General features: G+C 43.8%; 2 protein-coding genes across 3 annotated transcripts; one reads left to right on the top strand and one right to left on the bottom strand.

Moving 5' to 3' along the window:
- The first annotated feature begins 13,903 nt into the window (after positions 1-13,903).
- LOC129498463 (uncharacterized) lies at positions 13,904-46,988 on the top strand. The gene is made up of 18 exons (XM_055307769.1): positions 13,904-13,960; positions 14,466-14,872; positions 24,979-25,013; positions 25,115-25,219; positions 27,616-27,672; positions 27,994-28,023; positions 31,226-31,270; positions 31,638-31,685; positions 31,853-31,899; positions 32,001-32,050; positions 32,324-32,541; positions 32,661-32,911; positions 34,726-34,860; positions 37,500-37,638; positions 40,269-40,322; positions 40,586-40,666; positions 43,471-43,740; positions 45,492-46,988. The coding sequence occupies exons 1-18, from the start codon at positions 13,904-13,906 to the stop codon at positions 45,509-45,511; spliced, it is 2,049 nt and encodes a 682-aa protein (XP_055163744.1). The 3' UTR covers positions 45,512-46,988.
- Positions 46,989-53,366: 6,378 nt separating this feature from the next.
- Positions 53,367-61,662, bottom strand: IL12A (interleukin 12A). Of its 2 annotated transcripts, XM_055308245.1 has the most exons (7): positions 61,312-61,662; positions 60,023-60,177; positions 56,418-56,531; positions 55,839-55,880; positions 55,722-55,763; positions 55,482-55,625; positions 53,367-53,985 (listed from the first exon to the last, which is right to left on the bottom strand). In XM_055308245.1, exons 1-7 carry the CDS (start codon positions 61,325-61,327, stop codon positions 53,830-53,832), a joined length of 669 nt encoding a protein of 222 aa, XP_055164220.1. In that variant the 5' UTR covers positions 61,328-61,662; the 3' UTR covers positions 53,367-53,829. The 2 variants fall into 2 exon arrangements, with proteins under 2 accessions (XP_055164220.1, XP_055164219.1); XM_055308244.1 differs by lacking the exon at positions 61,312-61,662 and having other exon boundaries at positions 60,023-60,385.
- Positions 61,663-71,043: the final 9,381 nt, after the last annotated feature.

Genomic DNA, 71,043 nt, shown 5'->3' with positions numbered 1-71,043 from the left:
GTAAACTGAAGGAAGCCAGACACAAAGGACTACATAATGTATGATTCTATTTATGTAAAATGTCCAGGAAAGGCAAACCTGTAAAGATAGAAAGTAGATTAGTGGCTGCCTAGAGTTGGAGGAGGGAGTGGGTATTAACTGTGATTGGGCAAGAGGGATCTTTTTGGGGTGGTGGAAATGACAAGGTGATGGTTGCAGAACCTGGCAAGCTTACTACAAATCATGAAATTGTACACTTAAAATTATGTTACAGTATGTAAATTATACCACCATAAACTTATATATATATATGTAATATCTAATTTAACTCTTACAATCAGAATGCATGTTCAATTTTGTAATCTGTAGCATAGCACACTCGTGGCAGAGCCTCATTTTCTCTGAAAGGGCTGGGTACCATGCACCTGCCTAATCCTGTGAGGTCAAGACGGCAACACCTGTCACTAGGTCTTCGGGTTAGTCCAGGACCTTTCTCCTGCCAGACAGTTTAGAAAAGTGACACTGGTTTTCTCTCTTTTCAGTACCATACCAGGATATGTACAACAGTTTTATTATTACTTTCCACAATAAGATCATTAAAACCATACTACTACTGTAGACTCTAACTAGGGTCTTGGTTTTACTTTCTGTACCAGTTAGGATGGACTGGCTTATGCTACAATAACAAAAGTCATCCAAATTGCAGTGGCTTAAGAGAACACTAGCTGATTACACACACCACATGACTTTGAGGGCTGGTGGGAGGCTTTGCTCCATGTCATCTTTACTCAGGGACTCAGGCTGACAAAGTCTCCACCATCTAAGACATTGCCAGTGTCATAGCACGAGGAAAATATATGGAGAAATACGCATACTGGTTCTTTTTTTTTTTTTTAAATTTTTTTAAATTTATTTATTTATGATAGTCACAGAGAGAGAGAGACAGAGGCAGAGACATAGGCAGAGGGATAAGCAGGCTCCATGCACCGGGAGCCCGATATGGGATTCGATCCCGGGTTTCCAGGATCGCGCCCTGAGCCAAAGGCAGGCGCCAAACCGCTGCGCCACCCAGGGATCCCCGCATACTGGTTCTTAAATGCTTCTACCCTGAAGTCACAAGCATTTTTTTCCACTCATGTTTTATAGGACAGAGTTAAGTCATATGACATCACCTAACTTCAAAAGAGCAGAGAGGTATAAACCTCCTTCTGGTTGGGAAATAGGAACAGAAAGTGAGTGAGCAATAATAATGCTTGTCACACCCACTTTCACCAGAAGAGGCATCCCAGTGGTAAGGATTCACAAGCTGACCTTTGTTGGGTGAGGGTGACTGTTCCCTTTTGCCTGAGGGGTTTCCTCAGGCTGAGGCACTTTTAGTGCTAAAACTGGGAGAGTTTCAGGCCAGTCAGGATGGTTGGTCACCCTACTTGGGTTTTGCCTTGAGATGCACATCATGGACACAAAGGATGGAGGGATCTCTCCTGCCCATGAATACTGCTTTTGAAAAATCTGAAAGTTATAGTCCAGGCCCTAGAGTAACCTAGCAAACCCTTTTGAGCCTTTTAATTAAAAATTGAGGTTACTAGAGAGACTGCTCTAAAAGTTCTCACTGGTCCCTAGCTCTAAGAGGGAATCTGAGTACTTGTCTCCCTCAGGATGGTCTGGAAACTTCCCTTCCTTGCTCATTCAAAAATCACCACCAAGTTAGTCTATCTTATCCTGAAAGGGCTACCTATAATTGATGAAGCTTGAGCCTCAGAGCTGCTCACTTACATGGGGCCCTCAGTATGTTTGCATGGCCAGTGTGTTTTTGTAAAATTCCCAAAGTAAGATATGTTTGTATTCTTTTTCTGAAAGAGGGATTCCCAAATTTTATACTCTAGACCTCACAAAATCTGGATTGATTCCAGATTGCGTCAGAACATGTTCCCTATGTTCCTCATGCCTCAAATGGCAAAAGGGCATGACTTTCCTCAGGAAAACCTTCCCCATCTTCCTTTGTAGCCTTTCCCCCTATTGTATATTTTCAGAGCACCATGTGCCTCCTATTCGTAATACCAGAGTTGCAATTTTAGCATTAACTTGTGCGATTATGTGATTAAAGTCTATCTCCCCTTAGAGATTGTCCACTCCAGGAAGGCAAGGCCCATGTCTACCTTCACTTGTCACTGTATCTCCAGTACCTACCGAGGTGCTGAGTCAGAGCTCAATAAATGTTGTATAAAATATCAGAACACAGTGTATACTGCATGCATAAACATTTATTTTAGCTAAGTTCATTTTGAAGAATTCATTACAAATAACTGGAGATAATCTAGAGTTTTGTAAAACTGAGGCTGAGAGTCATTGCTCTAGGCTACTATCTAGATATTGTATCCAGATAATGCAGGATAACACACATACAACTCTAGTGTGGTCACCATTTCTACCTGGGAAATTATTATTATTATTTTTTAAAGGTTTATTTATTTATTCATGAGAGAGAGAGAGAGAAAGAGAGGCAGAGACATAGGCAGAGGGAGAAGCAGGCTCCTTGCAGGAGCCCAATGCGGCACTCGATCCTGGATCCCGGGATCATGACCTGAGCCAATGGCAGCCGCCCAACCACTGAGCCACTCAGGCATCCCTAGGGGAAATTAAACCTCAATTGTCTGAGTATCTGAAACTATCTAATTTTAATATTCCATTTAGTTCCCAGAATCACCTGAAACATAGATAGGAGAAAACTCAGCAATGATACAAAACCCAGCAAAATAATCCTTGTCATGTGCTGACACTCTAATTCAAGTTTTTTAGTCATCATATGGTTCTCTCCATTATAGCTCCAATCTAGGGCTTCAATTATACAATCCTTTTCAGTATTAGCAGTAGTTAAGATTTATCGAGTGCTCACTTTTTGCCAGGCACTGAACTAGTTAGTTTATACGTACCAGCTAAACCCTAACACTATGCTCATGATTCTATTTATCCTCATTTTGCAATGAACAAAACTGAGGCTCAGAGAAGACAAGTAACTTGTCTAACGTTGCAGAATGGTGAATTTCAAGGAGAAGACTCCCCATTGTCCTAGCATTCATTCTTCCTTCCTTCCTTTCTTTCTTAGTAAAAATCCCCTATAGCTGAGCACACGGCTGCCAAGTGTAAAGTCTGCATTCCCCTGTCTCCCTTGGATCTAGCTATAAGGCGAAGTTCTGACCAATGGCATGGAGCAGAAGTCATTCATGAAAGGAAGGGGCCTATGCTTTTGTTCTTTCTTCCCTTCCCACTGGCTGGAAAGTAGACTTGGGAGAAGTCGGAGACATCACCTTGATGGTTATTGCCAATCTAATTCACTGGGATCGGAAGCCAAGTCTGTCTGATGCTGTGGCCTGTGCTAAGCTAGGCTTTCCAATGTCTTTTTTTTTTTTTTTTTTAAATTTATTGATTTATTTATGATAGTCACAGAGAGAGAGAGAGAGAGAGGCAGAGACACAGGCAGAGGGAGAAGCAGGCTCCATGCACCGAGAGCCCGATATGGGATTCGATCCTGGGTCTCCAGGATCGCCCCTGGGCCAAAGGCAGGCGCCAAACCGCTGCGCCACCCAGGGATCCCTCCAATGTCTTTCAAAGGCAACTGTGTTTATGGGAATTTAGCAGAACTCAGAGGTAACCTGCTCTTGGGAAGCAAAAAGGCTTTGGTAATAAACCTACCTGGGGGATGGATGTTGATTCTAATACTTACTTATCTGTAAAATGGGAACGATGATAGCAGCTACTTGATAGGGTGGTTGCAAGGACTAAGCAAGATAATACATGTGAAAGAGCTTGACTCAAACACAATTGCCTCTAAAAAGGCAATAAAAATTTGTGATTATTATTATTCAACCATATAATCAACTGTATAATGTTGACAACATTGTTAATAGTACCAAAGGGGATTTGAGATAATGCATTTAAAATTTAGCATAGTCTTGGGACACCTGGCTGGCTCAGTGGATAGACCCTAGGACTCTTGATCTCAGGGTTGTGAATTTGAGCCCCATATTAGAGGTAGATATTACTTAACAAATAAAAGTTATAAAGAAATTATTAAAAAATATTTAGCATAATCTTTTGCATTTAGTAGGCACATCACAAATGGCCATTATTATCCATCCAGACATATCCAAAATAGTAAAGAACCCCACTCTCCCCAAAAAAGGCAAAAAAATGAATGTGAATAAAATTATTTCAGTTTAGATGGGACAGTGATATCATTTATTATCACATATTTGCACAGCAGGGACTTCATAATAGTAAAAAAAAATAAATGTAATAATCTCTCCTCTACTACTTCATCTGAAAACTTATTTCCTTGGGCCAGCTTTGCCAAAGACATTTGACCTTGACCTCACCCAGTTAAAAACCCTGTTGAAAAGTCTTTGACTTGATGTAACATCAATGACAAAGAAATAACTGGAGTTAGTAGAATTCATAACAGATGATGAAGGAACCATAGGGTGTGACCTACTGTCAAAAAAGAGAGAAAAGGAAATTGTTGTGTCTTTTTAGAGAAGAAAATAGAAAAGACTCATTATTTAGAAACTCAAAATAAACATTGATTTTGAGAACAGAAGACCTGAGTTCTGGTCTGAATTGGACATGGGATCTTATAGAAGAACTTATAAAGTATGAAGACAAAGAACAAATAATTGAATTGGTAGGCATTTTAGTTCATAAAAAATAGTTCAAACGAAGCATTTAACATTTTCTCAGTCCCTTTCTGTAGATGACTCTAAACAATGAAACAATTTTAGTTTAGACTGTTCTCCCATCTGAGTTCCTGTGGTATTTTGTATTGCTCATTAATATCCACACCACCACTGATATTAATTAGTAACTTTTCTTGGCAATAGTTCTTGGACTAACAGAATCATGGTGTTTAGCCCGTTCACCAGGAAGTGTATTTGTGGAACAATGCCGAAGTGATAAGGAACACTTTTTACTGGATTAACACATTGCACTTTCAATTTCCTTTCACATGCATTAACTCATTTGACTGTGGTTACACATTACAGTTCTTGATGTTTGAAGATTCGTCGTCTCAGCACTTGCAGGCAGGTCGGTTTGTGCCTCTCTTTTTCAACCGGAGATAACACTACCTTCCTTATCTATTACACAGAGATGTTCTGTGGCTCAAATGAAAACATGTGTAGGAATGCTTTGCACACTGTAAAGCACTGTGTGACTAAAAACCATCATACTAAAATAATATGAAAGATGAGGGAACAGAGGCTGTGAGATGTTCCTGCACTTGCTAAAGGTGACTGGGCAGGTAATGGCAGAGCTGGGCTCTACCCTTTCTCCAAAAGTAAATACACAGGGAGTAGAGATCTGTGGTTCTTTTTGGCCACCCAACAGCTGAACCTCTCATTTATGTTTTGAAGACTCTCTCCCCTTTGGAGGTACACCCCTCCTACCATTACTAAAACTGAAAATGCCACTCCCTTTCTGGGCCTCCCCTAAGCTGGGGGAAAGTTGCTGGGCCCTAGAAACTTTCTTTCTGCCTCTGCCTTATGTCTTGGCTTGGAAGCTAAAGAGATGAAGAAGGTGCTGGACCCACATGGGTTCCAATGGTGAATGGAATCTGCTGCCCAGTGGTGGCTGTCCAGGCTCCTGTTCTTGCTGAGCCGCTCTGTGCGATGATTTGGGTGTTGTTCCAGATAGCAATAGCCCAAATCTGGCTCTCCGGCCCTCCTGGAGAGTCTTTGAACTACCCAGTATCTTTATTTTTATGTATTTATTTTTTATTGAAGTTTGATTTGCCAACATATAATATTAACACCCAGTACTCATCCCATCAAGTGCCCCCCTCAGTGCCCGTCACCCAGTCACCCCAAACACCCGCCCACCTCCCCTTCCACTACCCCTTGTTCGTTTCTCAGAGTTGGGAGTCTCTCTTGTTTTGTCACCCTCACTATTTTTTCCCACTCATTTTCCCTCCTTTCCCCTATCATCCCTTTCACTATTTCTTATATTCCCTGTATGAGTGAAACCATATGATGATTGTCCTTCTCTGACTGACTTACTTCACTCAGCATAATACCCTCCAGTTCCATCCACGTTGAAGCAAATGGTGGGTATTCGTCCTTTCTGATGGCTGAGGAATATTCCATTGTATACATAGACCTTCTTCTTCTTCTTCTTCTTCTTCTTCTTCTTCTTCTTCTTCTTCTTCTTCTTCTTTCTTCTTCTCCTCCTTCTCCTTTTTTTTTAAGATTTTATTTATTTATTCATGAGACACACACACACACACACACACACACACACACAGAGGCAGAGTACAGACAGAGGGAGAAGCAGGCTCCATGCAAGAAGCCCGATGTGGGACTCGATCCTGGGTCTCCAGGATCACGCCCTGGGCTGAAGGCAGTGCTAAACCGCTGAGCCACCCAGGCTGCCTACATACCACATCTTCTTTATCCATTCATCTATCAAAGGACACTGAGGCTCCTTCCACAGTTTGGCTATTGTGGACATTGTTGCTATAAACATTGAGGTACAGGTGTCCTGGCATTTTACTGAATCTGTATCTTTGGGGTAAATCCCCAGCAGTGCAATTGCTGGGTCGTAGGGCAGGTCTATTTTTAACTCTTTGAGGAGCCTCCACACTGTTTTCCAGAGTGGCTGCACCGTTCACATTCCCACCAACAGTGCAAGAGGGTTCCCCTTTCTCCGCATCCTCTCCAACATTTGTGGTTTCCTGTCTTGTTAATTTTCGTCATTTTCACTGGTGTGAGGTGGTATCTCGTTGTGGTTCTGATTTGTATTTCCCTGATGGCAAATGATGCGGAACATTTTCTCATGTGCTTGTTGCTCATGTGTATGTCTTCCTCTGTGAAATTTCTGTTCGTATCTTTTGCCCATTTCTTGATCGGGTTGTTTGTTTCTTGGGTGTTGAGTTTAATAAGTTCTTTATAGATCTTGGCTACTAGGCCTTTATCTGATATGTCATTTGCAAATATCTTCTTCTCCCATTCTGTAGGTTGTTTTTTAGTTTTGTTGACTGTTTCTTTTGCTGTGCAGAAGATTTTTATTCTGATTAAGTTCCAATAGTTCATTTTTGCTTTTGTTTCCCTTGCCTTCATGGATGTATCTTGCAAGAAGCTGCTGTGGCCAAGTTCAAAAAGGATGTTGCCTGTGTTCTCCTCAAGGATTTTGATGGAATCTGGTCTCACATTTAGATCTTTCATCCATTTCGAGTTTATCTTTGTGTACGGTGTAAGAGAAGGGTCCAGTTTCATTCTTTTCATCTGGCTGTCCAATTTTCCCAGCACCTTTATTTATTTATTTATTTTTCCCAGCACCTTTATTGAAGAGACTTTTTTTTTTTCCAGTGGATAGTCTTTCCTGCTTTATCGAATATTAGTTGACAATAGAGTTGAGGGTCCACTTCTGGATTCTCTATTCTGTTCCATTGACCTATGTGTCTGTTTTTGTGCCAGTACCACACTGTCTTGATGACCACAGCTTTGTAGTACAACCTGAAATCTGGCATTGTGATGCCCCCAGCTCTGGTTTTCTTTTTTAATATTCCCCTGGCTATTCAGAGTTTTTTCTGATTCCACACAAATCTTAAGATTATATGTGTCCACTCTCACTACTGTTATTCAACATAGTACTAGAAGTCCTAGCCTCAGCAATCAGACAACAAAAAGAAATAAAAGACATTCAAATTGGCAAAGAAGTGAAACTCTCCCTCTTCGCAGATGACATGATACTATACATAGAAAACCCAAAAGACTCCACCCCAAGATTGCTAGAACTCATACAGCAATTCGGCAATGTGGCAGGATACAAAATCAATGCCCAGAAATCAGTGGCATTTCTATACACTAACAATGAGACTGAAGAAAGAGAAATTAAGGAGTCAATCCCATTTACAATTGCACCCAAAAGCATAAGATACCTAGGAATAAACCTAACCAAAGAGGGAAAGGATCTATACCCTAAAAACTACAGAACACTTCTGAAAGAAATTGAGGAAGACACAAAGAGATGGAAAAATGTTCCATGCTCATGGATTGGAATAACTAATATTGTGAAAACGTCTATGCTACCCAGGGCAATTTACAGGTTCAATGCAATCCCTATCAAAATACCATGGACTTTCTTCACAGAGTTGGTACCCAGTATCTTTAAATCAATGCGCCTCAAAACTGTGCCCTGCTTACAAATCACGAGGAGATTGTGTTAAAATGTGGATTGGCACTCAGTAGGTCTGAGTGGGCTGGGATTCTGCATTCTAACAAGTTTCCAGGTGATGCTGATGCTGCTAGCCTGTGGATCTCATTTTGTGTAGCAAGGTCTTTACCAAATTTATTTTCAGCTCAAACTAACACCCTGACCTATACTTATGGATTCTATCATCAATAAGGGGAAGGCAGGGTTTATAGATAAAACGATACTAAAACACACTAAAAGGACAAATTCCAATTTTTCTAGAATGATAATTATCCTATTGTCTAAAAAAGACCCAGATGATGTTTAATTTTAAAAATTAAGGCGAGTTAAAATTGTGTTGAGCAGTATTTTATTGTTCTGTAACAATCCTAGAGTTAATTGGAGATGAAATGATGTATTATAAAACTAGATCTGGAAATCACTCTTTGAGTAGTTACATCTTCAGGTGTGTGATTAGAATGGGGATATAAGGGGTTGTAGGAGGGAAGACTGGTAACTTCCTAGCTGAAGTTACTTTCCTCAAATTCCTTCTCACACACTTTGTGTCTCTAAGTAAATAAAGCAAAGAGATAAAGATAAATCCAGCTAAATTCTGCTGGGTAAAGGCAGAAAAGGAATAGTCCTCACAAAAATATAATAACATTTGTTGACAATAGACATCTAAAGACCAGTGTCTGAGTCAGCGTGGGCTGCCATAACCAAATGTCACAGCCCGGGTAGCTTAAACAATAGGCATTTATTTCTCACAGTTCTGGAGGCTGGGAAAGTCCAAGGTACCAGCAGAATTGGTTTTTGATGAGAGCTCTCTTCCTGGCTTGCAGGTAACTGCCTTTTTGCTATTTCCTCATAAGATGAAAAGGGAATTCTGGTGTTTTTCTCTTTATAAGGACACTTGTCTCATTTTTTTTTTTTTTTTGGTGGGGGGAGGTCCTACCATCATGACCTTATGTAAACCTAATTACCTCCTACGGGCCCCACATCCAGTACCACCACCTCCTGGGGTAGGGTTTCAACATCTAAATTATGTGGGCAAAGGACACAAAAATTCAGTCCATTACAACTAGATACAGGTTTTTCTAGATAAATGATTTAAATTCATTGCTGGAAGTCTGTTAGTTCTGGGCAAAGGGCTCTATTGTCAGTTGTGGTGTGTTTCATCAGAATGAAGTGTACCATGGTGAGCTCTGGCTGAGAGAGAGCAATAGGCAAATGCTCCCTTCCCCATGGAACCTGGAGGATTGCTTCTTTTGTCATTTGGAGAAACTGGCTTGCATAAAAAACCCTAGGATGCCATGAAAAGCATCTTTAACAAAAAATGGGATGCCCTCATTCTAGAAAACAAACATTGTAAATTCCAAGGTAGCTCAGAACCCAAGAGAAATAATCAATGCCTTTAGGAAGAAAACCAAGAGTTGTTTGAATCCGTAACAAAAGATTTCCACTGGATAACGTCAGTAGCAAAAGAACTTCTTAGTGTTGATATCTTGGCTGCATCTGCTTTCCCAGGGCTGATAGAGAAAGACAAGAGTCTACGACACAGAGAAAGCAGCTATGGAGAAAACTGAGTAGTCTTTGGCGTACTTAAATCAGGAAATGCCCGATCTCTCCTATTCACAGCTTCAAGAAACGATTCTCACTCTGATCTTACAATATCCTTATTTTTTTTTTTTTTTTAAGTATATCCCACGCCCAGCATAGAGCCCAATGCAGGGCTTGAAACCATGACCCGGAGACTGAGACCTGAGCTGAGACCTAGAGTCGGAAGCTTAACTGGCTGCGCCATCCAAGTCCCCCTGAGATTATAGTATTTGAGGAATTCTCCAGGATGTCTTCAGAAATCCTTTCTCTTCAAATCTCTCTCTACTAACACTCCATTCTCCAAAAATTAAGATAAATAAACTCACTGGTTAATCTAAAAACAAGCATGACTTACATACAAATTTCATATAGTATCTTCAGTAGCAATAGAAGATAAAAAATCATATAAAGCAAATAGTGCTAAATAAAAAATAGCAAAACTTGTTCTTAAGATGGACAGACCTTTGAGATACAATGTAGAGCAAAAACAAACTGAGAAACAGAGCACATATCACACACTTTTTGAGACAAACATACATAAAAATGATATTTTCTATAATATATAAAAATATTTTGGGGAAAATGGTCTGAAATGAATATTTCCAACTGAGCCAAGTAATTACCTCAGGAAGAGGATTAAACAACCACCACAAAACAAAAAAATCCAAGCATGGGCTTTACCAACAGAGCTTCCCAAGAACAAGCCCCATTTGGCCCTCAGAGAGGGAACACACCGTCTTCATGGATTTAACCAAATGTGTGGGGAAAAAGAAAATAAATATATTTAAATAAAGGGAGAAGGAGAAAGTAATCACTTTATCCCTTGCTATCCTCTCCCGTTCAAATGATGCCTTGGCCTCCACTTCCTCGAGCAAAGACAGGCCCAAACTACAGTAATTTGAAGTAAATGCAATTTGGTACTTGGCCAGGGTTTCCCAATCATTTGCAGGACCCAGGGCTACAGTACAAATGAATGTCCACATGTAATAGTCTAAATATTTAGAAGTTATATATCAAGTTAGCTCACTGTTAACTGAAATACATTCCATTTTTCTGACTTGACAGATATTCCTATAAAATGGTGTGGAAGATGAGGTCAAGTTAGACTTCTCAGTCTACCACCAGTGTGAGGCAGCATTAGGGCCTGGCTTGGGGTCCACAGGCCGTCCTCTTGGCGTTTCACTGCTTGCTTTGTCTGCACTGTGAAGGGCCTGTTTTGTCTGCACTGCGCTTGTGGACCTATTCAGCTTCCATATGGACCACCTAAACTCCATCCATATTCCTTTAAGGAGCTAAACTTGGTCTCTCCTTACCCTAGCCTGTGTATGCTGGTGGTATGTTCCACCCATAGAAAGTTGGACCTGGGAAAAAGGCCTATGCAGGCCCTAGAAGTGGTCTCAGGACCATTTGGTCAGAGAATCTGGGGTCTCTCCTCCCCTAAATTTGTTCTACAAGTTGGAGTGGGAGGTCAGTGTCCAGAAGGGCAAACCCCTTGGGCCTCATTGGCTCCTCATCCTGTGGGAGGTACAAATGGAGGTAAGGGCCCTCTGAAACAAGGTCCAGGGCTAGCTCTGGCCTAAGGTCAGTATTTTTCTTTGCTTGGGGGACTCCTGGGCTCAGGTCCTGATGAGTTAAGGGATTTCAGGGGTTATTTTCATTATATTATATAGAACCTAAATCAGTGAATTAGCCTCATTTCCCCCACTTTGTACAAAATATGGATGGTTAAAAATATGAACAGCATAGCCAGCATGAGGACTTTCTTCTCTATGAGAGGTGCCCAGGACTGGAACAGCGACTGATTAATGAAACCAGATGTGCCACTTTCATCTGATCATGTCATTTCACTGGAATAGCAGGCAGAATGATTGACACCATGTAAATTATTCTCTCTCCTTCTTTTGCAGACCAAGTAAGGTTGAGTTTACCTAAGTTGAAGTGCAAATGATGTGATTCTACTACACCAACCATAGGATCTTGTTTCCTGTTTGTATTAGCTATTTATTGCTGCATAACAAATTACCCCCAAATTTAGCAGCTTAAAACAACAAACATTTATTCTGTCATAGTTTGTGTGGGTCAGGAATCTGGAAGTGGCTTAGACCACCAGGGCTGCAGGCATGAAAAGACTCACCTGGGGTGAAGGATCCACTTTCAAGCTTACTCACATGGTGGTTTTCAGGCTTTGGTGTCTCACAGGCTGTTGGATCAGGAGTTTCAGTTCTTTGGGTCTCTGTTGCTTATCAGATCACGTGGGCCTCCTGAAGGCAAAGAAGGAGAATTTCAGGAAGGGGAGAATGGCCAAGTGAATCAATGGCATAAGAAAAAGTGTACTCCAGATCTAGCAGCTGCAAGGTTAATTGCTGACCTTAGCAAGAGTGGGCAGTGGGTCAGGAACAATGTTAGAATTGGTTGAGAAGGGCAGCCCGGGTGGCTCAGCGGTTTAGCGCTGCCTTCAGCCCAGGGCGTGATCCTGGAGACCTGGGATCGAGTCCCACATCAGGCTTCCTGCATGGAGCCTGCTTCTCCCTCTGCCTATGTCTCTGCCTCTCTCTCTGGGTGTCTCTCATGAATAAATAAATTAAATCTTAAAAAAAAAAAAAAAGAATTGGTTGAGAACTGAATGGGAAGGAGGAAAAGGGTCACTGGGCCAGTAGATCCCAAACCAGAGTTGGCCAGCAGGTGCTGGGTTGGGCCACCTAGGGAGCTTATAAAAAATATGCCAATTCCTTATAGTTAATTATAACGTATTATATATTTGAAAGTTGCTAAGAGCATAGATCTTAAAAGATCTTACCACAAGAAAAAAAATCTGTAACTACGTGTGGTGATGGATGTTAACTAGACTTACTGTGGTGATCATTTCACAATATATACTAATATTGAATCGTGTTGTATACCCGAAACGGATACAAAATTATATGTCAATTATATCTCAATTAAAAAAATACCAGTTCCTAGACATCCCTCCCTTTTTTGGGTGTGTGTGTGTGGGCAAGGAAGCTGAGGTTGAGAAAAGTTAAAAAAAACTTGCTCAAATTCCCATAGCTAGAAGACAGAGCTGGGGTTAGAGCTCAGGCTCATCTGGAAGCCCAAGTTTACGCAGGTAGGCAACACACTAGCTTGGCTCCCATGTGAAGCCCATGTGAACATGAACCAGCTCTCCACTGACAGCTGGTGGCCCTGTGTGAGTTCCAGTTATATGATCTATTAGAATCCCAGTTAGCTTGTACGAAAAGAGGGTGTAATATTTACCTTGTGTTGTTATTGCAATGATTAAAGATAATTTATTTTTAATGCCTTCTTGCCAAAGACCACTTGGAATACACCTATAGTTATACAAGCTGGATTTATCACTCATTGCAGTGAGGGAAATGTACACCATAGGAAACCATGGAGATGTCTCAGTGACAGGGTGTTAGAAAATATTATTAAAGGATTTGGGCTCTTGTTAACTGACATGGGGGTCAGCTTAAGAAAGCAGGGGTGGTTCTATGAATGTGTATCTTCATAAATCTTAGCCACAGAGAGGGCAGACTAGAGTGAGGCTAAGGCCATGACTGGCCAAGAAGCAGCAGTCCCTCTTATCAGCCAGGAGAGCTGTATGCTTGGTATTCTGTGGCTCGGACAATGTTCACATTTTGTCTGTGTTCAGACATGATTACGAGTGGTCCTGTTCTTGCCTTGATCCATCGTGGTCACAGAGAGGACTTGTCTGATGTTGGTGTTCTGTGAAATTATGTTCAACAGGAGAACACCAAGGCCCAGGAACAGTGCCAGAGTAGCTCCTTCTTAGAATGTAAAGTACCTACTAACAGTGTTGGACTCTCCAGTGTTCCACCCAGAGGGGTTATGACTTTTATTGTACTCACCCACACTGCCCATTCAGGACTTTTGAGTCACAGTAAGGCAGGCAGGTAGGCTGAGACTCTTGGAGGAATGAATCTAAAGGACAGGTGTCTCTTCAAGCTGCAATGAACCACTTTCTTCCCTAGCTTCAGGCATTACATGAGGCCATTGCCATGAGGTCAGGGGTATTTCAGTCTGCGGAGAATTTCAGAAACAACAAAGAGAAGGCTGCCAGTCAGAGGACCCATCCTGGACTCTGCCTCCTTCCTGCAGTGGCCCTGTAGTGAGCGCTACCATGAGGCCGACCTGGGCTAGATACTGTGACACCCACCACTTCATGCTGAAAAATGGGGTAAAAGACAACAGTGCGGGATGAGGCCCACAACAGTCTAGGCAGTAGTTCCCACACTTTCCTGAGCATTAATTAGAATCACCTGGGAACTTAAAAATATTGATGCCTGGGTCCCATTTCCCCGATCGAACTGGTGTGAGATGCTACTTGGCGGCATCACTATTTAAAAAACTTCCTGGGTGACTTAATGCGTTGCAAAGTTTGGGACCCCCTGGTTTCATCCATCCATCTTTATGGTTTTGGCGGCGGGGGGCGGAGTCACGCAGCTGTTAATGCAATGAAAGCTGTGGTACCTCATTCCAGGCGCTTGTATTTTAGCTACAAAACCTGACAGAGTTTCAGGGGGCTTACAGATCCCTAAGAAGCAAATCTGGGAACCCCGCGGTGGTGGTGGTGGGGAAAATCCCCAGATCCTGGGGTTGCCGCCCCCATCAGGATGACTTGAGCTCTCTGACCCCTCCTGAAAGAATGACGTTGGCCCCTCTTCACAGAAGCCTCGGCTTAGTGTCCTCGAGCCGAGCTCCCGCAAGGCCAGGCCGCCAGCAGGCAGCCAAGGCCGGGCCGGCGTGCGCACGTGTGCGGCTGTGCACCCTGCTGTGCGCGCGCGGGGCCGCTGGCGAGCGTGCGTTTCCGTTACCGGAGCCCCGGGAGCCGGAGGCCGCGGCTGCAGCGGCGGAGGCGCGCCCGGCCCCCCTCCCCGCCAGTCCCCTCCCCCGGTGCTCCCGCTCGCCCTCCCCCCTCCGCCCTCCCCCCGCCGCGTCGGCCGCTCCGAGGGCGCAGGGCAGCGCTCCGCACGCGAGCCCCTGCCGCGGCCGCCCCGGCGCGCACTGAGCGCAGAGCCCGGGGCGCGCGTGGCGCCCCCTCCCAGCTGCAGAGCACGATGAGCCGCGGCCCGGGGGTCGTGGAGAGCAGGTGAGCGCATCCGCGGGGCGGGGGGCGGCGGGCGGCCGGGCCCAACGTCGGCGCGTCGCGGAGAGGCTTTGCCCCCTCCCGGACCTGCCCCTGCGGGCGGCCCTGGGCTGGGGGCCCCGGCCCGGCACCCCCGCTCCGGCCGCGCAAACAAAGCCCGCCGCGGCGGCGCCGGCTCCGCGCGGGCACAGAGCGTGGGGACCCGGTGCGCCCCCCGCGCTCGGCTCCGCGCCTCCGCCCCAGGCCGGGGGGCTCGCGGACCCCACCCGGGCAGCGCCGGCGGCGCCGGGGTCGCGCGCAGGTGCCCGCGCGGGAGGCGGCGGCGCGCAGCCCCCGAGGCCCCGCGCTCCCGGCCCAGAGGCGGGGCCTGCCGGCCGCGCTGCGCCCGGGGCGGCCGCCTTGCCCTCGGCGCCTGCTGCTGGGCGCCGCGGCCGCGGCAGGTGGGCCCCGCTGGCTCCCGCCCTCCCCCCCGGTGGGGGCGGCTGCGGCGGCCGGCGGGTCGCGCCGAGGCCCCCCCTTGCTCCCCGCGGGGGGCCCCGCTCCCTTCCCGCCTCCGCCGGACTCTCCGCCCCCGAGGCTCGGTTTCTGCTGTCCTCGTCTGCCCCCGGCTCCCGGGCTTCAGCTCTCGGGAGCCCCCGCGCCCTCTGCACCGGGGCGAGGACTTGGGGGGGCCCTGCGCCCTCTGCATCGGGACGAGGACTTGGGCGGGGGACCCTGCGCGCTTTGCACCGGGGCGAGGACTTGGGGGGGAGCCCTGCGCCCTCTGCACCAGGACGAGGATTTGGGGGGGCCCTGCGCGCTCTGCACCGGGACGAGGACTTGGGGGGGGGAGCCCCTGCGCGCTCTGCACCTGGAGGAGGACTTGGGGGGGGGTCCTGCGCGCTCTGCACCGGGACGATGACTTGGGAGGGGGCCCTACGCGCTCTGCACCGGGACGAGGACTTGGGGGGAGGGGTCGCTCCAGGCGGGTGCCTGGGGTTTTGCCGAACACTGTTGGCGCTTTGGCTCCCCGGCTTTTAAGCTGTTTGAATCGAGGGTGGGATTGGTTCCCTTAACGCCCCCCCCCCCCGCCGCCCCTGCGTGGAGGCCCCCTCGCCGGCAGCCCTCCCCGTCCTGTCCCCCCCCCCCCCCCCCGGGTGGTGCTAACACCACGTCTCATGCACCGAGGGCTCCAATCAACGTTGCTTGAAGGATTTTCTGCTGTTTCTGTAGAGGTAGCCAGTGCCTCCGTTGGTCACCAGACCTTTAACTGCAGCTGCCTTTTACCTGGGGATGTTTGTGAAGAGCTAGTTTGGGGATCCTCTGGCGGGATCGCGGGCGTTGACTGCAAAAGGAGTTGCCGTCATCTGCAAAAGGAGGCTTTGGGCCTCGGATGTGGTGTTTCAGCAAGTCGTGTGATGGGCGGTTTGCAAAATACATCCTTTAAGCAATCCTCTCACTGCCCTTAGGTCAGTGCCTGTAGGGAGCCACCGAAAGCAGTGCAGAAACGCTCAGCAAAGATTCAGACTGCAGAGAATTTTCTTCTAGGATGGTTAGTGCTGCAAAACCGAGGAACAGCTCGAGCAAGGAGAGACGTGGTGCCACGGCTTAAAATGTCCACCACTTCAGCTTTTCGTGCATCATTAAACATCAGGCCCGGTTTCTCAGAGAGGAGGGACGTTTGTTTTTCCACCACTGTCCTTTCTTTAAAACACTGTTGCAATCAGGAAGGCAGCCTGGAAAAGTCTGTGTGTAGTTGGCTTTACTATTTGATTTCTTGACCAAGATCATGAAGAAAACCACAGTAGGACACATTGAACATCACACCCTCTTCTTAGAGGGGTATTCATCCAACAGCGGGTCTTGGGGATGGTTGTTAAAGAGAGTTTTGAATTAAATTATGGCTTTACTTTTGTGAAGTTTCCCCTCCGAAGAAAACCCTAAAGAGAGGAAGTGAATTCAAATACGATACATTAACACAGTCCTTTCCACAAACAGAGCTGACTGGACTTTTCTGCCCGCCACCCCGAACTACCCACCCTTGCTGGTTGGTATTACTGGAAGATGTGGACCCTCCCCACCTCTTTCCACGAAAACTTGTTAGTCCACCATCTCTGATCTTTCTGGCCTCTTCAGGGAGACTGTTGCTAATGTGTCATTTTCATGTTTCAGCCTGGCAACAAAGTCCTGTGAAATTCAGTATCAGACCAAGGTGAGGTGCAGTTCTCTGTAAACTGTAAAGCACCCCACAGATGTTGGCTACTGTTGCTTGTAATTTTTAGTAGCCGCACAGCATTCCATTCTCACGTATTTGGCGATTTAAGCTGTTGTAGGTTTTTTTAAATACCGAGGAGGAGAGTCTTTATGGCTACCATATTCTTTCTGTCGTTTATAGGTTCAATGAACATTTTTTTTTTTTCCCCAGTGCAGATTATAGGCCAAGCCACGTGTTGGATGCTGGGGATGTGGAATCCTTGGCTATACACATGCCCTCTCACGCTCTTACTCGTTTTTTTTGTTTTGTTTTGTTTTTTTCAGTTCTCAGACTTGTAAACAGATTACAGCAGAGTAGGGCAATAAATCCATTAATCCAGGTGTATATCAGATGTTGGCTCAGGGAGAGGTGTAGAGAAATTCCTTCTACAGGGCTGAGTCATGGGGATTCCCCTGCCCCACACATCTCCAGCTCCGGTAAACTTTTTTCTTGTTCGCTCTGGGCACTTTCTTTCTCTTTTCTTTCCCTCCTTCCCTCCTTGTCTTCTTGCTGCTGGAGATGTTACAGCCCTTTCCTCTCCTGGCCCCACTTCCCTTGGGAGTACATTGTGCAGTGCTCTCCCTGACAGGTACAGGGAGGGGGAAGGGAATAAACCCTGAAACTGTTCTCCCCAATTCCTGCCACCCTACAGCTGCCTTTTAGGCCACATCCCCCATGCAGTTAGCCTCTTCCCCTGGCTCCCCCACTGGCCAGGCTCATTTTCCATTCACAACTGTGGCCCAGAAAGCCAAATCCTAGATACTTTCCTTTTCCTTTCCTAAGATGCTGAAAACCCTTTGTGTGTGTGTGTGTGTGTGTGTGTGTGTGTGTGTACATACACAATCATACAGAAAACACAAGCATCCTGAGTGGCACCTCACAAGTGAACACATCTATGTAGCTACCTTCTGGGTCAAGACATAAAAAATGGTGCCCTAGAAGCCCCTCTCATACTCTGATTACTCACAGTCCTATTTCTTCTCCTCAGAGGAGTGAGATTAATTTTGCTTGTTTGTAAACTTTATAAAAATAGAATCTTACAGCATATAATCTTCACATCTGGCTTGTTTTGTGCAACATTACATCCGTGAGATTGAGCCACATTGCTGTGTGTAAGCAGTTTTTCCTTGTCATTGTTGACACTAGTCCGTTATATGATTATATCACATTTTGTTCATCCATTTCTACTGTTGATGAGTGTGGTAGTTGTTCCTAGTTTCTGCCATACAAGTAATATGCAATGAATCTTTTAGCCTTTTGCTACCCAAAGACCTACCAGTTCCACCACTGTCTTTTTTTACTGGAGTGACTTAAAAGGGAAAGTGGTGGGTGGAGCAGCCAGCCTGCTGAGCCAGCCCTGTGGATTTTCCATCTTTGCCATCGCTAATACTTTTGGAGGAACTGAAGACTGCTCTCATTCAGGGACCTGACCGGTGAAGAAGAGACACCATAGGATGGCTTCTTTTGTGAGTGAGCTGATTGGAAGTAGAGATCTTTGGGAAGAAAGAAGAAAAGAAACTAGGTCATGATGGGAAACTGGCTTCGTTCAGGAGGTATCCTGATCAGGGGATGGACAGCTGGTGGCTCAGGGTCTCCACATCTCTTCTGCCCACCTCCCACCTGCCCCCACTTTCCCTTTGTTGAGTCTCTGATCTACCCTAGGGCTAGTCCTGGAGGGCTTGGCTCAGAGGAAGTCTTTCCATCCCGGCTTGTATGGAGGAGACCTTGCCTTCCAGAGCTCAGTTCTGAATGAAGACAGTTTCCTTGGACTGTTCTTTAAAGTTATGTAGCCCCGGAGCTTTTTGGACTACAACTTCCTGGGCAGGGGGCCTGGCTCTTGTGGCCTGGGGGATGGAGGTTTTCTTTGGCAAAATGCTTAGGCCTCTGGACTCAACAGAAGCTGTGTCTTAATCTGCAAATTGTCAGAGGGTCACACAGGTTCAGGCAGTCCCCATGTAAGAAGCTGAGGACAGCAGATTCTGGAACCCTGCACTATTGACTTCCTCCTCTGCTTTCAAGTTTTAAATCTTCCCAAGATGGAAATACAGAGACTACCTAGCCAACTGAAGAATTTCCACTTAGCATCCTGGTGGTTGTCACCACTTTGGTTACAGAATTAGGATTCCTCTACCTCCTTGACCTTCCTCATCTCTTGCTTCTCTCCCCCTGACCACACTTTTGTTCTTCCTGTCCGTGGACCTTGATCCACTCCTCTCTATCTCAGACGGGAGCTGCTCTCAGTACTCCCAGTCTTCTGTATTGTCCATTTCTTCTTGTGCTTTGTGGCTCAACTTAAATGTCACTTCCTGGGGTTCCTGGTGGCTCAGTTGGTCAAGCCTCTATCTTTGGCTCAAGACATGATCCTAGAGTCCTGGGATCGAGCCTGCTTCTCCCTCTCCCTTTGCCCTTACCCCACTTGTGCATGTGCCCTCTCTCTCAAATAAATAAATAAATAAAGTCTTAAAAAAATATCACTTCTCCAGGGAGCCCACCCCAATTCCTCAATCTTAGAGGAACTCTCTTGTCATTCTCTAAAAGCACTTCCTGTTTCAGATATAGGAAGTCAGGCTTCCCCATCAGGCTGATGGCACAGGCCGGTTGCTTTGTTCACTCGTGTCTGGCACACACACTCCACACATGTTAGTTGATGAGTGAATTGATGAGGAAACTAGGAGACCTGAGACAAGTTGTGAGATTGTCTCTCCTTATAACTTGCTGTGTGATCTTGGATATGTAATTCACTTACCCTCTCCTAGATTCCCATCTCCCTTTGTAAAATAATGCATCAGGCTGTAAGATCTTGTGGGTTCCTTTCGTTTTCAATTTTTTTCTGAGCCTAACAGCTAGAGGATCCTGTTGGTGGGGAGGCAGCACTCTCTGAAAATGCAAGATGGCTTTAGCATTATGTTTAATTGGCTGTGTGACTAGTCACATGCTTGTGATCTTAGCATAAAAGCTCAGTTCTTCCCAGTTGCTTGTAGCCTGCTCTGGGCTAACAATATAGCTTATGTTTGTTTTTGTTTTCCTCTTCCTGCATCATATGCATATGTATTTGTTTCCTGATCTGTCTCCTGCCTCCATGCAGGTGCCCCCTGGGGACAAGATTCATGTGCTTTGTGTTACTTTTATATCCCCTCTGCCTAGCACAGCACCTGTCTTATGGTAAATAGCTAGGTGTTTGTTAATCTGAGTTGATGGAAGAGATCTATATTATGGAGAATATTACTGGCATTGGGATTATGGCCTGGGAGGTAGAGTTATTTCACAACTGTCCATATTAACTCAACTTTGTGACTAACATGAAATCTTCTCCATTTTCTTTAACCGATTTACTTACGGGTTTTACTTTGTTACTGTCTGTTTTCTAGAAGGTTGATAGGAGCTAACAGAGGTAAAATCCTGCTTGGTTTGGGACGCCTGGGTGGCTCAGGTCCTGATCCCGGGGTCCTGGGATTGAGTCTCACATGGGGCTCCCTGTAAGGAGCCTGCTTCTCCCTCTGCCTGGGTCTCCACCTTTCTTTCTGTGTCTATCATGAATAAATAAATAAAATCTTAAAAAAAAATACTGCTTTGTTTAATTCTGGTAAAAAGTTAGAGGATTTGGGGATTATTATGGATGTAATTATGCCTAAAAAATTCCGTTTACGTGTAGTTGAGAATTACCTTCATAGGCAGTAGGATCCTTAGTAGGAAAAAAGACTGGTGTTTTGTCATTATCTGCGTGGCAGTCTTTTTAGCTTTTTTTTTTTGTAAAACCGTACTGATAAAAGCTTGAGCTCTGCAATCAAATGGACCAGGATTCTTGGATAAGTTACCCAAGATCTCTGAGCATTATTTCCTCTTCTGTGAAAGGAGGAAAATTCTAGCCCAGTGTCAGGCACTTAAAAGGTTGTTGTGATGATTAAATGAGCTCACTGACATATGCCAAGTCCTTGGATTAATTTCCAGCACACTGTAAACATTGAACATAGATAGGCCATTATCATATTAAGGTTTTATTTCTACTTTAAGGATTGTTAAAAATCTTTAAGTGGAGAATTATTACTTATGAGCCAGATGGGAGTAAAATCATTTGGACGCCTAGTTATCGATCTGTCCACACTGCACAGAGTCAAGCTGGGTGCCGAGGAGGGAGAAGGCGCTTCCTCAGAGGCTGGAGCTCTTGCATTCTGGTTCTAGTGCACCATCACCTGCCCGTGTTGGTTTGGCCAAGGACTGAACACCTCTGAGCTGCAGTGTCCTCATCTGCGTGTGGGGATGGCGCTCCTTGGCCTGCCTTCCTGGCTGAGTCTGTGTGAGGGGCTGGTGCTCTCATATTTGAAAGCACTTTGGCAGTTTTAGGGTCCTGCACCTGCATGAGATTTGGTGTTGTTCTCAGGTTACATTTCATTGCAGCTATGACTTAATTCCAACAACAATTGGTTTTACTCCTTTGCACATACTTTCATGTAATCCACATTTTCCAGCAAGCATGCAGTAATCACCCTCATTTAATATTAGCTCTTTAAGGTTATAAGCCCATTCTTTTGGTCCTGTAGCAGCTCAGGGACTTTACTGTGCCAAGATGCAGGGTGTTTTTGTTCGGTTCCCCCTTCCCCTAAGGGAAAGGGGCTTTACCAGTTTGGGGCCTGGAAGCTGATAGGTATGAGGCAGCATTTAATTTTTTATTTTTATTTTATTTTTAAGATTTTATTTATTCATGAGGGACACACACAGAGAGGCAGAGATATAGGCAGAGTCAGAAGCAGAAGTCCCCTGTGGGGAGACTGATGCGGGACTCGATCCCAGGGCCCTGGGATCACGACAGCCTGAGCCAGAGTCTGATGCTCAGCCCCTGAGACACCCAGGCACCCCAGAGGCAGCATTTATATTTGATGCTAATGTCGGAGCTGCAGTAAAATTATACCTAGTAATAATGATTGAGTCCACATCAAAATTTAAGGAGTTTCAAGTGTAAGTGGATGCGCCTGCCGCTTTCCTACTTATTTTCAGTCCCTGACTGACACAGAACATTTGGAATGGGTGCTCTCTCCATGGTTGCTGTGGTTTAACTCTACAGCAGTACACGTGGAAGAAGAGTGTGGGGATCTAGCGTTCCTGTAGTGGCAAGGAGCCCCTTGCGTCCTCCAGGGTCTATGCACGTGGGGTTGGGGGGTGGGGGGGCTGCTGCTGCTGCTGCTCCTCCTCTTCCTCCTCCTCCTCCTCAGGTCTAAGCCCCTCCCCCTTCACGGTCTGGCGTCCAGTGTTTCTGTGCGGGGAGCTGGCCTTCCACTCCACAGCCTCACTAATCTCATCTTGGGTGCCACTCACTTTCTTCATGGAGAAAATAAAGATTTTATGCAGAGGCTTTCTGGGTCTTAGCAAAAGTTCTAATATCTAAGCAGATGGATACATGTCTGGAAACAGAGATAAGCAGCGGCAGAAAGGGGAAAATGAAAGTGCTAGTCAGGAGAAAAACACAGTTTTGTTGAGAACACAGAAGTGGGTTTTTAACCAGACATATTTTGTACGGTAAGAATGGTCAACTTCCAATCCACGTTCTCATAATTAGTTCCAAATTAAAAGGCATTGTGGCTGCATTATACGAGGTAGGAGTCTAGAGAAAAAAAAATGTAATGTTTGGCTTGTTCTTTTACATATTTCATGAAAAACCATATTTTAGCCTTTCTTAGTTTCTTGAAGCATTTCCCAATTCCAGGTTCATCACCACTGCCTGATCTTTTGAAGCAAGAGTTGAGGATTAAAAAACAAGAGCATTTAAGCCTGAAAACGAGAATGTGTGTATTTCCTAGAACTATGGCACTTGGGAAATACCACATATACTTGGAGAAGTTTACCAGCATAAAATCTTGAGTCAAGAAGGTTTACAAACATCTGGGGGTCCCAACTGACTTGGGGGAAGAAGAGGAGGTAAAGGGAAGGCAGTTGGTCTGCTGCTTTGCTGTCTTCGTCCTCAGGTTGCTACCGGGTTGGGATTTGGTGGGGAGTGGGCAGTGAAGGAAGACATGGTAACAGGTGAGCACATGGGCTATGAAGTTATAATGGCCCAGAGTCAAGTGCTCCTTTTCTAGATGTGAGCCCTGTCACCCTGAGGGAGTTAATTAACCTGTCTGCGCCTCTCTGCATTCTTAAAATGGCTTTTTGGGGGCAATTAATGAGAAAATAAAGATTTTTAAACATGTGTAAGTGCAAATAAGGTCATGGTTGTTTTCTTCCTGTCTTTCCATTTATTCATGAAAGTTTCTGATTCAGTGGGCCCAGGAAAACTGTTTATAGAGGTTACCTCATGCTGCTCTAATGGTCCTCGGACTGTACTTTGAGAAGTGCTGTTCCTAAATGACAAACAGGAGTTTTGGCATCAAAGGAAGGGCAGGACCGTCACTTCTATGCACACACAACTTCAACATCATAGTACATGTCCTTGGGGCACATGACTTGCAAGGCCATAGGCAGTGACCCTGGGTGTGGGGGGGTGGCGGGGGGTGGTGATACAGAGTGTGCTGTGTGTGTGTGTGTGTGTGTGAACGAGCCAGGGTGTGCTTGGGACACTGAAGATCTTTCACTCTGGGGGAGCGCACAGGTGGGAGACAAGGGAGCAGGGTGGAGGTCCTTGTGTGCAGTGCCAAGGAGTTTAGGTTCAGCCAGAAAGCAGTGAGAAGCCACAGAAGGCTGTAAGCAGAGACATGATTCGACCACACTGGTGGTCACATGATGAGCCAAGAGGGTGAGACTATTGGCATGTATAATAATTATGAGAAAATTATGATTAACCGGGTGAAAGCCAGTGGGGAGAGAGAGAGAGAGAGGGAGGGAGGAGGAGAGGAAGAAAGAGGGGGGCGGAGCACACTTGAACTGAGACAGGGAGTGTATGTCAAGGAGGGGACAGATTGGAGAGATGTCTAGAGGGAGGCTCAGGACCACTTGGACTGGCTGCTTGATGGGGAAAAGGGGGCAGGAACTGGTGATGAGGGAAGGTTCCAGGTGGGTGGCCCAGTGATGGGCTTCTCTGCCAAGGTGGGTCAGGAGGAGGTTCTCAGGAAGAGGGAAAGTGAGGATTAGTTAAGTACTGACCGTGTTTAAAGTGCTGGAGTGCCCCCAGGCCCCGGGCATCTGAGCCAATTTAGGGGAGCACCGAGGCAGTGTGAGGCCAGAGGAGCCTGGGGATGGGGCATGAAGCCCAGAGAGAGAAAGTGGGGGGTTGCAGCAGAGCAGGTGAGAAAGGACGTGGAAGCCGTGGGAATGCCAGCCACCAGCTTCATCCTGGGAGGCGGGGTCACCAAGGAGTGAAGAAGGCCGCTGTGCCTGTGGGCCTGTGGGCCAGGGGTCCCGGGGAGCCTGGGAGAACAGGCGCCAGGTGGCTCGGAGTCCAGGACAGCGGGGACCACGTGCTGTCTTACGACTGGTGAGAAGGATGCAGAGCGTCAGGCAGCGATGAGGACGAGGGACCCTCGGTGCTCAGGGCACTGTACCTGGGGGAGGAGGCCAGAGCAGCAAGGGGATGACCTGGGAGGAGGAGGTGACTCATGGAACCAGATGGAAGGCCTGGAGGCCAGCGCAGGATGAGCACAGGATGGGCCTGTGTGCCTAGGGTGCGACAGAGGAAGGCCAGCTGGCTGGGCGTGGGGCCTTGGAGGTGCGGCGGGCCGAGGGGTGGCCAGGTGCACACCCGAGAAGCCCCAGACCATGAGTTCAGCTTGGCCATGGGTGGACTCAGGCCTTGGCCGAGAGCCCGAGGAGCAGGAAAACCAGGAAGGAGAGTCCTTTCACACGTGACATTTCCGAGGAAACGGCATACTGATCATTTTGAAGATTTTCGTAATTAGGTTGTATGACATTAGTATCCGTTTTTAAGAGTCTTTCTCTTTTCTTGTTCTAGTGATGATCATCACAATGCGCCTTCAGAAGAAAAAGGTACGGTACTCCTGAGTCCATGTTGAGTTCTTAAAAAACTTATACCGTTGAAGCATTTGCAGTTTTAGAAAATGATCGTTTATTTTCCTTATGGACTGCAGCTGCTTTGTTACATTCAGGCATTTACCGACTGTTGGCGTGCAAGCTGGCCACCTTACAGGAACAGCAAGGGGAGACCGAAGAGGGGGGCAAACCGCTCCAGATTGGTAGGTGGCAATTTTCCTAAGCAAGGGAACTCACTGTGGAGGCTGGTCTTGGTCTGCCTGGTACTTGGAAGCCAGGCAAGTGTCCGTTCATGCATTGAGCATCTACAAAGGGATGGGTGCTGGGGAATCAAGGTGCTAAGATGTGGCCTCCGTCCTCCGGGCCTCAAAGACCAATAAAGAAACCAGCAGCCCCTTGTGTGCCAGTCGGAGAAATGTGAGGGAGGGATCGAAGGAGGCGGCGTGGCTGACTCGGTGGGGTAGAGGGAGACTTTCAGTGGAAGTGACATTGGGCTAGGTCTGAAGGATCCCTGGGAATGCTGGAGGTGGGGCCTGGGGGAGGGACTTCCAGGCAGTGAGAAGGTATCCGGAGAGGAAAGAGTGGCAACCATCCTGGTGTTCAAGTTTGGGACTGGCTTGTGGTTAAAATAGATGGATTCTAGGCCAGTGCTGCACATTGCAATCACCTGGGGACTTTTTTTTTTTTTTAATTTTTATTTATTTATGATAGTCACAGAGAGAGAGAGAGGGGCAGAGACACAGGCAGAGGGAGAAGCAGGCTCCATGCAGGGAGCCTGACGTGGGATTCGATCCCGGGTCTCCAGGATCGCGCCCCGGGCCAAAGGCAGGCGCCAAACCGCTGCGCCACCCATCACCTGGGGACTTTAAAGACAAATACTGTCGTTCAGGCCTCACCCCACACCAGCTAAATCAGACCTAAGGGGAGGGCTGAGTCCCAGGCATGGATGTGTTGAGAAAGCTCTCCAGATCATTCTGAGGTGTAGTCAAGGTTGAGAACCCCTCTTCTGTGCTTCCAGCCCTGGAGGACTGAGGCCTCATCCCATCACTTGATTTCCCAGCACCTGTCCTGACATAGTGCCTCGCCCTCACCCAGGCATTCTCTCCGGCAGGAATCTGCCTCTCATGCCTTCTCTACGGCCGTGTCCAGTCAGTCACCAATTTCTAGGGGTTGACCTGCTGAATAATAATAAGTGTGCTTGTAAGTGTAATAACGTGCTTGAGAGTGCAGGTTCCGGCTAGACTGCCTGAGTTGAAATCTTAGCTATAGACTTCCCAGGGGCCCAGCTCACATCACTGGATAGTCATGAGGATTAATGTGTAGATATATGTGAAGCATTTTACATAAATATAGTAAAGTATACGTACGTACGTAAAGTATACGTACACAAAATTTATAAATAAACATGAGTAAGTATATGTAAATGAGTAAACATGTATATGGTGCCTGGCACATGGAACACTCACGACAAGCTGCTATCATCAGCTCTTACCTGCTGTTATTATTCTCATTATTCTCAGATTTTTTTCCTTCCTCTGTAACTGCTGCCAATCCTTCGTTATGGACATGGCAGCGGGTGGGGGGAGATTTGAGCATAATGCTAATAGCTTTCCATGTATGTACGTGTTGCATTCTGGGCCCGCGTGGAGGGTAAAGCAGCATCTGGAACCTGAGAGGAGGAGAGAATGAGGAGTGAGCATGGGGGAATGGACCTGGTCAACAGATTGGGCCTGGGGAGCTTCTGGGGCCTGTCGGGAGAGGTCCACGTGCCCCAGCAGGTAGAGATCAGAATCTGATTGGGTAGTGGGTACAGTGCCTCCTTTGGGCTCTTGAGGTGGAAAGGAGGCTGGGGATGGGGATGGGGCCTGGGACGTTAGTAATGGGGTGGTGGTGGTGGCAGAGAGGAGTTGCCAGGCAGGTGGAGGGTAGGAGAGGTAGGGGAACCAGGACAGACCTCACAGAAGGGCCCATGTGGGCAGGAGGGCAGGGTGGGTGTCTAAATGCAGGAGTCATTTTCTGGGGGTTAGTGGTCCTAATTTAGGGACATCAGGGAGAGGACTTCCAACTAGCTGTGGGAACAGAAACCTGATTGCAGTGGGTGAGTTGGGGTGAGGAAGTGGAGGGAACATTCTTGGGGACCACCCTTTCCAGAAGTAGTTGAGTAATAGGGACAAAGTTTGCCCTGTGCTTCAGTCAGTGCCATTTACACGGAAGTATTTCTAGCACGGTTGTGTCATTGAGCCTGTGCCTGCAAACGGTCCGGATGTGCAAGTGCAGGAACAGGACAGGAGCAGTGAGGGCAAGTCACGGCTCGGGGTGGTGGCGGTGGCGGGGGGGCTTGAGTGGCAGCCCAATGAAATGATTACTCAGCCAAAGTGTGATGGGAGCTCCTACAGCTCCTACAGCTCAAGTCTGTTGTAAAGACTTCCAAAGAAAAATAAGCCCCCTTTTATGTGAGCCAAACGAGTTTTGGACTCAATGAGAATATAATGAATTAGGAAAAAATTAGTTGAGTTTGGATCTATTTTATAAATTAAAAGAAAAATAGTTCTTATTTTTTATTCACTGTGTACTTCCCGCGACATATGTTTCTCTTCAGGAGAGGACAGCAGTTCAGAGGACAGCAGTTCTGAGAACAGCTCCCAAAGTGAATCTGGTGAGTAATGTATTCCTTTCTTGAATTACGGAATTCTAGTTAAACATATGAGCCTTAATTTTTATTTTCAAGTAATGCACACATCCCTTATATTGTCTGAGGACATATTACTAGCATGGTTTTGTAAAGCCCTGAAGAAATACGTACATGGTAAATACTTTCTAGTTGGCAAGCGAAGTGGGAGAACAGGATGAGCTGAAGAAGAAAGGCAGGAAACCGTTGCTATTGGTGAAAGCCAAACATTTCACCTATTCTCCCATTAGGCCGTGTTTCCTCTTGGTTGTCAAAAGAATTTGATTTAGACCTTTTTTCTTTTTGTAGATAACGAGGAACCAGAACCAGAAAAAACAAGTGAGTGTGTCCTGCCTCTCAGTTTTATTTTTTGTTGTGGAGAAGAAAGGGGAGGATAGCCTTTGGGATTTTTAAGTTATCGATTGCTTGTTCATTATCTTTTTTTGTGCAAAATTAAGGTAAACATTAGGAAACTTCTCTAAGTGTTTTGGAAATTTGAGCTCACAACACTGGGATTTGCGTTGATACCAAGATTGTATGAGTGTGGTTCTGCTTTTAGTTTCCCTAAGGAGGAAAGATCGAGAGGCCGACCATAATCTGTAGTGCAGCCACAAGCGGCCCTAGCTTCCTTCCGTGGTGGTCGCTGCTCACAGATTATGGCAGAGTGAACTATTTGCTGCTGCAAATGTACCATTTGTGGTTTAGAGTTTCTGGCATGCTGTTCTAGCTATTTATGAACAACTCGAGTATGAAACCACTTTAAGGGCATAGATTCTAAATATAAAATATGGTTTTCATCTAAAGTTTTGTGAGTGACTAAGCTTGTATTTTAAGTGATTTTATTTTACTGTAAGATTTTTTTCCCCCGGTTCTTAGACTGGGACCTGCCCATGAACACTGTAGCAAGGCAGTCAGAGGACTCCTTTGCAATACTATTAAATAAATGAAGTCTCTTCACTCAGAAGTCCCGTATATAATCTGATTCTCTCTGCAGTTTCTCAGTGGAGAACCAGTGATGGTAACTATAAGTTTCCTGCAGTCCTGTGGTACATTGATAAGAACCTGCAGTAATCTGTGTATCACCGTTGTGGAGATGTCATATTCTGATACTCATAAAGAAAAAATGTGTGCCAACCCTCTTACCCCCAATTCTACATTGGATTATTATGGATAATTTCATCCTTTAAAATGCAGTCAAAAGTCCAGCCTCCATAGATTGGCTTGAGATAGAAATGAAATTAGAAAGATGGCCTTGGGATCAGGTTTCTGATGTTATCCCTGTTAATAACTGGGTAAGGGGCCATGCGGACGTGGAGTCCTGAGTCCGGACCCTCAGGAGTCCAGAAGCTAGGCCTGGGCCAGGGCCTCACCAGGGCAGGCAACCTAAGTGGAAGGCATTTGGGGTCAGTGAAGCTCAAGATAGGCTCAAAATTGGGTGGGAGGGTGGGGTCAGCTTGGTCTCTCAGGTCAGGCCTTCTCCCCCCTTCCCCCAAGATTATTCTTAATGCTAAAAGGTCTTTTATCCTTCCCATTAGGAGAGATCTCAAAGAGGTACCCTCCCATTCACCTCCATTCTCAGGTCAGGTGGAAAGACCAGGTAGGCTACCTTGCAGTGTTTGCTCCTCTGTGGGCTAGCTGGCAATGCAGGCCTACCTATCCTACCTATCCTCCTGAGTGGATGTATTTTCTACTCACAGGCATGAATTCTGGGATCACCCACATCATAGGGATTGGAGGGACACTGTGGTTTATAAGTTGGGGAGAATTGCATCAGTTTTTCTGTTTTAGCTGGGAAGACCTGGTCAGAGACTCCATGCTCGCCAGCTAGTTAGGACTTTCTGATCTCTTTCACTTTCTGTGCTCCCAAGGCAGAAAAACATGGGAAGTGGATAAAATACTATGTAGGCATACAGCCAATCAATAATTTAGAATTTTATGATCCTTTATAGGACAATGCCTGAGGAAATACGATTGGAGGATTGTGTGGTGCAGAAGTTGGGTCAATATTTTGGATCTATAGTGTTCTGAGTCCAGGACTCTGAATATTTTTAGTCTCTATTTGCGACCCTATTCTAATGCTGTATGTATGTATGTATGTATGTATGTATTTATTTATTTATTTATTTATATTTTTAAAAAAAGATTTAATTTATTTATTCATCACACACACACACACACAGAGGCAGACACAGGCAGAGGGAGAAGCAGGCTCCCCTTAGGGAGCCTGATGTGGGTCTCGATCCTGGGTCTCCAGGATCACACCCTGGGTCGAAGGCAAATGCTTAGCCACTGAGCCCCCCAGGTGTCCCCCTAATGCTGTTTTTAAAACCTGGTTCTCTCTTGCAAACCCTGGCCCCTGGACACTGCCCTGGTAGGCTGAGAAATCAGGCAGCTTGTATGTCCTGGGCTGGAGTGCTATCCTGAGAGGTGTCTGTACCTTCCAGGCATTGGTGATGGCGTAGGACCTTGCATATGTGTTGAGGAATGCCTTCCCATGGGGAGAACCTCTCAAAGGTTGTTCAGACCTTTAAAATATGAAACCAAGCATTTGATACATTAGGTTTTGCCTTAAGTGACAGAGTTGTTGTCTAGAATTCTTGAATTTTTTAATGAGTCCCACCTATCACCATAGCAAAATAATAGATAATAATAATTGTCTATGACTTACTGAGCATTAGGGAATGGTAACTTAATTTTCCTAAATTTTGGAGGGTGGTATTCTAATCCTCATTTGACAGATGTGGAAAGTGAAACATGGGGAGACTTAGTAATATAACCAGAGAGCCCAAGCTCATACAACTAGTGGCCAGTGTAGATAATAGAAAAATTCATCGCTGTTCCCTTTCTTAATACATTTTTGTATTATGGAATTGAAATCTTTCAGAAAATAGTCACTGAGCACTTACCAGGCCCTAGGGATATAGTCCTCATGAAGCTTACATTCTAGTAGGGAGAGAAACAGGAAGCAGGAAACACAGTGTGCCTGGTGAGGAGATGCCCCAAAGGAAAAGGAAGGGGACTGAGTGAGTATGTGGGGCAGGCCCTGTTTCAGGGAGGGAGAGCATGTGTGTATGTCCGGAAGGCCTCTCAGAAAAGGGGACATTTGAGCAGAGACCACAAGGATGTGAGGGGGCAAGCAACGTGAATATTTGTGGGAAGAGACAGGACGTGCAAGAGCCCCAAGTCAGGTGTGTGCTTGGTTGTGGAGGAATGGCAAGTAGTAACTGCAGGGCAGTAGGCGCAGGGAGACAGGCAGGAGAGGAGGTAACGGGGAGCCAGATCAGATGGGGCCTTGCGCCATACGGCAGGAATCTGCATGCTACATCAGAGACTCTTACGGTCCTTCCGGTTTAAATATCAGACGTTAACTCTTTTCTTCCAAGCTAATCTCTAATCCTCAGCTGGAGGGCTGATGCCAGCCAAGCATCATCTTGGGCTATGAACGAATCTTCTGTGGGGGCTACCACTCTCCAGCTGGGACACTGGCGTAGGTGAGGAATAACGACTGAAAAGATTGCTCATGCCCCTCTTGTCTCCACAGATGGGGAGCCAGGAGAGTCTTCCATCGAGGAAGCTTCTGCTCAAAGTAAGAACCAGGCAATGTGCTTTACCCTCCTCTTTCCTTGCTTCTCTCCCATGCTTGTGTGAGAAGAGGATGTGTAGGTCAGGTGTAAAGGATGATGACCTGCTGCATAAAAAGATCACATAACAATTTATGTGCCACAGTGGGATGCACTGAAACTTGAGTCTCATTCAAACTCATTTTCACACCTTAGACCTATGGTGGGATTGACAAACATGACGTGTCCTGTGTCATTGGATTGACTCACGGAAGCGTCTGAATACATGTCTAAAGTTTTTTTGGTTGGGAAGCTGAAGGTGGGTGCTTAAGGAGTACAGATTTACCCTGTCATTGACTTGTGCCGATGTGTGTGTGATGATATCTTTCACAGAGGAAGAATGGGAGGATAAAGAATCGCCCAAAGATCATTTACATTCAGGTATAAACTTACATTTTCCAAAATGTTCTTTTACATATTGTTACTGTTGAGGGGCATGTACCTTTGAATTTTGTGATCTGGTCATATCACATATATTTATTAAAAATTTTTTTATTTGAAAATGCCAATCCCATTCATATAAGTAAGACTTGTATTCTATCATTTAGAACTTCATAAAATCCAACCTTACTGTGAACACTGTAATGCTGAAAATGTAAGTATCCTTTAATTATAGAACATGATTTTCTAATTTGCTTAAAGAAAACAACTTTTACGTATGTATTACTTGCTTATACGTATGTACTTTTTCTCCAGAAACACAATGAACAAGTGACCCCCAGGCTCCTTTCCCGGGAACAGTTTTTGTAAGTAGTTGTAAATAGAGAAGTCTCAATATCATCAGTAATTTGACTTTGTACATAAAAATGACCCCAGGGAGAGGGCACACAAAGCAACATAACTGATTTCACACATTTTATGTAATTACTTGGAGTATATTCTTTGATGGTGACCTTCTTCAAAATGCTATAGAATCTCATTAGTGCTTTTGAATGGAAGTAGAAATGTAAATAACTTTTAGTAGCCCTCTCCTGACCCAGTAGTAGGACTAAACAGGTGTTCTTATCTGCCCAATGCAGACTGAAGTTGGACACAGAAGGAATTTACCAGTGCACGGAAACTGGTCTGATATTCGAGGTGAACAGAAAAGTCGACATCAAATATTGCGTTTTGTCCTGGAGCAAATACGCAGACCTGGTTGTTAAACCCTGGGTTGTTGGAGGACCTTTGTTTGATGTTAAATGTGACCCAACCTGTCTCACCTCCATTCAGTTTCCACATTCCCTCTGCTTGGGTCGTAAGTACTCGTCTTCTACAAGTCTTAAGTAGTGTGTGCATGTGTGTATACGTGTGTATCTGTGCCACCTATGTACCGCCCAGAGCACTAATCACTAATTTACCTTCGTATCTTAACAGACCACGATGCCAATATGACGTTCAAAGTCTTACACGTTAAAAGTTCCGGGGCCTCGTTAGAATCTACTGTGGATCATTCTACAACCCATGTCAAATGGCATGTGAGCTCTCTTTCTCCTGTGGGACCTGTTATTCAAAGTGAAGAAACAGTATACCACCACGGGGCTGTGATTCTCTACAAAGCCATTGACCATAATCCATCCTTGTCCTTTCGAGTGTACATAGCAACCAATAATGAGTCCTTCATCAAGGTAAAGTTAATGAAAATGAATAGTGCATGTTGAATGCCATGTTTATGTGGTTCCTGTCCCTGTTGATTTAAGTGTACCCCCACTGCGGGTCTCAGTTGGCACTCATCTATAGAGGTTATAGGGTCAGTGCCAGGTCCTCAGATTCATGGACTGTGGTCATTCTGAACTAAGGAGAAGGGGGCATGGGTCTGGGACTTTAAAGGGAAGAAGTGCAATTCACAGGAAAATGAAAAAGAGTAAATGCTTGGTAAACAAATGTTTGCTGGGCCAGTCCGAAGCCCTGGGACACGAGGACTTTGATCAAACAAACAGGCCTTGCCAGGTGCCTCCCTGTCTACCACACCCAGTTCATGTCACTGTGTAGTTACCTATGGTGATAGTTCTCTTCCGGAGCAGGTCCGCTATCCAGTTCTTTTAGGCAGTTATTGGGAGGTAAGGAGCTTTTCCTGAGTTGGCTGAGTTTTGATTGCTTTAAAAAAATTGTTTGAATTAATTAATTTTTAAAAAAATTCAAGTATAATTAACACACAGCGTTGCATTAGTTTCAGGTGTACAATACAGTGATTCAGCAATTCTGTATATTACTAAGGGCTCTTTACGATAAGTATATTCTTAATCCCATCCCCTTCACCTGTCTCACTCATCTCCCCACCCTTGATTGTTTTTAACATTAAAAATAATCTTCATGCCAAAGTGGCCCGTTTTGGGGTAGCCTGCCCCTGGCCCCCTACAACATCAGACTACCTATTTCCGGTGTCTTTAGGCTGTAGTGTTTTGATAGCTTTAAACAGAAGTTATATCGATTACAATTGGCGATATATATTAATATTTAAAAACTGTGTTAAATAATAGGTTTTTAGTTACTTTCAAAGAAAGTAAAATATGCTTCCTGTCTTCTCACTAAAGTTAATACTTTCAGTTGGGAAACTAGTCTTCAAAATGGTATACAAATAATCCCATGTAAAGTAGAATTAGCATGGGTTTGGAATTAAGTACCCTTATTTAATGAATTTTATATTTCTTAAAAGTAAATTCAGTTACCTAAAAGGGTATTATCTATACTTCCTGGGAAGCTGGGGTGAGGAGCCGATTATAGCAACAGATAATGTAGAGGAGGACATCACTTGAACAATAGGGAGCATGGCATGGTTAAGGCAGGATGTGCTTCCTGTTGACACTGTGTTTTTACACCTCCTTGGGTTGATTTTTTTCCTCTGTAGGAAAATGTCCTTGCACTTTGCATTCAGGAAACCCACATTTCATGTTCAGCTATACAGCTGCTTTACATGTGAAGCTGGGCAAAAATCTCCATTTGCCTCTTTGGGGCCTTTGAACCATGCACGTAAAATCAGTGACCCCTCTGGGAATAGTTGTGAAATGAAAGGTGGAAACACAAATGAAAGGTTGAAACAAACTCTGGGTAAAACAGAACTGTGTACAATAAAATAAGTCGCTTTTTAGTCACATTATGGGCAGATAATCAATACAAATGTATAATGCTTCACTAATTTAATTTTCTGAGATCCTTTAGAAGCAAGCTTTAGGTGTCATGCAGAGTGTGTGTGTTGCTTTTGGCTGTAATGCTTGGGCAGAAAGATGTTTGGAGACCTAGGAGCCTGAAGCATGGGTCAAAGGTGCCTTATTAGCCCCTGTGGCATCTCTTTTTAAGAGCACTGTGAAAGGTTTTTCCATTGATGTTATTCTGTATGAGGAAATGAAGATAATGCAGGGTGGCATGTGCATTGCTTGGACGCTTATGGTCCTTAGAGTTGTTGCTGATGCATTTCAAAGCCAAAACCTATTTCTACCTTCAGGATATTTCCAAGTCGGTAAAGCACTCCTCTAAGAAATTCATGAAAATTGACAAGCCTCCTGTTTGCCAGAAGTTATTGCAGAATGGGAAGAAATACAGACTGATCAGTGAACCAGAAGCTGAAATTACCCCAGAGGTATATATTTTAAAAAACACTTGGAGTAGCAACAGGGATGTATGTTTCATAGATAGAGTATTTTGAAGGTTTTAAAAGAATGCATTTTGTTTTCATTTTTAATTTATTTACAAGAAAGCAGTTGTTTTGCTAAACTTGCAGCTTATTCCAAAGTGCTGTTGAGTTTCAGAATTAATCTGCCACCATTGCAGAAAGAGATCATTTAATCTTTTTCCCCTTAAAAAGGTTTTAAATTTTCTTGAGTTCCTTTTATTAAATACTTCAAACAATGCTAGCTTCAAAGGAATAAAAACCTTAACCTCTTAAGCTCTTCAGAGCACTGAAGGTTAATGGAAGAGTTGCTAACAAGGATATTGGCTTTTTTTTTTATTAGAAGCCATTTGAAAAATAGTTATGGGAACAAATTGTCACCAGATTTCAACTAGTCACTGTACACACTATGACATTTGTAAGTGATTTTGGTTTCCTGTAAATGATGAAGTTATTTTTAAAACTTATTTTCATTATGTGCTCTGAATGTGTGCTGTAGGTTATCTAACTAGACATCTGTGTGGAAATTCTTTTTGTACACCTCTTTTTTGTTTGTTTTATAGCTTGTGAGAGATTGAAAACATGTTTTGATTCCATTACATTAAAATATGAAGCAAGGGAGAGCTGATGGCAGAGGTATAATTTTATTATATCATCAGAGGCCTCATGCCCCGTAGAAGCAGTCAGGTTGATCAAACAGCTTTCCATACCTTCCTTTCCAGTTTCTAAGGGTTTCTTTCCACTTCGGTTTTCTTTTCTTTTTTTTTTTTGAGCCTCACAAAAAGCCTCACAACAGTGAGGCTGAAGAGACTAATATACAAAGCAGGCAAGCAGGCTGCCCGGGTCCTACATCCAGGTGGTAGGAGAGCCTAGCCCTAAGCCCAGCCTCTCCTTGGCTCCTAATGACAGTCTTTCCACTGGGATCTGAGAGGTTAATTCTTAGCCATTGCGGGCTGATCAAGCCCTGGCGGGTGCTACCTAACAATGAACATTAGAAGCCAAGTGCAGTCTTGTCTGGGAGGTGGAATTAAATTTGAAGGGTTTGCTTAGGGCAGTGTGATTCTTGGCCTTTGCTGCAAAATGGAATTCCCAGGGGAGGTTTTAAAAAAGTCTGTGGCCTGGGTCCCACCTCCAGAGATACTGACTTAATTGGTCTGGAAGTGGCCTTGGCATTGGGTTTGTTAAAGCTCCCAGGGTGACTGTAATGTGCTGCCAAGATTAAGAGCCGCTAGGAGAGGGAATAATACACACTGAATGGATAATTCTGTCTAGGAAGGGACTGAGATGGTCCCCAGAGTTCTCGCTTCTGCAAGATGATGATAGTGGGAGGGCTTTAAGTTGTCTAGTCCTGTCACCAATTGTATACTCCCTCTTAACCAAATTTCTGGGCCAAGGGGGATAATCTCCAGTATTGCCCTAATGATTGTATAAGGTAATGGTTTTGGGCTACTCTGAGAGTTGTGAAACTCTGCTAAAAAATCTAAGGTGTTCTTATTGATTTTATGCCATTAATGATTTGTTTAACTGACATTTCTCAAATGTGCCTAATACAAATGAGTCTGGGGTAAGAGTTAAAAAATGAGTAAGTCATGATATTTTCCCTCAAAAGATACCATTACAAAGAGAGACATACTATAGGCATGTCAAGAAGTAATTTTAACATGTAATGTGGTATTACCATAGAGATGGGTGCAACGGGTATCCAGGAAGGGTTTCTATATGGTAACATTTGTTCTGTATTTGAAGGGAGAGGGTTTCACCAGGAGACACAGCCCTCCTGGAGGAGAGAGCTGTAAGTGTGTAAGTGAGGTGATGGGGATGTGCTGCTGGGCTCAGGGCACCACATAAATGGGAGTGGTAAATGGGATTGCAGAGGGCTTTGGGGGAGAGAGATCTTTGGCTTTGCAAGAGTATTGGTTTTTAAAGGTGATGCCCAGTGCAGTTCAATGATTTTTTTTTTTTTTTTTTTTAAGGAGATTTCTCCCTCCAGGCTTGCTAGCCAGTCTGGAGAAGAAGAGAGGAGGGCATGGGACGGTCTCTGTAGTGGTTAAACGTAGTGGTTGAGTCAGGACGTGTGATGCGAATTCAGTTCTCCCACTTCCCAGATGTGAATTTGGGCAAGTTAGTTAGCTTCTCTGAGATTCTTTATTCATGAAATATCAATGAAAGGATTTGTTGGGGGCAAAGTCGTGGTCAATGAGGCAATGTGAACAAAACACACAACGTAGTCCTGTAAATGTCTTGAATCAATTCTAGGTTGTGGAATGATTGAAGCGAAAGATGGTGAGGAAGTTTAAAATCACTTACAATAGGGTGATTAGTTTGGGAACACAAAACAGTGAACAAAGAAAGGGCTGAAAAGTTATGCTTTAAAAAAATAGGGCCATAGTATTGGAAGCCTCAACAAAGGAGAAAAGAAGGTCAGAGTAAAGAGGGACTTAAGAAGCCAGAGAAAAAGAGGGTCTGTGATTAAGGAATGGGATTTCCAGCATCAGAATTTCAGTGAGCATTCACGTCAGCACTGACCCTTCTATTATTCTTTATTTGACATTTCATGTTGTCAACTATTGCAGCTTTTATTAAAAAAAAAAAATCACTTTTTTTTAAAGGAAATTGAATTTGTTGATGGTTCACTTTTAAAATTGAAAAGTTACATTGAAGTGTATTTGGAGCAACCAGTGGAGTTTAAATTACTTTTGGTCGAAACGGATTCTGAGGAAATTGTATGGAATGCAAAACTGAGAGAATGTAAGTGTTTTGTGTCTTGAATGAAAACTCTGATTTGTGGGGTGGTCGGGGTAGAAAAATAAGTAGAGTGATTGTTCTGTTACCATAACATCTAGAAATCTGATTAAGAGACACAAAGACCCTCTTGAGGCTCTGGTTATCAGGCACTCATGTCCAGACCCCTGGTCAGGGGGTAGTTCTGTGAGTGTGTGGAAGCTTCAGGTAGTAGGTGGGCTTAGCCAATAGAAGATCCCCTCTCCCCTTACCATTCTAAAGTTCGGATCTCAGGTATTTCAATGTGAATTAGGGGTGTCCTGACAAAGTCTGTTCCAGGACCTGGATGTACGTTTGCATCTTGGCTGATTACCTGTCTCATTTGCGTCAGCCTGCCTATTTGACCTGCAGCTGGCAGCTCCTGCTCTGTGTGATCACAGCTCTGCTATAGGAACACATTCCTCTTGTTTAAGAGTCTGTCGCTGGGAAGTCCTCTGGCTACCACCTCTTTAACATCCTCTCCTGCCCTGGGAAGAGTTGGAGAGGGCTGCTGCTGGAAGAGGGGAGAGGCAGTGAAGGGACACCCTGTAGCTGCCCCTGGCTGCTTCCTCAGGCAGGTCTGAGCTTGACCTCCAATTCTCTTGGAAGGAAGTTATTAAAACAACAGACATGTGTATAGTGAACACATTTTGGAGCCAAAGGGAGGCCAACAAATGGTTGGGAGTGAGGTCCTATGGGTTCTAGTTCTAGCCCTAGAACTGACTAGCTCTACGAGGGATTGTGGGCAAGTCTCTCAACCTATTTGTGGCTGCTGTGTCCTCAGCTGCAAATGGCACTGAGGTTCCTCCTGCCAATGCCACATGTTTGTAGTAGAAATTATTTTTGCATCATTTGCATTTTAAAAAATTTATTTATTCATGCAAGACACAGAGAAAGGCAGAGACATAGGTAGAGGGAGAAGCAGGCTTCCTGCAAGGAGCCTTAATGTGGGATTCATCCCAGGACCCTAGGATCATGACCTGAGCCAAAGGCAGCCTCTCAACAACTGAGCCACCCAGGTGCCCCACATCATTTGCATTTTGAATTATAATACCTTAACTCTTTCCTGGTACTATACATAATCCAATGTCATTCCAAAAAACAGAAGGAGTTGGAATGCCTGGGTGGCTCCGTGGTTGAGCATTTGCCTTCAGCTCAGGGCATGATCCCAGGGTCCTGGGATCGAGTCCCATGTCAGGAACAACATTTGAGCCCATTTTCAGCTAGTTTCTTTTGTTTCCATTGGGTTATGTATAGACAAATGAATTTGGTAATTGCTAAAGACATAGAATGAGTGCTGTGTGCTGGTCATACATTTATGTCTTTCCAACATACAGATGGCTGTCTGTTAGAGTCTGCATTTTCTTTTTTTTTTTTTTAAAGATTTTATTTATTTATTCATGAGAGACAGAGAGAGAGAGAGAGAGGCAGAGACACAGGCAGAGGGAGAAGCAGGCTCCATGCAGGAAGCCCGACGTGGGACTCGATCCCAGGTCTCCAGCATCAGGCCCTGGGCTGAAGGCGGCGCTAAACCGCTGAGCCACCTGGGCTGCCTGAGTCTGCATTTTCTGTCGTGTCTTTATACTTTAGCTGTGAATCCCGATTTACGCATTTTGGAATTCTCAGTCTTCGCTTAAGTATGAGCCTTTTCAGTAGATGGGATTGATTCTTATTCTCAGTATTATACTCTTGAGTTACAGGCCCTTTTATCTGAGCTAAAATTTATTTACTTGTAAATAGTTGGGACTGTGTGTCAGTGATTGTGTTGTTTTTCTTGGTATTCATTCTTTGTTCAAGTAAATGAACGTGAAAAATGTTACTTTTTGGTCAGATGATGCCAATGTAATAGAGGTATGTAACCTGTAGCGATCTGAATAACATATTATCTGGACCAAGAATAAGTTGCTTGGTCATTTTAAAGACTACTTTATAAGACCTCTTATGTTTGGTTTTTAAAAACATTTAATAATACCCTGCATTAAAAGATGTTTCTGGTCTCCATTGTTTTGAGGGGGAGAGGGGCTAAACTAATGGTTAATTGAGATTGCTTATTATTATGAAGTCATCTTCACTATAGGGACCTATAGAAGGCCTGCGTGAGGCATAGACACCTCATAGAACAGGGACTGCATTTCAGACTGGGAAGGTGGTGTAGAACCACAATGATGCGTTCAGAAAGAACTCCTCAAGTACAGTATTCCCAAAGTACAGAATGATAATATATGAGATCGTTTCAGATAGAGTATACATAAATACATTCAAAAGAAAACAATGTTTATCTTTCTGACTTCCTTATCCATATAACAAGTGAGACCAGTGTTCTCTTTACAGTGGTTAGGGATATAAAGAAATACTGAATAATAACATTTCACCTGGCATATGGGTTTGTCAAGAATTGGGATAGTTGTATGCAGATGACTTGAGTCTGGGAAACACTTGACTTGTAGGACCTGCGATCTCAAAAATAGGTGCATTGGCGTACATACCAAGTTAAAACCCCAAATTCATATTTGAACTTCAGAGAGATCTCCAAGATTCTAGAGCTTCATATACTTTCATAAATTGATTTAAATCAAATTTTGTACTATTTCCAATTGATGCTTATTACACTTTAACAGGTGACTGGGTTCAGCATGATCAGAATCAGAACATTTCAAAAAGCAGCACAAGTGGTAAGTGCTGGTTAACTGGACATTGAATGGGTTTTAATCTATTCTTTTATTCCATCTGCTAGAATTTTTCTTTCGCTGGGCAAATGTATCATTAAAGATCTGCTAAGTGTTCTGTAATTCTCTTAATCATCCAGACAACTTTTGATTTCATTTTCAATTTGTTTGTACCCGAATGATGTTTACTTTAAAAATCCTCATTAAAGGTAGGTGGAAAATAAGAAATAGAAGGGTAAGCCAATTTGTTGATGTTTTTGTTTTTAAAGGTAACAGGCGGCGAAAAATGACCAGCAGCTTACCTGATGAGGACGTTTATGACAAGAGAATGAAGCAGGTTGACACTTCAGGTGTGTAAAAGTGTCATCAGTGGCTTTACATTATTTTCCCTGGTTTCCCCTTTGATTGTCATCCAAGCCCATGCTGTTGGGTCAGACTTCCGGAGCCGCATCCCAGGTGTGCCTGCCCTCTCGGGTACCTTCTCCCTGTGTGCCAGCTCCTCAGGCCCCGGATGAGGGTCCTCCTTGGTTGGCCTCATCCTTTTCCCAGCTAGAGCCCCCACTCCACCTCTTCACTCAGTCTAAATAGAATGAGGCACCAGGGTGAGCTCCCATTAAGCATGTAAGCGTAGGGGCCATGAACCATCCATCTTTACGTTTCCTGTAGCAATGAGTGTGGAGCTTTTTAGGTCAGTGATGACATAAAATGATGTCAATGATGACAGCTGTAATGAATGTCAGTTGAATGAATGAAATAGTAAATGTCTATGTATGCATTCATTGGCTTCACGGTTACCAGCTGCATCTGGGGTAAAGAGCCTCCAGCTCAATTATTGGAGGCAGGTCTCAGTTTCTTCCAATTAAATGGCAGAGACCAAGGCTTGATAGTTGTGAAAATACAAGAAGAGATTTAAAATGCTTCACAGCAGTACTCCAAGGAACCAGAAGATGGAGTCTCTAGCTCAAAATCCCAGTCTAACCAGAATTTACAAACCTAAGTTTAAAAACGGACTCAAATTATATGAGAGTTGAGGCCTTAAGACTTCAGGGGCCTCAACTTCCTAAATTAACTGCTTCATCAAAATACCTTTTCTTTTCCTATTATTATAAGGTACGAATCTCTGAAAGCGGATAAACTGTATAAATGGAAGCAAGATACTCTCTACTTTCTAGAACAGGAGACTGTGAGGATGACGTGGATGATTTTACTGTACATCACTATAGAAATGGTTATTGTTATTTTTTGTTAAGTAAACATCGAAATAAGTGAGGCTTTAGAATTATTTTAAAAACCTAACTAAATTGGAATACGTTTTTTCTAGTTTTATTGAGACATAATTGACAAATAAAATTGTGTGTATTTACAGCATACAGTGTGATGATTTGATATACATGTGCATTGTAAAATATTTACCAATCAAGTTAATTAGCACATCCATCACCTCACTTTTTTTTTTTTTTTTTTTGGTGGTGACAGTACAGAAGATGTACTCTCAGCAAATTTCAAGTATATAATACAGTATTGTTAACTCTAGTCATCGTGCTATTCATTAGATCCTCAGACATTATTCATCTAATAACCGGGACACACTTTTATATTACAGTGATACATAGGAAAAGTTTTTGTTGTCACATGCAGTTACTTTTGGCTATTTAAAATGAGCTCCAATATCAAGTAGCTAGAAATAGGATTAAAATTATTAAATGCTACCTAGAAAGATTAAGGCTTTCCAGCCTTTTTTTGGAGTTGAAAGTATGGTATCTAAATAAATTAATAAGGATTTACTTTTGTTTAGGTATTTCTACAACATTCTTTGAGATACTGAGTCACCCACCACAGTCCTGGTGGTTTTGGACTCACCCCATCAGTGTGATGCTTTTTAAATATGCTCACCACTCAGGCTCAGTAGACTCACCTGGAGATCGTGTTAAAGTTTAGGTTCGGAATCAGAAACAGTAGATTTGAGGATGGTCCTGAGAACTTGTATTTTCCCTAGGTTCCCTGTGCAGATTTCATTGCAGCAGCAGTTGGGAGAGCTAGGAGCATGCACCACGTCTCGAGAAGCCACTAGAGGGCGCAGGCCATCGCTTAGACCCATTCTTCAATCTAGAAGGTTAGGGATCTGTGAGGTGGGGAAGGGTCCCAGGACAAAGGTTAGATTCATAGTAGTAAATTGTCAGTTATAGATGAGCCAGAGGTATCGTGGTTCTGGAGGAAGGGCAGAAAGTACTCCACCTCTCACTCCCTTCTAATTTCACCTCTATTTGTAGTGCCTTTATGATCCTTCACTGAATCTAGAGGACCCCTGAGTTTTGCCACACTGTTGCACAACCAACTAAAAAACATGAAAAGAGGGGCACCTTGGTGGCTCAGCGGTTGAGCATCTGCCTTTGGCTCAGGGCATGATCCCAGGATCCTGGGATCGAGTCCTGCATCAGGCTCCCTGCAGGGAGCCTGCTTCTCCCTCTGCCTTTGTCTCTGCCTCCCTCCCTGTGTCTCTCACGAACAAATAAATAAAATCTTTAAAAAAAAAAAAAACATGAAAAGAGAAAATCTAGCTTAGTGATAGGGCTAATATTTTTCATGGGGCTGAAGGTTTAACAGTGGCAAATACATATTTCTTAAGAGATCAACAGATACTACAGATACCATCTCATGACTTTTCTGTGGGTGCCGTTTTTCCCCTAATGCCAGGAGATGGCATAATGGAGATTGCAAGTCAGATGTCTTGCTGCCCGCTTTAGTGGCCCTTAAGGTAGCATCTCTATGTGGCACTAACATTCAAATAAAGACACAGAGCTGGGCAAGGGTGTAACTACATTTTTATTTTTGACCCATAAAAATTATTTTCGGTGTCTGATTTTTTTATTCCAACCCAGTTTGTGCCACTTGGTAAAAGTCTCACTCCCTGAATTACCATTGTGAACATTATTCCCTCGTTTAATGTTATTACACGAAATAGTTTCCCTCAGTCCTTATAATAGTTTGGGAAAAAGGGAGTTTTTGACACTCAAATGTATTTTAAAGGCAGCTTATGTTACAAATCATGATGTCCTCCTTTATATAAGGTGAACACATTTTCATTATAATTTGTTATAAGTGATTGAAGTGTTGAGAAGAACTTCTCAGCAGAAGACTTCTGTTTTGCTTTTAGACGGAGCAAAGACCAGGACCCTGTTAACAGACACACAGTTGATTACCCTTGCTGCGAAGCTGGGGAAGGAGTGGATAAAAATTGCGATTGCCAACCTGGAGTTGGAGATTAGCGATATTGATGCTATCCGGGAGAAAAAAGAAGATGTTACGATCTGTAACTTTAGGATGCTGAAGAAGTGGCAAGAAAAGGAACAGAGTAATGCCACGGCCGAGAATTTATACAAGTGCTTGAAAAACATTTCTGTTGAAGTCCAAGATGTGCTCAAAGGTGAGCCGGAAATTATCTTAGTTGTTTACTTGGAATCAAGCTGTGTCTTTGCACGTAGCAAGTTTCTACCATAGAATGTACTGCTTGCTTATTCATGAGCTTGGGTTCAGAGAATTACAGAAGTGTAGGGTAAGCATGTGGACTGCCATAATCTAAGTAAAGGTGATTTGTGTGTGGGGTCAGAGGAACGGTTCAAATCCCGTCTAAAATGCTGGCTGGCTTTGTGACCAAGCAAATTCTCAACCGAACTTTAAGACTCTCTGTTCCTATCTGGAAAATGGGTGCAAAAACCCTTCTGTCCTGGGTTTATTGTGGGAATGAAAAAAAGATCACGCGTGGACAGCTCCAGGTATTTAGCTCCCTAAGGGGTGGCCAAGAATGTTTCATTGTGGTTCTTGAGACCTTCAGCCTTCTAAGGCCTGGTCGCCTGGAGCGGTGCTGGGGGAGGCCACTGGGTGGCACCAGTGAACCTCGAGTAGCAGAGAAGAGAAGTGGAAAAGGAGAGCCCAGAGGAGGGCTAAAGTTTCTAGTCCTAATCCAGAAAACTCTACAGCTCCTTCCTTTGTCTTAAACACTTCTTTTTTGTGTGCGCAGCTTGATTTGGCACACTGGTCAAACCAGTTCAAAACTTCATAATGTATTGTTACCATCATTGACAAATGTAGTGTCACTTCCCCAAGGCCGCAGGGAGAGGGTTTTATTGGAATTCTGTTTCAACTTTTTATTCCAAAAAGAATGTAAAAAAATGTAAATGCCCCATAAGTTTGTATGAAGAGTAAAATCATTCTGTGATCTGTCAGGATGCTTTGAGATACCGTGGGCATATTTCCCCCATAGATTTTGGATGCAGAAACCTCAAGCAAATAGGATATCTAGTTTCAGTGCCAAATTTTTCATTCACGCTCCTGGATATGTTGAAATTTTGTAAATCACTGAGACCCACGTGTGGAAATCTGCTTATTTGCATATAGGCGCCTCTGCCTGTCGCCATCTATGGCCTCTGTGCTGTCATAATCACAGCCTCTTCCATCAGAGTAAGCCTTGAAAAGTCTCTCTCACAAACTACAATGGGCTATTGTTTTGTTTTTTGTTTGTGTCTGCTCCTGATCTCAGGAGACGCTTGACTTGTTGCTACATTATTATTATTATTATTATTATTATTATTATTATTATTATTTTAAGATTTTATTTATTTACTCATAGAGACAGAGAGAGGGGCAGAGACACAGGCAGAGGGAGAAGCAGGCTCCATGCAGGGAGCCTGACGTGGGACTCGATCCAGGGTCTCCAGGATCACGCCCTGGGCTGCAGGCGGCGCTAAACCGCTGTGCCACCGGGGCTACCCCTGTTGCTACATTAGAACCATAAATGGGTCTGTGAGATCTTTTTGGCGCTGAAAGAGATCATAAAAACCAGCGTATTAGTCCAAATCCCTCATTAAACAGGAAAACAAAACTCTTCTGAGTTAAAAACAAACAAGCAAAAAAAAAAAAATCAAAAATTGCCAATATTCTGTGCTTTTGTGTGGCTGGGATATCCAGTTAGTTGGTGCAATTTTGTATTTCTATCAGGATATTTTAGTATATCTTGTAACCACAGTCTTGAAATTGCAGTAGCTTGTCTTCAGCTCAGGAAAACCCAGCCATTGCAGAAGATCTTTTTTGAAATGGCCAAGTGATTTGCTCTAAAAGCATGCGCCCCCCCCCCCCAACAGTGAATCCCTGAATTTGTTCGATTCTTTCTTTTGTTAGGTTTCTTACAGGAAAGGTGAAGTTTGGAAGATGAACTGAAAAAGGAAGCCTCAGGAGCTTTCATCCGCAAGAGACCACTTCATCTGGTAATTGGGTATGGACTTGATGAGACCTTGAACTTACAGTCTGGAGGCAACTCCTTTCACACAGGCAGCCACTCTGTAGCTCACATTATTCAGGGGCACAGAAAATGTAAAATACTTGGAAAACTTAAGGAAGAAAAAAACCTCTATAACATCAAGATCTTTTTTTTTTTTTTTTTTAACACCTCCTGCTCACACCATCCTGCCCTGCTTCCCCATTCAACATCTATCCAAAGGTGCTTCCAATGGCTCCACTCAGTCAGGTGAGAAATGTGGTAACATTCCTTTTGGAGTCTGTGAACTATGAAATCCCTATCAAGTTTTCAAAACCTTTTTAGCAATTAAGTGGTAGTATGCTTAAACTTGCACTAATTTAGTTGGGCTTTTTTTCACAGTGACGTTAATCATGAGGAAAGATTCCTGTTCTTTTAGCCTCTTCTCAGACAGACGCACAGGTCTCTGGGTACAATATATCTTCTTAGGTGGGATGGTTTCCATAGTTCACATCACCTTCCTGTCTGGCCAGTGGTTTGTCAAACTGGAGAACCAGTCATGTTACCTGGTCCTAGAGTGACGAGAAAGGAATGTAATCCTGTCCCCATCACATGTTGGGGTGCACACTCAGAAGCGATCTTATCTCACATGGCGAAGTTCAACCGGATGGATGGTTGGGGAGTCCTTGCAGATTTCATCAACCTTCCAAAATCACAAAGCCAAGCACTACATTTCTTGAATTTCACCCTGGGATCATTTACTTTCTGGGGGGAAAAGAATGCCACTCAGAAATAGCCATAGCAGGACCAAGGGAAGATTGTCCTGTCTTCTTGAAGAAGACCTGCCCCAGGGAATAATGAGCCACATTGGCTTTTGTTAATTGGTGAAATGTTTTTTTTTTTTTTTTTTTGGTATGTATAGATCTTGTCGCTCTCCCAGAATCATGTGTGTGATGATTAACATTTTGGATATGTTTTGTTAACTTATTCAAAGAAACTATAAATTACCATTAGTCTTCTGTAATAATTAGCTGGAGAATAAGATAAATCTCAATGAATTAATCAAAGAAGTACACTTTAACTATTGTTTTGCCTGTGAAGAACAAATTTACTTTATAAGGAAGAACATATTTTTAATTGTCAGGGATCCTGTGGAATTCAAATCAGTGTCACTTTATGAGTTTGTTTTTTTTTTTAATTGTACTATATTTTAGGAAACACAAGGAGTTTTAACATTCAGGAATGTAAAATACTTTATTAAAGGACTTGAATTTTTAAATGTTTATTATTTTTTATAAGTTGTTTTCTGAAGAAAAGCATAATCTCAGAGGTGCTTTGGATGTAAGCTGGTTTCCTAACATTTTCAACCTTTCTCATACTATAGATGAAGGGAAGCAAAATAAATCTGCATTTGTATAGTACTAATGTGCCTTCTTTGTATTATTATTTACTTACAAATTATTTTTGAAAGCATCATATTTCTTAATTGCTGTTGTCTTGGCTGTTTGGGCATTAGTTGGTTTTGTAGCCAGTTCTCCAGTTCTTGGACTGGGGCAGTATAAAGCAGGGGGAGCTGGTTCACCCAGGAGTTTGCAGAGACTCAGAAGAACCTGCATGTCCCCTTGACTGTCCTCACTCCAGGAATGATGGCGTATGTGACTATACCCCTTCCGCCTTCTTATTGGAAGGTGTGTTTTTATTTAAAACCAGGTGGATTCATAGTAGGTCCTCACCTGGGCATCTCCTAATGGGATTTTTCTGTGTGTTGGGGACTCATTTTGTAATTTTATTGAATTGCTTTAGGGAAAAATTTTCCTCCCCTTCTTTGTCATGTGGAAGCACATTTTCATTCCCATTTTCTTTCTTTTCTCTTTATTTCTTTTCTTTTCTTTTCTTTTCTTTTCTTTTCTTTTCTTTTCTTTTCTTTTCTTTTCTTTTCTTTTCTTTTCCTTTTCTCTTCTTTTTTCTTTTCCTTTCCTTTTCTTTTCTTTTCTTTTCCCTTCCTTCCTTCCTTCCTTCCTTCCTTCCTTCCTTCCTTCCTTCCTCTCTCTCTCTCTCTCTCTCTCTCTCTCTCCCTCCCTCCCTCCCTCCCTCCCTCTCTCTCTCTCCACAGAGAGAGGCAGAGGGAGAAGCAGGCCCTCCATGGGGGGCCTGATGCAGGACTCAATCCCAGGACCTCGCGATCACGACCCGAGGCAAAGGCAGATGCTCAACCACGGAGCCACTCAGGCACCCCATTCCCATTTTCTGAAGAGGCCATTGTAGTTGCTGATTTTTAAAGGGGTTCTCATGAGGATGGTGGTTTTCAGCTGTAGGCCCAGCCTCATTGCTCATTGCTGGAAGTTCATGGGGCAAAGCAGTATGCTGCTTGCCGAAGGGTGTGATCCCAACTGGATAACTGCTGAGATTGTGTCTTTTCCTGCCCACATCCTGTGGTTTGAATATTTTTGATAACGGCTCTTGAACTGAGGTCCTGGAGTTGAATTCTGAGCTCAGAGTTCTGAGGTTTTTTCTGCTTCATTATGGGGACCTCCAGCTCTGCCCTGAAGCCCCCCAGTGGGTTTAGATCCAGTCTGTTCCAGTCACAATGTAGATTCCTGGTTAGACAAGACATCCTGAAGTTAGTCAGCCATCTTTATTCTGTGGAAGTCCATTCTTGCTGTAACCTCTGGCTTGAGTTTCATTTTTATTTTTTATTTTATTTTATTTTTATTTTTAAAAATATTTTATTTATTCATGAGAGACACACTGAGAGAGGCAGAGACGTAGGCAGAGGGAGAAGCAGGTTTCCTGTGGGAAGCCTGATGTGGGACTCGATTCCAGGACCCTGGGATCAGGACCTGAGCCAAAGGCAGATGCTCAACCACTGAGCCCCCAAGGTGCCCTAAGTTTCAGTTTTAGAAGAGGGTATGCTCTGTGCATTTACAGTAGTGTTTTATCTTCAAGCAAGTTGGGGAGTCTAAGAGATGGTTTTGTTACTTATAAAAACTTAACTGCAGGAGGGACTTGGATAGTTAAGTGAGTTTTTAATTTTTCCTGAACTGTAAAAGCCATTTGTGAAATGTTATCTGTAACCTGCATGGGTAAAGTGTTCAGAAGTGAAGCTTCTCTTGGGGGGGGGGGGAGTTACTGAGGGCTATGGGGAGGGGGCAGTGTCAAGGAGCTTGGCTGGATCTGCAAACCATTCCTGTCAGGGCCAGTTTGGGAACCAGCCAATGAGATGATTGCCTGGTCCTCTTGAAACTACCATTGAGGGGTTTGTGTGTAAGACGTGTGCAAGGGGAAGTGGACCACTCTTTGGTTCACCAGTGTGATGATGCCAAACTTTAGGTATGTGGATTATGTAAATCAACATGCTTATGAATTTTGGATTTTTTTTCCCCAGTATAAGCATGTAAAATTGTTTTGAATCAAGCATGCATGTGCATTCTTTATAAGTTTAAGCTTTTTTTTTTTTTTTTTGGTAATGGGGAATACTTTTTTTTTTAAGATTTTATTTATTATTTATTCATGAGAGAGAGAGAGAGAGAGAGAGAGAGAGAGAGAGAGAGAGAGAGAGGCAGAGGGAGAAGCAGGCTCCATGCAGGGAGTCTGACATGGGACTCGATCCCTGGTCTCCAGGATCAGGCCCTGGGCCGAAGGCAGCGCTAAACCGCTGAGCCACCCGGGCTGCCCGAATACTTTGATTTTTGAAGACTAAAACTTTCTTCTTTATTCCTAGATTAGAAAAAGAAATGAGAGACATATGAGAGCCCATCAAGATTTGCCACCTCTCACTTTCCACCACATTTAAGTGCCAGGGCCTGAGAACACATAGACATGAGTAACATGGCATTTCCTGTACTTGAGGTTTTCATGGTGTCTTGAGGGGAAGAGATGTATAAATAACCATGATGATGTTTATATGGTCGTGATGGAAATGTCCCTTGACTTACTGGGCCCTTATTACCAGAAGTGAAAGCCTGGAGTGGCTTCATAGGCTGGAACAGGTGGCCAGGGGTCAAATCATGGTGTGTCACTTCCTTGTCATGCTAGCTTACATGGCTTCTTACCTGAGTTTCCTTATCTATCAAAAGGGGAAGGTGATAGTTTCTCCCCATAGAATTATTGGGAGGATTTTATGCCTTTGTGGTAAACACTTAGGAACATGACAAGCATTTAGTTAGCACCTATAAGCATTAGTTAAAACTGCTTCTAAAAAAAGGTCACATGAATATACTATCTCTGATGTTAAGTTGATGTCATAAAATCACATCCACAGCTTTAAAAGATTTTATTTATTTTTTTAGAGAGAACAAGCGGGGGGTGGGACAGAGGGTGGGAGAGAGAGAATCCTAAGCAGACTCTGTATGGAGCACAGAACCCGATGTGAGGTTCTATCTCATGACCCTGAGATCACGACCTGAGCCAGAATCAATAGTCAGACAATCGACTAAGCCACCCAGGTGCCCCTTCATTTCTTTCTTTTTTTTTTTTTTTTTTTTTTAAGTAAGCTCTATGCCCAGTGTGGGGCTTGAACTCACCATCCTGAGATCAAGAGTCACATGCTCTCCCGACTGAGCCAGCCAGGTGCCCTTCACATTTATATTTTTAATATCATAATCAAAGATACACAAGTACAACTGTTTTTGACCTGTTCTCACCAAATACATTTCAACCAAAAAATTGATACAATTCAATTTTTGAAAACTGGCTTGGTTTTTTCTTACTTAAAATAGATGTCTCCATCAGCTCAGACTGTTAGAATGAAATACTACAGACTGGGTGGCTTAAACAAACATTCATTCATCAGGGTCCCCGGAGGCTGGGAATTCTGAGGTCAGGGTGCCAGCAGATTTGGTGTCTGGTGAGGGCTCTCATCCTGGTTTGTAGTCAGCTACCTGTCCCTGTGTCCGCCCCAAGGGTTTTCTCCCAATCTCTTCTTACAAGAGTATTAATCCTATCATCAGGGCAACATGCTTATGACCTAACTCAACTCCTAATGCCTCCCCTCTAAGTATCATTGCTTTGGGGATCAGGGCTTCAATATAGGAGTTTAGAGGGGCACAAACATTCAGTCTGTGGCAGTATTGTAAGGCACTTTGCCTTAAACTAGGAAGCCAGATCATGCTAGCTAGAACCAGGTGTTTAGTCTTGAAACAAGGATAGCACCTGAATGGTTGGGGGTGATGCGGCCAAGGGGACTCACCAGTCTCTGTTGATGCTGGCCCCAGACAAAGCTAGTTTTTCTTCTCTTTCTGTTCCCATGTTTCCTTTCCTCATTAGGATGTCTGAGGGACTTTTGCATCTGTTGAGTTGACCAATTCCTACCTGTGGATGTCTGGCCAGACCGCTCCCCAGAACTGTTTGCTTTTCCTAAAGCTCTGGGTCCTTGATGGGGCAGCTGTCAGTTGTTTATTTTCATGTTAATTTTCTGATTCAGTCATTCTCAGGTGAGAGAAACACTTTCACTGCTTATTTTTATTGCTTATTTAAAAATGATTTGTTAATCAGGAACACCTGAGTGGCTCAGCGGTTGAGCGTCTGCCTTTGGCTCAGGGCGTGATTCTGGGATCCTGGATGAGTCCTGCAGGCATCAGGCTCCCTTTGGGGAGCCTGCTTCTCCCTCTGCCTATGTTTCTGCTTCTCTATCTCTCATGAATAAATAAATAAATCTTTAAAAAAATAAAAATAAAAACATGAATTGTTAATCAAATGAATCTCTAACAGGCTAGGACTGGGGAATACTTTTAGTAGGGGAGGACCTATTAAGTTACTTATTAAGTTAATTTGATTAAGTCTTATTATTAAGTTACTTTGCTCCCCATCCTTTGTTCATGAAGGCAGGCGCTTGCACCAGATGCCTGGTGCACACCTGTGACGTGCTGAGGGCTGTGCAGGGCCAGGGCATCGTTGAGATCTTTAAACAATCTTAACACTTTAAAAAAATTGACGTTGAGCATTGATTAGATGCCAGCCCTGTACTGTGTCATTGAATCCTCACAGTAGCACTGAGATAGGGGCTACAGTTTTCTGATTTTCACAGATAAGAAAGTAGTAGCAAAGGAGGGTTTAACCAATTTGGCTCAGTCACCAAGCCCAAAGACTAATAATAATTTTCCGATACTGTTCACATTTATGCTGTACGTATTATGTGTCAGGTGCTGTGCTAGTCCTCTGCACAAGCTGTTGCATTAAAGCCTCACTTTGATCCTTTGAGGTAGGTTCAAGCATCGTCTTATTAGAAGCATCACTTATTAGAAGAGTTAGAAGAGGAGAGGTTAAAACAACTTGGTCATGTTATAAAACTTGTAAATTGTAGGCCCAGGATCAAAAGAAAAAAGAGAAAAACCACCCGTGTAATAATGGAATTAGTTGTGAAGAGGTTTCTTGGGCCAGTCATGTTTTTGAAGCATAGGTCATGGTAATTTCTAGAACCAAAGTAACATCAGTGTTCCTCTCTACAAACCCTGTCCATAGATGATCTGCTTGTCTCTCCTTGTTTCTGGGCACAGACAACTGGCCAGACAACACATGAGTCATCATACCAAGTGAAGGGGGGCAGCAACTCTATGGCCCCAGCCCCATCAAGCCATTGAGCTTTCTCATAATCAAAGCTGCTGGGATGCCTGGGTGGTTCAAGGGGACGCTGGGTGGCTCAGCAGTTGAGCCTCTGCCTTTGGCTCAGGGCGTGATCCCAGGATCTGGGATTGAGTCCCACATTGGGCGCCCTGCGAGGAGCCTGCTTCTCCCTTTGCCTATGTCTCTGCCTCTCTCTCTGTGTGTCTCATGAATAAAAAAAAAAAATTAAAAAAAAAAAAACCCAAAGCTGCTGAAAGGCCAAACCCAGCACTCAATGGCAAGAAACTCCTGTTTGTGGATCACTTGCAGATCATTCAAGTTTGTGGAGGAATCGCTCAAGGAAATGGGGATATGTATTGGGATCTAGTTTCTGATGATTTCTATCGAGCTGGGTATCAAGTGGTGAGAATCTGAACAAAGGAGTCCGTCGCCCACACAGATGAGGGGACCTGGGGTGGCCATACACCCCAGGGATTCCAGCCAGGCTGTGGTGGGGAGGGGTCACATGAGGAAGGGGGCAGGACACCCTAAGTAGTTCCTCTCTTATGGCCTTTTCAGACGGAGGAATATGATTATCAGAGCACTAAAATTACATGGTAAACTGCCAGGTGAATCTTTTAAAATTCATGTGGTTTAGAGAATTAAAAAGATGGAATTTAATATTGGGTCATTAAAAGCACATCTCTTAAGTCAAAGAGAGGCAATTATCCATGTGGTTCAGACAGAAGTTCTGTATAATTTAAAACAAATGGAGAGTTTTTCTCATTGTAATTTGGAAACAGCTTCCCCTGAGGGCCCAAAGGGTCACAAAAATTAGAATAATTTAACTAGAAGGCCTTTTAATGATGTTTTCCCCAGTCGGAGGATATTATTATGTATTTGTCTAATGCACAGTATGTTACGGAGCTGTGGTTAATGGGGGAAAACATTTTTAGATATTTTACTCTGGGATGCAGATGTTGAACAAAACATCCTTTCAAAAACCATAACTCACTTGATGGCCTTAGTATTAAAGCATATCTAGTCTGATGAGTCTCCTTTCAAAGTAAGAGATTAGAGGAAATAGGACGTGGGTAAGAATATTGGGGCATCCTTTCCCCGGGAAATTTGTTCACATTGGAGTTTTCAGTTTTCCCACAATGTATTTCAACTACATTAGAAAAAAGTATGAGACTTATTCTACTCAATCATTTTATTTTTAGAACATAAGATATCCCAAATCCACTTGATAATAAATACTTTAATAAATATAACATAAATAAATATAAATTAATTCACATGCTTTCATGAACACAAAATTATATAAATAAGTATTTTTAAATAAATTATGCTTGAGTGTTTGTTTCTACAAACAGTTTGGTACAGAAATAGCTTATAAAGTCTTGCTCTTCTATTAAAGGGAAAATAAAAACATGTTCGGTGAGGACATTTTTCCTCTTTAGCAATTTGCTCACGAACACTTAACTTATCCATAGTAAATGTGAAATATACTTGGTCAAAGGCATCGTGTGGATATAACAGTCACATCTTTCAAAATTTGAGTGGCAACTAATGTAAACAAGCATGAGAATTATCGTACTAGCTTAAGTAGGACCAGGTCAAGCCACCCCCTCCCTGGTTCTTAACCCCTATCTTAGGAAAAATTCTTTTGGTTCACATTTTTAAAAGAATGACTTTAAAGTCGAGAGAGACCTCAGCTTTTTAGGAAGAATTCAGATAGCTCATCATTCTATCGATGGTCACCGCACGAATTCTGAAAGCATGAAGAAGTATGCAGAGCTTGATTTTAGTTTTATAAAAATCCGGCTCTTCAAGGGAGGATTTCTGTGGCACAGTCACACTGTTGAAATTCAGGGCCTATGAGGATAAATATTAAGGATGACATATATGGTATTCCAAAATTAAAACATTTATCTGTAAAAATGGGTGAAGCCAATACATGCTTCAGAGCCTGCAACCCACTCCCTCATTACATCTCCTAAACCCGACCCAAATCCACTCCCAGCCAGATGGCCAGGCAGGACCTGAGAGAAGAAATACTCATTATCCAAGCACATGTATCTTCAGTGAGCTCTGAAAAGACCCTTAAAGCTATTTAGAAAATCATCAGTGGGAGTTGCATTTTAGAAAGGAACAATTCTGTTAAGATGACATCTGCTGCAATATCTAATTAATTTTTATATGTCATACTAAGAAGCTAAGTCCTTTTTGGAACAGAGAGGTGATGGATTGCTACTGATCAGAACTCCTTGAGTAACAGACCTGTTTGCCCCAGACACTCATGTGTGCCAGGTGAACAAACCTGGCAATGCATCTCTCACTTTTAACCTTTTAATTTGATAATACGATGCAAGATCTTACATTTGCACAATGATCAATACTTCTACTTGTTCCTTGCAAAAAGGCTAAGAAAAAGGTAGGGTAGGTAAGGTCATGCTAGTTTTACAAGGGAAAATACATGTCCCAGAGGAGGTGAATGGTTTGGGCATGGAATCAGAATTCCTGGTAGAATGGATTCCAAAGCTCAAATCACCCAACTCTTGGGCCTGAAAATGAAATAACTCTCTAGATGGGGATATTCTTTGATATTTACATGAAGTTCATTGCCTTTCAAATGGTAATTGAAAGAAAGAAAGGGGAATACGTTCTTTTTCAAACAGTGATTCCTGATACCACACTTATTTTTATCCCATGCCCTGGTCACCACAGAATGTACCCTGCCCTTTCTCAAGTGGATATTTCTATGTTTTGTATTAGCATCACATGCTGAAAATTACAGCATCAGAAAGTTACAAAGCAAATTCTTGTCTATCGGTGACATTGTGGATGTCCTAGGTGATATGATATGTCCTAGGTCACTCTTATTTCATACACATTTTAGTTCAAAATGGGTCATACCCAGGCATCAGCCCCACTTGTTTTCTCTGACAATATTTGCAGATATGCATGCTGGTCCCTCACTGCACATCCTGGAGCCTTTGGAAGTGAGTGAGAAGGTAAGTAGTGAAATCCCTTGGATGGGAGTTTAAATCCTGGCTCAGCCACTTACAAGCCACGTGGATAAGGGGCTAAGACTAACCTTTGGATATACCCCATGTGGTTGTCGTGGGACCATAAAAGAAAAGGTATGAAAACATCTGCAGAGAGCCTGGTCTGTGCCACATGATCAACAAGTGGGAGTCTGCTTTTCTTACCGTGACCTGCTCACAAATGCCCATTGTCAAGAGGCTCTGCAGGAGATCTAGGAAGGGGATTTCAGGCCTCTCCCAATCTAGGAAGGGGTGATTTTATATCATCACGGACCCTGTCTCAGCATGAAGAAGGCACTCTCACTGGTAGTACAAAGGTCTTACCTGTAATAGCTCATCAATAGCTGTCAGCATGTTTTGATCCAGAAAGATCTGCCTCTTGGGATCCATTAAAAGCTTTGCGTTCATGGCCTTGAATTCCATCTGGTACATCTTCAAGTCCTCATAGATGCTGCTAAGGCACAGGACCTAAGTGATATGACAAAAGAGGGAAGAAACAATTGAGATGGCTAAAAATGTTTCCCCCGCATTGCATTTGAGGAAAGAAAGAGTTTTGTGTCTTACCGTCATAAAAGAGGCCTTTCCAGAGGCCAGGCAACTCCCGTTCTAGAAGAAAAATTAATGAGACATCAATGAGATGAATTCATCATATGGGCTGAAACTTTTAATTTTCTGACTTACAGTTATCAAAGAGATCTCTCTGGAAGCCAGGCAACTCTCATTCTAGAGACAAAAAAAAAAAAAAAATCACATCAACGGTATCAATTCTTAACATACACTTTTCCTGACTTTTCCCAAACGTATCTTTTTTAAAATTATGGTTAAAAAAAGCACATACCATAAAATTTACCATTTTAACTAGTCTTAAGTATATAGTTAATAGTATTAAGCACATCCACATTGTTGTAAAAGACGTTTTTTCTTTTTTTTTTTTTATTTATGATAGTCACAGAGAGAGAGAGAGACAGAGACACAGGCAGAGGGAGAAGCAGGCTCCATGCACTGGGAGCCCGACGTGGGACTCGATCCCGGGTCTCCAGGATCGCGCCCTGGGCCAAAGGCAGGTGCCAAACCGCTGTGCCACCCAGGGATCCCCACATATTTGTTTTATATATATATTTTCAAATCTAACTTCTGAAGTGGGACCTGTTAAAATCTCATGATGATGGAGACCAGAAACATGTACAGTTTTGGAAGAAGATGAGGTTTGGTGCATAGCTCTTAATTGTATTACATGCTCAGGAAGAAATTCATCTATACCATGGTTAATTCCAGTGGTAAACAGGCCTCCACTGTGCTGGTTTTATCCTTTGTGATATCTTCATGATCAATCTCTTCAGAAGTGCAGGAATATAATTCTAGAGTTTGTCTGGCCTGTAAAAAACATAAAGAATAACTCAGTTTATAATATTAATAAGGTACCTGGCTTCAGATGAGGCTGGCACTGCAGGGTGCCAGCAAAGAGAGAGCTGGCTGCCCCTGACATCTATCTCTTTGACCTGTAGGAAATTTGAGATCTTCATAAGACAGAAGGAAACAGGTTATTTACATTCTTTCTCTCTCCCTCCTTTCCCTTTGCTTAGAACATGTTTCTCTGGATGATATGTCTTTCCATTATGTAAACACTATAAATCATTTCAACAGGCTATGCTAATCAGCATCTACGCCACACTGTGACACTTGCTTCTGGTGAAAACAGTTTTTTCCTTTTGCCAAAGCACCAGTGTTTTATGAATATCCTGAATATCCTTTTAAAGTATAACTTCTAAAGGCAGAACTGTTAAGGTCACAACTTGACGGATATAACAAACATGTAGCCCTAAAGACGAGTGGAGATTTAGTTTGCGGTATACATACACACACAGCCACGCACACAGGTATCATCTTCTAAACATGCTGGAAAGCATCGTTGAACATATTTAGGAAATTTCTCTAAAAAGTCAGTAAATTTGATTGAAGATTGAAATCACTTCATGCCATTCATTCATCAAGCCTAAGGTGTGTGAGTAGTTGTCCCTCTTATGTGTGGCTTCGCTTTCCCTGGTTTCAGTTATGTGACAGCAACTGTGCTCTGGAAGGAGATGATCCTCCTTCCAATGCATAGTCAAAAGGTTAATGGTAGCCTAATGCTATACGTCACAATGCCTGGGTCATTCACTTCATCTCATCACATGGGCATTTTATCATTTCACATCATCACATAAATAAAGAAGGGTGAATACAGTAAGATATTTAGAGAGCACATTCACATGACATATTGTTAAAACACAATATAGGCTTCAGTACTGGCTGCAGCTTCAGAAGTCCACTGGGGGTCTCAGAAAGTATCCCCCTTGGATAAGGGGGGACTTACTGTACTAAGGAAGAGGACCGTTATCTCCTGCTCCCTTCCCAGATTCCAGGAAAGAGACAGGAAAGTGCCTAAACGACTAGGAGTCATGTCAGCGGGTGAGAAGTACTGAGAGGGGTATGACGGCTCACCAGAGATGGGACATCTGCATTAAGAGGAGGAGAAGCTCGATAGGCAGAGGAGAGAGAAATTCAGGCAGAGGGAACACATGACCCATAATGAAGGCTTGAGATGCAGAACATGTTTGGAAACAAGTAGTAAAACCTCTGTCTGTGGTAGGCAGCATAATGCCCCATGCCTCCACCCTGCCATCCACTTCCTGATCCCTGGAATGTGAGAATGTGTTCCCCGGCCAAGGGGAATTAGGGTAGCTGATGAAATGAAGGTCATTAATCAGCTGACCTTAAATAGGGAGGTTATCTTGGATTATCTGGGTGGGTCCAATGTAATTGCTGAGTCATTATAAACCGAAGGAGGCAGGAGAGTCAACGTCAGAGCAATGCAGCATGAAGAAGACTGAGTTGACCATTACTGGCTTTGACGATGGAAGGGGGCCATACACCAAGGAATGTGGGCTGCCCCCAGAAGCTGGAAGAGGCAAGAAAATGGATTCTCCCCTAGAGTCCCCAAAAAGGGACACAACTCTGTTCACACCTGGATTCTAGCCTATTTCAGATTTCTGAACTCCAGAGCTGTAAGATAATAAATTGTTGTTGTTTAAAGCCACTTTCATTGTGGTAATTTGTTACAGCAGCAGCAACAGGAATAGTGTATAGCAGAAACTATACACTATTCCTGGAGGTGTTCACACACACGTGGGCAGCCACTATCCTGAGCAGGTGGTAAGGAGTTAAATTTGGAAATACGGGCCCTCCATTGTAGTTCCTCTGATCTTTTCTAGAGAAGCCAGAAATTTGGATTCTTATATGAAAGGTCTACTTTTTCAATGGCATCAAACCCAAAATCCAAATAAAAGACAATAGGTATAGGCCAAACTCTACAAATCTGTGGGTTGTGAATTGCATGCATTTGCCACCTCTTTTTTCTGTAGGTAGCCAGCTCATTTGTTCTAGCAAATTTGACAAAGGAATGATAGAAAAAAATAACAAATTGCATGCTGTAATCTTTTGACTTTTAGTGCTGTACTTGAGGACCAGAGTTAGCTTCATCACGTAAAGCCTCTATTTTTATATTATTCTTAAAAATATGTTATTTATTTATTCTTGAGAGACACAGAGAGAGGCAGAGACACAGGCAGGAGGTGAAGCAGGCTCCCTGCGGGGAGCCTGATGTGGGACTCCATCCCAGGACCCTGGGATCATGCCCTGAGCCAAAGGCAGGTGCTCTACCAGTGAGCCACGCAGGTGCCCCGAAAGCCTCTATTTAAATTGCAGCTCCTAAATTTTATCCATTTTGAAACCTTCTTCAGAAGTCAAAGGACTTTTCTCTGCAGTTTTCACTTGGTGAGCTGCCTTTTTTTTTTTTTAAAGATTTATTTATGACAGACATAGAGAGAGAGAGAGAGAGAGAGAGAGAGGCAGAGACACAGGTGGAGGGAGAAGCAGGCTCCATGCTGGGAGCCTGACGTGGGACTCGATCCCAGGACTCCAGAATCGCACCCTGGGCCAAAGGCAGGCACTAAACCGCTGAGCCACCCAGGGATTCCCGTGAGCTGCCTTTTTAATTAAGATTGACTAAACTATGAGGAGCAATTGGCAGCACATTGTGCAAGATTAGAAGGTGAAAAGAATTTTTTAAGAAGGCCTTGTGGTATTGAGCTTATTTTAAGATATTCATAAAACAACAAGCTAGAAAATATTCAGGAAAGATTCACCAGAGAACAGGAAGGCAAAAGACAGCTTTTAAAACATCAGTCTTTGGCTGTTCCAGAAGAGCTATAGGTACAGAAGCACTTTTAAAGGGGAAAAAAAAAAAAAGAATGTTTTTGCATTAAAATATGAAACCTAAAAGAATGAATGAAACTGTAAATAATATTAGACAACAATCTCCCTAGAAAATGAAGGCTTGAGACACACTGTCACAGGCCCCCTGAAATGTGTTGCTCAAAGAATTGCATCAGCACATCAGAAGCTGATGAGCAGTGTGAGGGGCGAGTCTAATTCATCGTTGTAGCCCCTAGAGCACAGAGGCAGCACCTAATAACGGTTTCCTGGATTGATAAGTGTGTCAGAGAAACAGTGTAGGCCTGACACAATTCCATCTCTGTTGGCAGGCTACAGGGAACACTGTAAACATCCACTTTCCTCTGTGTAGACATAGCCACAATGAATGCCATTATAATTTATTACCACTCTTGCTTTCTCTGGAGACACAATTTCATTGAGTCTTGTTAGCTAATAGTTGGGCCCACTGTAAAGTTCCCTCTCCCCCTCTTGACAGCTCCTGATTAACGCCCTAAGTTTCTCTGCAATTCTTTCAGGTGACGGGGAGGGTTCAGACAAACTCCTTCCCTAGATGGGCCGCAAAATGGGAACAAGAATATTGAAAGTCTCACCTTCTGAAGCGTGTTGCTGACGGCTCTCAGCAGGTTTTGGGAGTGGTTGAGGCACTGGAATATTCCTGGGCTTGGTGAGGCTGTGGGGAGGCTCCTGGCCCAAATAAGGTGGTGCAGGTGGCTTAGGAGGACCAGGATGGTCACAAGGAGGAGGCCTGGAAAGGAAGCAAGGAGCAGGCTGAGCTTGTCAGCTTGGTTTGGCCTGCCTCTACCTTCCATCCATTCTGGTCATGTCCTCCCGTCCACATCTTAACCGACACCAAGCTCCCTCCACCGTTTCCCATCTGCCTTCAACGCCTGGGAAAGAATCGAGTTCTTGGAAGGCGCGGCTTTAGTGTAGGGCCAGAAGCCAGCTGCCCGAGAGGGCCCCCTAACGAGCTCAGACAAGGGTGCTGGACTCAGAGCTCACCCCGAAAAAGCCACTAATTCGCCAGCAGGGAGACTGAGGCCAGGAAGTGCAGGGACTAGCCCAGGCTCGTGGCCCCGTGGTCTGGAAACAGTGGGGCCGACAAAGCCTCCCTCCGAGGCTGGCTGGGACGTGCCCTCTTGCAGCCGTGGGACTGAGGGACCCAGAGGGACAAAGGCAGCCCGTGGGGCCTCAGTTTCAAATCTGCGAAGTGGGCATGAGGAGAGGCCGCGAGGCGGTCTCCCGACGAGGAGACGATGTCCTACGGAGCAGTCGTCCCGTCCTTCCGCTCCGCACGAGGCGGCGGACTGTGCTCCTGCCCCGGGCGGGCGCCGCCGAGCCCCCGCGTCCTCCCCCCCACCCCGGGCGGGCGCCGCCGAGCCCCCGCGTCCTCCCCCCCACCCCGGGCGGGCGCCGCCGAGCCCCCGCGTCCTCCTCCCCGAGCGCCGCCGAGCCCCCGCGTCCTCCCCCCCGGGCGCCGCCGAGCCCCGCGTCCTCCCCCCCCGAGCGCCGCCGAGCCCCCGCGTCCTCCTCCCCGAGCGCCGCCGAGCCCCCGCGTCCTCCCCACCCGGGCGCCGCCGACCCCCGCGTCCTCCTCCCCGAGCGCCGCCGAGCCCCCGCGTCCTCCTCCCCGAGCGCCGCCGAGCCCCGCGTCCTCCCCCCACCCGGGCGGCGCCGCCGAGCCCCCGCGTCCTCCTCCCCGAGCGCCGCCGAGCCCCCGCGTCCTCCCCCCCCCGGGCGGGCGCCGCCGAGCCCCCGCGTCCTCCCCCCCGGGCGCCGCCGAGCCCCCGCGTCCTCCCCCCCCCCGGGCGGGCGCCGCCGAGCCCCCGCGTCCTCCCCCCCCCCGGGCGGGCGCCGCCGAGCCCCCGCGGGCCGTACTCACCGCGCGGCGGGCACATGCTGGGCGGGCGCGGCGTGGACCCGGGCGGGCGCTGGACGCGGACTGCGGACGCAGCAGGGGAGCGCGGCGGTGGGAGGCCGACCCGGGGGTCACATTTTTATAATTGGCCCGAGGCGCGCCAGGACTTTCCCGGGACTCCGGTGTCCAGCTCGCTTTCTCTCTCTGTCTCTCTCTACATCAGCTTCTCGGTGACACGTGGAGCTGGGCCCGGGGGCTTGCGGCGCTTTCGGATTAACTCCGCGGGTGCTCGGCCGCGGTCGCTCCGGGGACGGCCCCGCCGCCTCCAGCTGGCCCGAAGCGAAAGCGAAATTCGCGCGGAGTTGGTGGCGCAGGGTCCCCCCGGCACGCCCGACCCCTTGCGGGCCACCCTGGGTCCCGGGCCTCCGACGCCCCCTTCCGACCGAGCGCCGAGTGGTGTCCAGGACGGGCCCTGATCCTGACTCCCACCGGGTCCTGAAAGGGCAAGGGCAGCTCGTGCGTTCATCCAGCAGCCACCCACTCATCATTGCTTCATTCCCATGGTCCACGGTGTGCCAGGCGGGCATTGCGCTAGGCGAGGGACACCCCGTGGTGAACAGGTCCCGGGGGGGGGGCACTCCCACACTAAATCTGACTCCATGTATTTTATTCAATCTTAGATATGAAAAGGGGTGAGACCAGACTGGCTATGCAATGACTACTGTCATAGAGCATCCAGTTTCGTACGGCGTCCAGAGGAGACGTTATCATTTACCGGGAGGGATGCACGGGTCTTGGCAGAAGCCCAGAGAGAGGGCACCTCAGCAGGACAAGGGGGTGAGGCTCCCAGGACCATGGCTCCCCAGCATGCTCCTAGGGGCATGAGACTGTTCCCAATAAATGGGATGCAGGTTCTGAGGTGATGGAACGAGAATCAGAAGCACGGGCAGGGAGGGGAGAGGGAGGTGGAGATCTGGGGGCCCTGCCATCAAGGTGTGAGGTTGGAGAGAGCAGTGAGGCTGTGCTATGAGGGTAGTAGATACCCCACTAAGGAGCACCTGTTTTGAGGGTAGTGGGGAGCCTTCTAAGGTTTCAGGCAGGAGACATGGTTAGATTGGCATGACGGGAAGATTCCCTTCAGCAGTAGTATGGAGGTAGATCCTAGGAGTCAGGAGTAGAGAAGAGCAGCTGGGAGGGTATGGCCCCAATCAGAATGGGGAGGAAAGAGTGGGCAGGAGAGACCCTCAGGGTGCTGAGTGGCCAAGGCTTGGTAATTCCTCAGGTGGGTCGGACAGGAAGGTGCTGAGAACGGCTGAATGGAGATTGCTCCAGGGCCTGGACCGGGGTTACTGTAAGAGGGAGTGAGTTTGGAGGAGTCGGTGAGAAGTTCCATTTTGGATGTAATGGGTTCGAGGTTTCTGTGGGGCTTTTCAGTTCACTCATCTCTACCACAAGTGTTAGTCACCCTGGGTATGTGTGAAAGAGAGGGGTGTGTTTGGCCACCTACTCAGAGCTTCTGATGGGTCTGACTGTACCCAGGCCTCAGGACTACATAATGGAGCCACTGGTGCCCAGTTTTGTGCAGATGAGTCAGTTTTGAACAGGGAAAAGTTTTTGGGATACAAGAAAGAAGAGTGGATGCCTCCTCTTTCTCTCCTCTAGGTCCCCATTGAAGTCGGGATGGATGAATCACTGGAAACCTTGAGATGCTGCCATGATCACTAAGCAGGGCCAGCTGAAGATGGAGTGATGAAGCCAATTAGGAGAAAGCTGTGTTAGCCCCTGGTCTCTGATATAAGCTCTCTCAGTTGTTAGCATCAGCCCCAGAAGGTGGGTCATCTTCTCAAGGGCAATGAGGTACCCACTATAGGGACTTTTAGATGTGTGTAAAGTGAGAGCAATAGTTGATCTCTAAGCCTCCTTCCAATGCTACAGTCTGTGAATTCCCCCATAGGGATGGAGACCAACGTGTTGTCAGAAACAATTGCATTTAGCAGATTGTGTGAAGCAAGTGGCAGGTGCAGATCTGTGTTGTTGCTATAGGGCTTTAGGATGGAATTAAATATACTTAAAGTCAGAATGAAGTCAAGTTTATCACAACTGAGTTATGTCTCCCCTGGAAGGGCTATCTCTTATAGAAAAGTAATTTCTGTGGCATAGATAAGCATAGGGCCTATCTGCTTAGAATGGATTCTTGACCATGAGACACTATTTCTAACCTATGCTTTTGTAAAACAGTTCTCTGAGGTGCTGCATATATGTTATAGCTGTATGTGTTATAGCCAAGATAAAATGAAAACCTTCTGGAACAGCATTGCCTTTTTTTAAGAGACATTCTTTGCCCGTGATCACTACTATAGAGAGTCTACCATTTACTGGAAGTCTGGGCCAATGCAATAAGGCAAGAAAAAGAAATGAGAGAGTTAAAAATTGGAAAGAAAAAGATAAAATGGTCATTATTGACAGTTGATATACAAAAAAAAAAAAAAAAAAAAAAAAAGCAATGGAAACAATAGACCATAGAACTAGCTAGAGGAATCAGCAATTTCCCTGGATGCAAATATCAGCTTTAAAAATCAACTACATATCTGGAATTAAAATTAAAAAAAACCTACTGGGTGATACTTGGAATTGTTGAATCACTGTATTGTACACCTGAAGCTAATATAACATTCACTGTATGTTAACTATACTGGAATTAAACTTTAAAAAAACAGACCATTTCTCTACAGCTGCAACAATCAATTAGAAAATATAATAAAAATAATACACCAGATAATAAATAAGTGATAATACAAAGAAGATGTTATTCACAGTAGTAGCCAAACAATAAAAAATAACTGCCTGTAAATTGAGAGGTGGTACTGTGGTTAAAAGTATGGACTATAAACTATTTGAACATAGGCTCTGTTACTTACTTTACTTACTTGCTGGGAGTTCTTGGGCAGGTCCCTTATTTCTCTGGGCTCAATTTTCTTATTTGGAAAATGATGATAATAAAAGACTAAATGGTTGTTATGATTATTACATGAGTTAGTGTAAGTATGGAATAGTCTTTGGAAAAAAAGTTTTAAAGTCTAATCAAGAACATAGAGTGATTTAATTTAAATTGAAACACATTCCATGCCCTTGGGTGGAAGATGTTAATATATAAAGAGCTCAAGTCTATTCTAATTAATTCAAATACTCAATGCAATCCCAATGCAAATTACAAATAATTTTCTGAGGAAGTTCATAATAAGCCTCCTCTAAAATGTATACGTAAGAATAAAAGCCCGTGAATATCTAAACTAAATTTGTAAAAGAGTAATAAACAGGAGGAGTAGCCCTAGCTATAAAGACAGTGTCCAAAGCAACAGTAATAAGAATAGTGTTTGGCAATAGAACAGCCACATAGACCACTGAAACAAAATAGAGAGATTAGAGACAGATTTGTACGTACGAGTATTTCGTATAACATTCAGATGGCAACCAGGTCAATGAGGAAAACATGGGTTGTTTAGTAGAAAATGTTTACTATATGATAAAATATAAAACTGGCCTCCAACCTAAAACAGCATACTCATGTAAATCCACTCAGAAGTGGATTAAATACTAAATAGGAAAAGTAAAATAATTATAGTACTAGATGAAAATGTAGGAGGCTGTCTTTGTCACTCAAGGATGGGAAGGACATCTTAAAAACATTAAAGCCCCAAGCCATAAGGCAAAATACTGATAAATTTGATTACATAACAACTAAGAATTTCTGTAGTATGGATTCCTGTTAACCATGGACAGTTAATAGACAGCTGGCTGATTGGGAGAAGATATTTTGCAATGTCTAATAGGAGAGTATACGTGGACCTCCTGCACGTCAATAAGAAAAAGGCAGAAACCCCAGTGAAAATGGGCAAAGCTTATGAACAGGTGATTTACAGAGAGGAAATCCCCAAGGCTAACCAACATAACGAGATGCTCGGATATATTATAGTCAGAAAAACACACACACAAAAATAAAAGGAGATATTGCTTTATACCTATTAGATTGGCAAAAATTAGAATATTGGATATTGACAAGTGTTGGGGGGAAATGCTGGGTTCCAGAATACTTTATATAATGCAAGTAGACTGATGCAGCTATGTTCTGTCATCTGGCTGTGCCAGGTTACATATATGCACACCCGATGACGCAGTGTTCTACCTTGGGTGTCTATCCCAAAGAGACCCTTACACAGGCTCACAAAGGGACATAGGCAAGGATGTCCAGCAAGTCATTCTTTGTAGTGGTGGGGAGTTGGAAGCAATCTAGGTGGGATCAGGTTCTGGACAACTTGAAGTCAGAATTTTCCCCTAATCCATATCACAGGGGGCATTACCCATTTCTTCTGGCCAAAACAGACAGGAAGACATCTAAACCCAACCGTGTGTTATCAAATGTCTCTGTTTATTTGGTGAGCCACTGCATGAGAAATTTATAGGGTCTGATAACACTGATCTCAGTGTAGGGAGAAGGAAAGTGGGACAGGCAAACACTGGGCATATTTATACTTCAGAAAGGGAAGAGTTGAATCAGTTTTCTGTTCCCAAATGCTACCTTTTTGGCAGTAAACCAAAGCTTTTTATTTAGTAGATTTCCAAAGAAACCCCAGGTGATAATAGCAGCCTGAACCTTTGCTGATATCCAACAATTTCATTTCCTCTGTTGTTTTTACAGCATGAAATATCCCAGGGTTTCTCTCCTAAATAATGACACAAATTTACCTAATGTCAAGGAACTTCAAAGAACCTAGAACACATTGTATATTTTTTCCACTGGTGGTAATACCCTCTTAGACAAGAAACACAGAACAGTTTTGAGTTGTTTCTCTCTAGAGCTGAATACTAATGTTCCCATACCCAATAAATATCTTTATAAAAAATTAAGTGAATGTATTCTTGTAAAACAATTGAAAATGATCTATATTGGATTTAAATAGAGGTAAACTGATTTCACGCAACAGTTTTGGGGCTCCATCTGATAAACGGCTTTCCACAAATGATTTCATTTATCTTGGGATCACCTCAACCAAAAGTTCTGGGACAGCCAAATGACAACTCATTGAATTCCACACAAAGTTCCAGCAGATCTTTCAAATTAATTGGAATGAAATTCTTAGTGAAGTTGCTCAGGGACATTAAAACAAAAACCACATTGATTTCTTTCAAAAGGCTACAACCAAAATGTAGTAGATTATCATATACTGTGAGGCCTGCTGCTGCTGATTTATGCAGCAATGTTTGAGCTGCAATATTTTCCAATTTTTAGCTTTGCCCCTTAAGTAAATATGTTTCCTTTGAAATAATAAAAGAAAAATATTAAATACCGTTGTGGAAATAATGTATAAAGGGCAGAAAACACCTTTCAGAAGATCCTCTTTGTTTCCAGGTGGTAACTAAAGAGGCTGCTATTTTCAGAATACTGAGGCTTTGTGTGTGAATACAATGCGCGACTTCAGCTATAAACAGTTTTATTAAACAGGGAAGCTTGGTACTTTTTTCGATTGTGTTAGGGGATTTTTGCACCCAAATATTTACACGGGCTAGGAGTGATTCGGAAAGAGTGGTTTTACTGGTTACTGGTACAAGTTGATAACATTTATTGATGACTGGTTATGTGCCAAGGTCTGCAGTAGGCAATTTCATGTTATCATTTCATTATACTTTATAACATCCTGTGAGGTGGATACCTCTACTATTCCCACTTTATAGATGAGAAAAGTGAGCTTTCGTGAGATTGAGTAACTTTCCTAAGAGGGTGGGGCAGGGATTTGAACCCAGCATATCTTTCCTAGTCTCTTGGTATATAATGGGGTGACAAGGATGGTTGAGGGTAGTAGGAAGGGAGAGTAAATCAATATGACTTTTCTGGAAAGTAATTTTGAAATACTTAGCAAAAGACTTTTAAAACATCATATATTTTGGCCAAACAGTTACATTTCTGAGGCTCTAGTTCAGGGCATTGAAAAGAAATTTGGACAACCGTCATATATAAGAGTATTCTTTCCAACACTATAAGGTTTTATATTATAGGTTGGAAACAATTGTCCATAATAGGCATATAAATTATGACAAAGCCATAATTGGAACATTATGTATCTTTTGCTAATAATATTAAAGCATATTATTAGGGGGCACCTGGGTGCCTTGGATTCTCTCCCTCTACCCCTCCCCTCAAAGAAATAAGTCTTTTAAAAAACATGCTATTGGGAAAATGTTCAGAATTTGTTGTCAGGGGAGAAAGAAAGATGTAAGACTATGTATGTATAGTAAGATCATTAATTATGTTTGAAATGGAAGGAAATTCAACAAAATTTCAACAGTGACTGTCCCTGGATAATGGGTTATTGGGTAATTTTTATTTTCTACCTTATGCTTTTCAGTAGTGAAACATTTTTCTACAATGAATATGAATTACTTTTATAACCAGAAGGAAATGTTATCATTAATTTTGTTTAAAGAACAGTAAATTAACCAACATCACAATTTCCCTTGTCAGCAAGTCACCTTTTCTCCTGAAGTTAATTTTTTGGATATTTCTTTTGCTCTTATTTAGCTTGTTTTCTTCTGTGTGACTTCTAAAGTATCACAGTAGAATAAATCGTGATCCTAGGCAGATTTTTTGGTGCAGAGTGAAGACCTGGATTTACTCAAACCTGTGTCCCAAATACTGTCAGCGCTCTCCTTTGTTACATTTAAATTCCTTGGATCTTCCCAGCAGTTGTAAGAAGGCACCCAAAGGCAGGGCTCAGAATTGGGTCCTCTGAAATTGATGCTAGTCAAAGTAATAGAAGAGCACCTACAAAGTAAAGATACCCTTAGAGAAGATTTGTCAATACATTCATTTGTTTAGCCAGCAAATATTTATATTTATACCACCTTCTGTGTTAAAGATTCTGTGTTAGATGGCTTGGGGAAAATTAACATAAATCAGCTGTAATGAGCCCATGTTGGGCTGAATTTTTATTAAGATGACAGAGGTCTTGGGGTGCCTGGGAGGCTCAGTTGGTTAAGTGTCCAACTCTTGATTTCGGTTCAGGTCATGATCTCAGGATCATGAGATTGAGCCCTGACTCAGGGCGAGGAGTCTGCTTAAGACTCTTCTCCATCTGCTCTCTCTCTCTCTTTCTCAAATAAATAAGTCTTAAAAAATAAAAAGATGACAGAGGTCTCCAATCAGGGGAGCACACAATTTCTCAGTGTAGTCAAGAAGCTGGCAAAAGGAGCTTTCACATCTGCTTAAAGTTAGGAGGTATATAGTAAGACCTCATAAGAAGACTTGTAAAATGAACCTAAGGAAAGCTTAAATTATCTCCCAAGTAGTATTACCTGTATTCCATCCTCACTGAACCCCAGGTGTATGGAAGAAAGGATAGAGAGGAATACAGACATCCACTAAACAATGTCTAATAAATAGAAGACCAAAAAGAGACAAGACACAAAAGTAGACCAGGTTCCATCTTTCTCCTTTCTTTTTTAGTATTCTCAGACTAAAATCTCAGCTCCCTTTGGCGAATATCATAATGGATCCAAACACTTCTATGAATGGCTGCGAAGCCCCTCATGGACACTGCTCCTGGTGTGCATTCTCTGTCCTGACCTAGCTACCTATCCACCCACATTTCCCATGCCTCTCCAGAGTCACTGCCTTTCTGGCCTTGAAACATGTGAGGGAGGTTCTCACATCAGATTTTTTGCACTTCCTGTTCCTTCTCCACTGTACCACTGTTACCCTCAGTTATCCGATCACATGTGTCTTCTTCCTAGTTGCTTCCTCACCACTTTGTGTAAAATGCAATATTCTCTCTGCCCACTCTGTGACTCTCCAGCCCTCTACTGTTTCATTTTGCTTTCCTAGCAGTTATCACTACTTGACAGTGTTTATGTTAGCTGTTTGTTTATTGTCTGTTGTTCTGCATTAAAATGTACAGTCCCTGAGGGCAGGAACTTTGTCCATGTTATTCACTGTTGTATTTTCAGCATATAATATAATGCTTGGTACAGAGTAGATGTTCAAGAAATAGTTAATGAGTAAATAAATGAATGGATGTGCTTTCCTGGAGAGCAGTTTGGAAATATGTATCCAAACATTAAATTATATATACTTTGACCTAGCCAATTCAACTTCTTATATTTGTATTATGGAGATAATCATACAGATGGGAAATTATATGCATAATAAGGTTAATGACAGGATTGTTTATGGTATCACAGAGAGAGAGAGAATCTAAATATCCAGTAACAGAACTTTGTGATATAGGGAGACTAACTGACATTATGATAGGTAGGTCAATATTTGTCAGCATGGAAAATGTTTACAACATATTAAGGGGTGAGGAAAATTGATTCCGGAACAGCATATATGGAACAAATTAATAAAATTCTATCATGCTTTGTATGTATTTGTGCATACAAGAATGTGTGGAAAGGTATTCACCAAAATAATAACAGTGTTCTTAGTGGGTAGGAGTGGGATTGGAGGTAATTTTTCCTTGTTTCTGTATATTCTTGTGTATTTTTTAAAAATATATTTTATTTATTTATTCATGAGAGACACAGAGAGAAACAGAGAGGCTGAGACACAGGCAGAGGGAGAAGCAGGCTCCATGCAGGGAGCCCAAAGTGGGACTTGATCCCAGGTCCCCAGGATCACACCCGGGGCTGAAGGTGGCACCAAACCGCTGAGCCATCTGCGCTGCCCCACTCTTGTGTATTTTTTAAACTAAATGAACTTGAGGATTTCTGAAAAAGCTTTTAAGCAAAGCTAATACAATAGTTTTATAAGTGAAAAGTTTTTTCTGCTTTAAAATTTATTCTAGCGTACTTTATGTCAAAGCGGCCCACAGTTAACTGATTCACTTCCTGTGATTCCAGCAAAAAGAGTTGCAAGTTTATCTCACAGATCCTACAGGGATGGTTCACTGTGTTTCCCCATATAATTCCTTTCTCCATTGCCCCCGCCAGTACCCTAAGTTAGACTCTCATCTGGACATGCGGACCAGAGAGCAATTGCCTCCTAACTGGTCTTCCTGCCCACTCCTGACTTTCTCCTCCAGTGGAGCAAACCACAGTGACTCCTTGTGACCCATAGGAGAGTCAGAGCTCCCAGATGGCTGGCTCAGGCCTTCCACACAAAGCCCCTGCTTCTTTTTCTCACCTCATCCTCAACCATAACTGTCTCCTGCCTTGATATCTGCTCAGTATGTTTGGCTCTACGTTACCTATTTATGCCTGTCTTTCTCTCTCTGGAGTTCCTTCCTCTTTCCTCCCTTCTCTTAAGGCTCAACTCACATTCAACTTATTCGTCTAGCCTTAGAGAACTACCTTCCAGGAAAGCTATGGTACTTAAAATCAGTACTGATTCTTAGCTTCTTAGAAAATTTGTTTATTTATTCATTCAACAAATATTTGTTGCGTACCTCCTGTGCACCTGACCTTAGGCTAGGTTCTTGAATAGAACAATGAATGCACCAGAACTTCTAATCCAGGAAGAGACTGAGAAGCGCCTCACTCTTTTGAGATCTCTTGATTGATAGTCTTCCTTCCAAAATGCACATCTACTAGGAATATTTTCTCTATCCCTTTAGCAAGAGAATAATTTGTAAACAAAAGGGATCAGTAACTAACACTTGCTTCTCTCTATTATTAATGACTAACCAAATGGTTTTGAAAGGAGATGATGGTCTCTTCATTTGGTCTTTCAGGCACTGTAAACTCTAGGATTTATAGAAGGAGGCA

The sequence above is a fragment of the Nyctereutes procyonoides genome, unplaced genomic scaffold, assembly GCF_905146905.1.
Source record: "Nyctereutes procyonoides isolate TBG_1078 unplaced genomic scaffold, NYPRO_anot_genome, whole genome shotgun sequence".
Lineage (NCBI taxonomy): Eukaryota > Metazoa > Chordata > Mammalia > Carnivora > Canidae > Nyctereutes > Nyctereutes procyonoides.
This window is presented reverse-complemented; position numbering and strand designations above follow the sequence as displayed.

Bases quoted from the DNA above. Each gene is read 5' to 3' on its own strand.
- LOC129498463 (XM_055307769.1), top strand. From the start codon at position 13,904: ATGAGGCCGACCTGGGCTAGATACTGTGACACCCACCACTTCATGCTG. The intron at 32,912-34,725 runs GTAAAGTTAATG...TTCTACCTTCAG, and splicing joins ATAATGAGTCCTTCATCAAG to GATATTTCCAAGTCGGTAAA. The intron at 43,741-45,491 runs GTGAGCCGGAAA...TTCTTTTGTTAG, and splicing joins AGTCCAAGATGTGCTCAAAG to GTTTCTTACAGGAAAGGTGA.
- IL12A (XM_055308244.1), bottom strand. From the start codon at position 60,241: ATGGAAGGTAGAGGCAGGCCAAACCAAGCTGACAAGCTCAGCCTGCTC. The intron at 56,532-60,022 runs GTGAGACTTTCA...TGTTTTTTACAG, and splicing joins TCAGCAACACGCTTCAGAAG to GCCAGACAAACTCTAGAATT. The intron at 55,881-56,417 runs GTATAGATGAAT...TTTTGTCTCTAG, and splicing joins TACCACTGGAATTAACCATG to AATGAGAGTTGCCTGGCTTC.